This window comes from Pseudophryne corroboree, unplaced genomic scaffold, assembly GCF_028390025.1.
Source record: "Pseudophryne corroboree isolate aPseCor3 unplaced genomic scaffold, aPseCor3.hap2 scaffold_996, whole genome shotgun sequence".
Lineage (NCBI taxonomy): Eukaryota > Metazoa > Chordata > Amphibia > Anura > Myobatrachidae > Pseudophryne > Pseudophryne corroboree.
Genome location: NW_026970577.1, coordinates 10163 through 78265, shown reverse-complemented (window position 1 = coordinate 78265; position 68103 = coordinate 10163). Strand labels below are relative to the sequence as shown.

Below are 68103 nucleotides of genomic sequence, written 5' to 3'. Positions count from 1 at the left end.
CAGTGCCAATATTGCTTTTTAAAGTGTATCCACCAACTGCTCAATTTAAGCAGGAAAACAATTAACAGGCCAACTAAACCCTCCCCCCTCCTTTTACCCCATCACTTTGTCCAGTCCCTGTGGTCCATACTGTATTGCCATTATTATGCATGTTGCTGTGCTGGCCCTTTTCTGAATGTCCCTGCCACCGCCACCGAAGAGCTGGATAGCCCAGTATGAAAACCACCTGCCGGCCTCACTGACGGTCCGAGTCAAAGGCTCCATTTTTTTTTAAAGATCCCTCTGCCAAGTTAAGGGGGGGTTGAGGGGGCCCCAGAGATATCAGTGTACTGGGCCCCGAGATTTCTGTTGCTGGCCCTGACCCTCAGGGGCGTATCTACCCCTTGGCCAGGATGGCACTTGCCAGGGGCACCATCCAGCTGTGCCAACCGTGGCTAAGGGATAGAGTTCTGCAGTCTCGGCGTGGGACTGACCAATTAGACGGTGAGGGAAGGATACTGAAATTGTCCCAACCCTGTTACAGTTTGAAACGCCCCTCAACTGCTGTCCACTGCTTCACTCCTAGCTCTGCCCCTTTGAAATTATTAATCCCTACCCCCCGGTAGGCGGAGTTCTCCAGGCCCATACTCAGGAGTCACCACTGCTGTACATTATGTGCCGGTTGTAGAGGCAGAGCGGGGAACATCAGAGAACGCCACAAATTACACAGTGGGCAAGGAGATGGCTGGAGACAGCTGCACAGCCATGCCTTGCAAGTTCGAGAGAGCTGTTGAATTTCAGCACTTCAAGTCAGAGCCTGCCCCCTGCTGCCCAAGCAGTCCGTGACAGTTAGTGTCGAGGAGGGAGGGATTTGTGCATGTGTGCTATCAGTGTGTGTGTGGGGGGGTGGAGGATGTGTGTGACTGTGAGGGAGCTGTCAGTGTCAGTGGGGAGAGGAGCAGGAGGGAGTTGTCAGTGTGTGGAAGTGATGAGAGTTGTCAGTATTGGGGAAATGTGTGTGTGTGTGTACTAGATTTTGGAGTGTGTGTTTGTGAGAGGTTTCAGTTGGGGAATTAGAGTTCATACAGTAATTAAATGTTTTCATATTGAGAACTACATCTCCCAGCATATACAGTGTGCTGGGGATGCTAACAAGCTTTATTTAAAAGTCTAAAAACATTGCTTTTATGACTGCAATGGTTAAAAAGGGAGAGCTATAAATCAATTTATCAGTGAATGATCGCAGTTTGAGCTGTTACATTTTACTGAACCACCTATCCCTCCACACTCACTACCTGTCCTCAGGATACATTTACCATCCCGGCAGACGGTATACCGGCGGTCATTTGACCGATGTTGGAATTCTGACACCACTTGGGAGACTGGTGCCGGCACACAGACAGCCAACATCCCGAAGGCGAGTATTGGAGGGAGGGTTAGGACCGGGGGAGGGGGTGTTAGGGAAGGCACTAGGAGGGGGGGGGGTTAGTCCTAGCTGCCACCCCCTGAGGGTTAGCCCTATCCACCACCCCCCCAGAGGGTTAGGATTAGGTATCATGTGACTGCTGGAATCCCGAGCGCCGGATGCCATACCCAACCCCCTTTACTTTTTCAGGCATTTCTATCTCTCCTCTCTCTATGGTGTTCCGATTGCCCACTTTCCCTTGTGCTTTTCTCTCTCTCTCTCTCTCTCCTTTGTTTAGAGCATCAGTTTCTGTAGTCCACTTTATCCTTATTTTTTCCAGTGTTTCACTATCTCTCTGATGTAATGAGGATGTATGGTCTAGAGGGATCAGTAATGCATTGTACTGTATAGAGGCGTCAGGGATGTAGCGTAGGGTATAGAGGCGTCAGGGATGTAGCGTAGGTTATAGAGGCATCAGGAATGTAGCGTAGGGAATAGAGGCATCAGGGATGTAGCGTAGGGTATAGAGGCGTCAGGGATGTAGCATAGGGAATAGAGGCGTCAGGGATGTAGCGTAGGGAATAGAGGCGTCAGGGATGTAGCGTAGGGAATAGAGGCGTCAGGGATTTAGCTTAGGGAATATAGGCATCAGGGATGTACTAGCAGGTATATAGAGGTCAGTGTACTGTATAGAGGGGTCAGTAATGCAGTGATGGTTATAGAAAGGTCAGTGATGTAGTGTAGGGTATAGAGGGGTCAGTTATGTAGTGTGGGGTAAAGAGGGGTCAGTAAAGATACTAAGCTGAAGTACTTAGAACACTTCTTGAATTAAGACACAACCTGCAAGAAAAAGTATGCAATATGGGTGAAAAGGCAAATGTCAGAGGTCTGATACAAGTGACCAGCTCCACACCTTGCACACCACATAGCGTTATGTTAAACTGGGATATGTTCTTTTTTGGTGTGTGTGTGTGTGTGTGTATGTGTGTGTGTGTGTGGGGGGGGGGGGGGGGGTGCCAAAGGAAATTTTTGCCATTGGCTCCTTTGGTCTAGAACCAGCCCTGATCACAAAATATTTTTGTCTGAGCAGACTGGACACTGATCAGCGTTGGCTCATTCTCAGCCCCCCGCCCAGCCTCTGTTGCCAACAGACTGCTATTAGCTAGTTAACCTTCTGCCTTCCCTATCTATGACACAGACTGCTGCTAATGCTACCAGAATGTTCCCAGTGGCATCACACCAACAGTGAATCCCAGCCGATGATGTAGGGCAGCGTGTGGGGGAGGGGGTCAGTTGCTGTGGCTCCAACATGGTAACCGCCAATGGACTGCAATGCTTTATCGAAAGGGGGGGCGCCAGTCCCTTACTTTGCCAGGGGCGCTTGGACCCCTAGCTACACCTCTGTTGACCCTAACCGATACCCCTAAACTAACCATAATTCCTGCAGTAAAAATCCATGTTTCTATGTATATAGGGGGTCATTCCGAGTTGATCGCTTGCTGCCGTTGTTCGCTGCGTAGCAATCAGTTGAAAAAAAATGGCTAATCTGTGCATGCGCATGCTCCGTAATGTGCATGCGCATCGTACGGGTACAAAGTCCATTGTGGTTTTGCCGCCATTTTCACACGTGCATTGAGATTGATAGGGAGAGGACGTGGCTGGCGTCCTCTCCTTTTAGACTAGAGTACTAGAGAGAGACACAAATTTTGGGGAGCATATTATTAGGAGGAGTACTACTTGCTGCTGATAGTGTGACCAGTGACCACCAGTTTAATTAATCCGTTCTCTGCCTGAAGAAAAACGATACACAGTGTGACACAGTCACATACCATATCTGTGCTCAGCCCAGTGTGCTGCATTATATGTAATACTGTATATCATTATCTGACTGTGCTGAGTGCTCACTGCTCACACAGCTTAATTGTGGGGGAGACTGGGGAGCAGTTATAGCAGGAGTACATATTTTAAGTACAGTGCACACTTTTGCTGCCAGAGTGCCACTGCCAGTGTGACTGACCAGTGACCACTGACCACCAGTATTGTGATTGTCTGCTGACCACCAGTATATTGTGATTGTCTGCCTGAAAAAGTTAAACACTCGTCGTGTGGTGTTTTTATAAACGCATTCTGCAGACAGTGTCCAGCAGGTCCGTCATTACATAATATATACCTGTCCGGCTGCAGTACTAGTGTGATATATATATATATATATATATTTTAATTTTATCTCATTATCATCCAGTCTATATTAGCAGCAGACACAGTACGGTAGTCCACGGCTGTAGCTACTAGTGTGATATATAATATATATATATTTTAATTTTATCTCATTATCATCCAGTCTATATTAGCAGCAGACACAGTACGGTAGTCCACGGCTGTAGCTACCTCTGTGTCGGCAGTCGCTCGTCCATCCATAATTGTATACCACCTACCCGTGGGTTTTTTTTTTCTATCTTCTTGATACTAGTAGCTTACTTTAGGAGTCTGCAGTGCTGACAGACAGTGTCCAGCAGGTCCGTCATTACATAATATATACCTGTCCGGCTGCAGTACTAGTGTGATATATATATATATTTTAATTTTATCTCATTATCATCCAGTCTATATTAGCAGCAGACACAGTACGGTAGTCCACGGCTGTAGTTACCTCTGTGTCGGCAGTCGCTCGTCCATCCATAATTGTATACCACCTACCCGTGGTTTTTTTTTTTCTATCTTCTTGATACTAGTAGCTTACTTTAGGAGTCTGCAGTGCTGAGTCTGACAGACAGTGTCCAGCAGGTCCGTCATTACATAATATATACCTGTCCGGCTGCAGTACTAGTGTGATATATAATATATATATATTTTAATTTTATCTCATTATCATCCAGTCTATATTAGCAGCAGACACAGTACGGTAGTCCACGGGTGTAGCTACCTCTGTGTCGGCAGTCGCTCGTCCATCCATAATTGTATACCACCTACCCGTGGTTTTTTTTTTTCTATCTTCTTGATACTAGTAGCTTACTTTAGGAGTCTGCAGTGCTGACAGACAGTGTCCAGCAGGTCCGTCATTACATAATATATACCTGTCCGGCTGCAGTACTAGTGTGATATATATATATATTTTAATTTTATCTCATTATCATCCAGTCTATATTAGCAGCAGACACAGTACGGTAGTCCACGGCTGTAGCTACCTCTGTGTCGGCAGTCGCTCGTCCATCCATAATTGTATACCACCTACCCGTGGTTTTTTTTTTTTCTATCTTCTTGATACTAGTAGCTTACTTTAGGAGTCTGCAGTGCTGACAGACAGTGTCCAGCAGGTCCGTCATTACATAATATATACCTGTCCGGCTGCAGTACTAGTGTGATATATATATATATATATATATATTTTAATTTTATCTCATTATCATCCAGTCTATATTAGCAGCAGACACAGTACGGTAGTCCACGGCTGTAGCTACCTCTGTGTCGGCAGTCGCTCGTCCATCCATAATTGTATACCACCTACCCGTGGTTTTTTTTTTTCTATCTTCTTGATACTAGTAGCTTACTTTAGGAGTCTGCAGTGCTGACAGACAGTGTCCAGCAGGTCCGTCATTACATAATATATACCTGTCCGGCTGCAGTACTAGTGTGATATATATATATATTTTAATTTTATCTCATTATCATCCAGTCTATATTAGCAGCAGACACAGTACGGTAGTCCACGGCTGTAGTTACCTCTGTGTCGGCAGTCGCTCGTCCATCCATAATTGTATACCACCTACCCGTGTTTTTTTTTTTTTTCTATCTTCTTGATACTAGTAGCTTACTTTAGGAGTCTGCAGTGCTGACAGACAGTGTCCAGCAGGTCCGTCATTACATAATATATAACTGTCCGGCTGCAGTACTAGTGTGATATATATATATATATATTTTAATTTTATCTCATTATCATCCAGTCTATATTAGAAGCAGACACAGTACGGTAGTCCACGGCTGTAGCTACCTCTGTGTCGGCAGTCGCTCGTCATCCATAAGTATACTAGTATCCATCCATCTCCATTGTTTACCTGAGGTGCCTTTTAGTTGTGCCTATTAAAATATGGAGAACAAAAATGTTGAGGTTCCAAAAATAGGGAAAGATCAAGATCGACTTCCACCTCGTGCTGAAGCTGCTGCCACTAGTCATGGCTGAGACGATGAAATGCCAGCAACGTTGTCTGCCAAGGCCGATGCCCAATGTCATAGTACAGAGCATGTAAAATCCAAAACACCAAATATCAGTAAAAAAAGGACTCAAAAATCTAAAATAAAATTGTCGGAGGAGAAGCGTAAACTTGCCAATATGCCATTTACCACACGGAGTGGCAAGGAACGGCTGAGGCCCTGGCCTATGTTCATGGCTAGTGGTTCAGCTTCACATGAGGATGGAAGCACTCAGCCTCTCGCTAGAAAAATGAAAAGACTCAAGCTGGCAAAAGCACAGCAAAGAACTGTGCGTTCTTCGAAATCCCAAATCCACAAGGAGAGTCCAATTGTGTCGGTTGCGATGCCTGACCTTCCCAACACTGGACGTGAAGAGCATGCGCCTTCCACCATTTGCACGCCCCCTGCAAGTGCTGGAAGGAGCACCCGCAGTCCATTTCCTGATAGTCAGATTGAAGATGTCAGTGTTGAAGTACACCAGGATGAGGAGGATATGGGTGTTGCTGGCGCTGGGGAGGAAATTGACCAGGAGGATTCTGATGGTGAGGTGGTTTGTTTAAGTCAGGCACCCGGGGAGACACCTGTTGTCCGTGGGAGGAATATGGCCATTGACATGCCTGGTGAAAATACCAAAAAAATCAGCTCTTCGGTGTGGAAGTATTTCAACAGAAATGCGGACAACAGGTGTCAAGCCGTGTGTTGCCTTTGTCAAGCTGTAATAAGTAGGGGTAAGGACGTTAACCACCTCGGAACATCCTCCCTTATACGTCACCTGCAGCACATTCATAATAAGTCAGTGACAAGTTCAAAAACTTTGGGCGACAGCGGAAGCAGTCCACTGACCAGTAAATCCCTTCCTCTTGTAACCAAGCTCACGCAAACCACACCACCAACTCCCTCAGTGTCAATTTCCTCCTTCCCCAGGAATGCCAATAGTCCTGCAGGCCATGTCACTGGCAATTCTGACGAGTCCTCTCCTGCCTGGGATTCCTCCGATGCATCCTTGCGTGTAACGCCTACTGCTGCTGGCGCTGCTGTTGTTGCTGCTGGGAGTCGATGGTCATCCCAGAGGGGAAGTCGTAAGCCCACTTTTACTACTTCCACCAAGCAATTGACTGTCCAACAGTCCTTTGCGAGGAAGATGAAATATCACAGCAGTCATCCTGTTGCAAAGCGGATAACTGAGGCCTTGACAACTATGTTGGTGTTAGACGTGCGTCCGGTATCCGCCGTTAGTTCACAGGGAACTAGACAATTTCTTGAGGTAGTGTGCCCCCGTTACCAAATACCATCTAGGTTCCACTTCTCTAGGCAGGCGATACCGAGAATGTACACGGACGTCAGAAAAAGACTCACCAGTGTCCTAAAAAATGCAGTTGTACCCAATGTCCACTTAACCACGGACATGTGGACAAGTGGAGCAGGGCAGGGTCAGGACTATATGACTGTGACAGCCCACTGGGTAGATGTATGGACTCCCGCCGCAAGAACAGCAGCGGCGGCACCAGTAGCAGCATCTCGCAAACGCCAACTCCTAGGCAGGCTACGCTTTGTATCACCGGTTTCCAGAATACGCACACAGCTGAAAACCTCTTACGGCAACTGAGGAAGATCATCGCGGAATGGCTTACCCCAATTGGACTCTCCTGTGGATTTGTGGCATCGGACAACGCCAGCAATATTGTGTGTGCATTAAATATGGGCAAATTCCAGCACGTCCCATGTTTTGCACATACCTTGAATTTGGTGGTGCAGAATTATTTAAAAAACGAGAGGGGCGTGCAAGAGATGCTGTCGGTGGCCAGAAGAATTGCGGGACACTTTCGGCGTACAGGCACCACGTACAGAAGACTGGAGCAACACCAAAAACGCCTGAACCTGCCCTGCCATCATCTGAAGCAAGAAGTGGTAACGAGGTGGAATTCAACCCTATATATGCTTCAGAGGTTGGAGGAGCAGCAAAAGGCCATTCAAGCCTATACAATTGAGCACGATATAGGAGGTGGAATGCACCTGTCTCAAGCGCAGTGGAGAATGATTTCAACGTTGTGCAAGGTTCTGCTGCCCTTTGAACTTGCCACACGTGAAGTCAGTTCAGACACTGCCAGCCTGAGTCAGGTCATTCCCCTCATCAGGCTTTTGCAGAAGAAGCTGGAGACATTGAAGGAGGAGCTAACACAGAGCGATTCCGCTAGGCATGTGGGACTTGTGGATGGAGCCCTTAATTCGCTTAACAAGGATTCACGGGTGGTCAATCCGTTGAAATCAGAGCACTACATTTTGGCCACCGTGCTCGATCCTAGATTTAAAACCTACCTTGGATCTCTCTTTCCGGCACAAACAAGTCTGCTGGGGTTCAAAGACCTGCTGGTGAGAAAATTGTCAAGTCAAGCGGAACGCGACCTGTCAACATCTCCTCCTTCACATTCTCCCGCAACTGGGGGTGCGAGGAAAAGGCTCAGAATTCCGAGCCCACCCGCTGGCGGTGATGCAGGGCAGTCTGGAGCGACTGCTGATGCTGACATCTGGTCCGTACTGAAGGACCTGACAACGATTACGGAGTCGGACATGTCGTCTACTGTCACTGCATATGATTCTCTCCCCATTGAAAGAATGGTGGAGGATTATATGAGTGACCGCATCCAAGTAGGCACGTCAGACAGTCCGTACTTATACTGGCAGGAAAAAGAGGCAATTTGGAGGCCCTTGCACAAACTGGCTTTATTCTACCTAAGTTGCCCTCCCACAAGTGTGTACTCCGAAAGAGTGTTTAGTGCCGCCGCTCACCTTGTCAGCAATCGGCGTACGAGGTTACTTCCAGAAAATGTGGAGAAGATGATGTTCATTAAAATGAATTATAATCAATTCCTCCGTGGAGACATTGACCAGCAGCAATTGCCTCCACAAAGTACACAGGGAGCTGAGATGGTGGATTCCAGTGGGGACGAATTGATAATCTGTGAGGAGGGGGATGTACACGGTGATATATCGGAGGATGATGATGAGGTGGACATCTTGCCTCTGTAGAGCCAGTTTGTGCAAGGAGAGATTAATTGCTTCTTTTTTGGTGGGGGTCCAAACCAACCCGTCATTTCAGTCACAGTCGTGTGGCAGACCCTGTCACTGAAATGATTGGTTGGTTAAAGTGTGCATGTCCTGTTTATACAACATAAGGGTGGGTGGGAGGGCCCAAGGACAATTCCATCTTGCACCTCTTTTTTCTTTCATTTTTCTTTGCGTCATGTGCTGTTTGGGGAGTATTTTTTTGAAGGGCCATCCTGCGTGACACTGCAGTGACACTCCTAGATGGGCCAGGTGTTTGTGTCGGCCACTAGGGTCGCTTATCTTACTCACACAGCTACCTCATTGCGCCTCTTTTTTTCTTTGCGTCATGTGCTGTTTGGGTAATGTTTTTTGGAAGGGCCATCCTGCGTGACACTGCAGTGCCACTCCTAGATGGGCCAGGTGTTTGTGTCGGCCACTAGGGTCGCTTATCTTACTCACACAGCTACCTCATTGCGCCTCTTTTTTTCTTTGCGTCATGTGCTGTTTGGGGAGTGTTTTTTGGAAGGGCCATCCTGCGTGACACTGCAGTGACACTCCTAGATGGGCCAGGTGTTTGTGTCGGCCGCTAGGGTCGCTTAGCTTACTCACACAGCTACCTCATTGCGCCTCTTTTTTTCTTTGCGTCATGTGCTGTTTGGGGAGTGTTTTTTGGAAGGGTCATCCTGCGTGACACTGCAGTGCCACTCCTAGATGGGCCAGGTGTTTGTGTCTGCCACTAGGGTCGCTTAGCTTAGTCATCCAGCGACCTCGGTGCAAATTTTAGGACTAAAAATAATATTGTGAGGTGTGAGGCGTTCAGAATAGACTGAAAATGAGTGGAAATTATGGTTTTTGAGGTTAATAATACTTTGGGATCAAAATGACCCCCAAATTCTATGATTTAAGCTGTTTTTTAGTGTTTTTGGAAAAAAACACCCGAATCCAAAACACACCCGAATCCGACAAAAAAAATTCAGTGAGGTTTTGCCAAAACGCGGTCGAACCCAAAACACGGCCGCGGAACCGAACCCAAAACCAAAACACAAAACCCGAAAAATTTCAAGTGCACATCTCTAAAGAGGGGTCAGTAATGCAGTGATGGTTATAGAAAGGTCAGTGATGTAGTGTAGGGTATAGAGGGGTCAGTTATGTAGTGTGGGGTAAAGAGGGGTCAGTAAAGATACTAAGCTGAAGTACTTAGAACACTTCTTGAATTAAGACACAACCTGCAAGACAAAAGTATGCAATATGGGTGAAAAGGCAAATGTCAGAGGTCTGATACAAGTGACCAGCTCCACACCTTGCACCACATAGCGTTATGTTAAACTGGGATATGTTCTTTTTTGGTGTGTGTGTGTGTGTGTGTGTGTGTGTGTGTGTATGTGTGTGTGTGTGTGTGTGTGTGTGGGGGGGGGGTGCCAAAGGAAATTTTTGCCATTGGCTCCTTTGGTCTAGAACCAGCCCTGATCACAAAATATTTTTGTCTGAGCAGACTGGACACTGATCAGCGTTGGCTCATTCTCAGCCCCCCGCCCAGCCTCTGCTGCCAACAGACTGCTATTAGCTAGTTAACCTTCTGCCTTCCCTATCTATGACACAGACTGCTGCTAATGCTACCAGAATGTTCCCAGTGGCTTCACACCAACAGTGAATCCCAGCCGATGATGTAGGGCAGCGTGTGGGGGAGGGGGTCAGTTGCTGTGGCTCCAACATGGTAACCGCCAATGGACTGCAATGCTTTATCGAAAGGGGGGGCGCCAGTCCCTTACTTTGCCAGGGGCGCTTGGACCCCTAGCTACACCTCTGTTGACCCTAACCGATACCCCTAAACTAACCATAATTCCTGCAGTAAAAATCCATGTTTCTATGTATATAGGGGGTCATTCCGAGTTGATCGCTTGCTGCCGTTGTTCGCTGCGTAGCAATCAGTTGAAAAAAAATGGCTAATCTGTGCATGCGCATGCTCCGTAATGTGCATGCGCATCGTACGGGTACAAAGTCCATTGTGGTTTTGCACTAGTTCTAGCGATTATTCCAATCACAGAACAGGCCACAAGGAGATTGACAGAAAGAGGGCGTTTCTGGGTGTCAACTGACCGTTTTCAGGGAGTGCTTGGAAAAATGCAGGCGTGGCAGAAGAAATGCAGACGTGGCTGGGCATTCGCTGGATGGGTGTGTGACATCAAAAGCCGTCCCTCGGTTGTTAGAATCAACGCACACGAAGTGTAACTACAGTGCTGGTCTTATTTTGAAACGATTTTGCAGGCGCTCTGCTACTCAAGTATTCGCACTTCTCCAAAGTGAATATACACTCTCCAGTGGGCAGCGACAATGCGTTTGCATGGCTGCTAAAAACTGCTAGCGAGCAATCAACTCAGAATGACCCCCATAGTGTATTGCAAGAAAATATCTGTAAATCCAATGGTACCGTAAGTGCGGTATATACTCGCACTTCTTTGCGGGGTGAGAACATCTCCCCTAAGTGAAGTCAGCCCTATGAATAGAGTTTGTGTGATCCCTGTGCAGCAGTCACAGAAAGGGTTCATCTCTGCAGTTTGTCACTCAAATTACATTGCTGCATTTTTTCTAGAAGTGGATCTGAGAGCTGTTACCCGCAGACCAGCTACAATAATTATCCTGGGTACTCACTAGACCAGTGGTTCTCAAACTGCACCCTGGGGTGCCTCAGGACACTTGCAGGGGTGCCTTGGATTGGTGGTCCAGGACCAATTCAAAATATTTATAGTTAGTGTTATAGGCAAAACCAGTGCTGTTGGCTGGCAATCATAACATATGTGCACAAGCAGAAGCAAATCCTGTCCCCTACCAAAGGGCCAGTGCTAGGGTGTTTGGCGCCTCCCTGCAAACTATTAATTTGGGCCCTCTCTCCAATACTTAATAAAGGGACAGTGCGCTCCTTAAAAAAAGAAGGTGTGGTATCACAAGGAAGGGGCATGGCCACACAATAGCACCCCAAATCAAAATACGCCACACAGTAGCACTATCTTATTGTCATTACACCGCATGTAATAATAATAATAATAATACCCACAGTCGCAGTGCCCTTTATACACATAACCACCATATCAGTGCAGCTTACACACATAATGCCAACAGTAGCAGTGCCCCTTCTACACATGCCCACGGTGGCAATCCTTTACATGGCAAATATCAACCCGGTTTTGCCATGTAAAGGATTGCCACTTTAAAAACAAACAATAAAAAAAAAAAACAACAGGAAAAAACACAAAATCTCTCACTTTCTGATTCTCACACCCTATTACATTCCTCCCTATATATTTAAATGTTTCTATTACTGTATGTTCCCTCTTCCCTTCTCCAAACTATACACATCAACATTTTTTAGTATTTCCAGGTAAGTTTTGTGATGTAGGCCATGCACAATTTTAGTTGCCCTAATGTATTTACAGCCTTCTGGAGATATGGCTTCTGGAACTGAACACAGGATTCTAAATGTGGCTGTACCAAGGACCTATACAGTGGCATTACAGGTTGAGTATCCCTTATCCAAAATGCTTGGGACCAGAGGAATTTTGGATATCAGATTTTTCTGTATTTTGGAATAATTGCATACCATAACGAGATATTATGGTGATGGGACCTAAATCTAAGCACAGAAGGCATTTATGTTTCATATACACCTTATACACACAGCCTGAAGGTCATTTTAGCCAATATTTTTTATAACTTTGTGCATTAAACAAAGTGTGTGTACATTCACAGAATTCATTTATGTTTCATATACACCTTATACACACAGTCTGAAGTTCATTTAATACAATATTTTTAATAACTTTGAGTATTAAACAAAGTTTGTGTACACTGAGCCATCAAAACACAAAGGTTTCACTATCTCAGTCTCACTCAAAAAAGTCCGTATTTCGGAATATTCCGTATTTCTGAATATTTGGATATGGGATACTCAACCTGTATTACTTTTTTCTGCTACTGGTTCTTTAACCTATGCAAACAAGCATCTGACTTGCCTTTCCTATTGCTTTGTTACATTGCTCACCTGAAATAGTAATACTTAGATAGCTTTCCTCTTGCCATTATAATGCCCTTAATATTATAGTTAGCCTTTGCATTTTTGAGACGTGTATGATTTTGCATTTTTTGGCATTAAATGTTGCCATGTTCTTGACCATTCCTCTAGTCCAGGGGCGGAACTGCCAGAGACAACGGAGTCAGTTGCCGCCGGGCTCCAGCCCTAAAGGGGCTTCCTCCATTGCCCCCCGGCTGTTACGTGCCCTTCCTACTAAATAGACAAAGGCGCTACCAGCAGGGTCTCGCAGTTTGTACATTCCATGCCGTAACACCCTTCTTTCCACCTTCACAATGAAGCTATTGGTACTTTGCAAAAAAAAAATTATTAGCATTGCAACTCAGCAGATCAATGCAGTGTGCAGCCACACACTCCATATATCTGCTCAGCCACAAAGCTGATTATTTCTTCACAAAGTACAAGGTGAGCTCCAAATAGAATTCTCTAGCTTAGATTATACCTTTCTATGCAAGGGTAAATAGCTCAATTGTTTGACTGCAATGCCACAGGAAATGGTTTGGATCCAAGACAGTGTGACTGAATAATAAAGAAACCTTAAGATGAGTTCATGAATGTTGTATAAGTATTAGTGAGAGAATGGGTCAGGAGCATGCTAGGCTGCAAAAAATAAGGTAGGCTGCAAGTGAAAGTAATGATCTCCTATATATTTTCCCAGATCTGTCACTCTGTGTGGCTAACTCTGGGGGAAGTCACAGCAATGGGCGGAGACGGCATCTGCAGGACGATACACCAGTGCCAGCAGCAGACCGTAACAAAGTGACAGATCAGGGAGAATATATAGGAGGTAGGGAGGTGGCCATGGTACATGGCTGGCCAAGGGACACTAGCTCATGTACCCCTTTACCACTGAGGCTGGCCACCAAGGATGGACCTGTCACCAGTGCACATGCAATAACCTCTTCTGCTGCCCTCTTTGCAACTCAGATTGCCCAGTGCTCCCCTTCGCTAACAGTCCACAAAGTTTCCCCATCTCACGATCTGCCTCCTCACCCCCACTTTCATCTCTACAGCACACGCGCATATCATACAAGATCCCATCATGCGTACGTAGGTCTGAAATGCAAGAGGGAGGTTGGGGGGAGATTGGCATGCGCCAGCAACACCACACAGCTCACTGTGACCACAGTGGAGAGGCGCTGCAACAGGACAATACACCAACCTCGGAGCAAGGAACTGCGTCGGTCAGGAGGAGAACTATTTCAATAGCATAAAAAGGTTAATGCGTCCCACCCTATGGACACCAGACTCATCAAGTCACTGTTGCCAGAGTCTCATACAATGACTCTGAACCTCTAAGCACACTATTTGACTGTCCACACCCTGCTGTGCCTAATACCCATCTCCTCCACCACCCTCAACACTGACCCACACATCATTCACCCACAAAGATACAATAAAGGTAGTTTGGATAAATTAGCTAAATGAAATGGATTTAACCAATTTATCTAAATGACCATTTTTGGATGTTTTCCAGTGTTTGTGAGCAAATGGTCAATTGTCATTTGCTGCCACATATTAGCATAATTTTGTTTCAACTAGAAAAAATTTAATTGGACAGATAATCTAAGTGTGGATCCAGTTTAAAGGTCCGTATTCACGGCCCGATTTTGGGGAGAGATGTGTGCTGAGCGAACTGCTCAGCACACATCTCTGCCCCCGCTCAGCACAGCGTGATGTGTGCTGAGCGTACGGGAGGTGGGGGGGGGGGCGCTCATTTCACCCCCTGTGTAGGGCATTCTGTGTGTATCCAGTTTTCCAGGTGTGAGCATCATACAACTACTGACTTGCGAGTAACTATACAGCAGCTCCATACCTTGTGACTTGAAGAAACACCAGTTAACCCCGGGAATGCTGCAGTCAAAGCAACAATTCCTCTTCTTACATTCCGCTGCACTTATTGTGGGGTAGCCGCAATCCCTTCTGCTGTACGGTTCCACATTACATTGTTTCTTGTCACTTCCTGTTGATGCAGTAAGGAAACATCCAGGAATTACAGCAGCTTAGTTTTTTTTTTTTTTAACTGGGGCAATTTAGCTAGATCACAGGGCAATTTAGCTCCTTTGGTCCTTTTTTAGGACAAGTTAATCAGACAGTTGAGCAAACTGAAAAACAGCTAACAGGAAATTTCCACTTAAATGGTATTTTCTAATCTTATCTGACCATGACTAAGAATAAAGGATACACAAGATAAACTCTTAGAGCCATGGACCTTATCCATGTTTAAGCTCCATCAAATCTGTAATCAATAGCACTACATGCTCCCACTTTACCACTGTACTATATACTCTACCTGTGTTTTTAAGGTAAAAACACCATTTAACCCCAGTGACACTTGAATTAAAGCAGCAGCCTCTGGAATAGCATTCCTTAGCATTAATCCCAGGAAATCTGCAATCTTCACGCTCTTTAATAGCCATGCTACATTGCTGTTTACTTGGATGGAGCAGAGAGCACAACATCAGGACATAGGAAATATTACAATGCATGATAAGAAAGGTGTGAGCTCTACAGCAAGGCCTCTAACCCTTTGCCAGTGCCAAATACATAGGGCTTAACTCAGATCTGATCACAGCAGCAAATTTATTAGCTAAAACCATGTACACTGCAGGGGGGGGGGGGTGTATAATATGTGCAGAGAGAGTTAGATTTTGGTGCGGTGTGTTCAAACTGAAATCTAAATTGCAGTGTAAAAACAAAACAGCCAGTATTTACTAGAGATGAGCGGGTTCGGTTTCTCTGAAACCGAACCCGCACGAACTTCATGTTTTTTTCACGGGTCCGAGCAGACTCGGATCCTCCCGCCTTGCTCGGTTAACCCGAGCGCGCCCGAACGTCATCATGACGCTGTCGGATTCTCGCGAGACTCGGATTCTATATAAGGAGCCGCGCGTCGCCGCCATTTTCACACGTGCATTGAGATTGATAGGGAGAGGACGTGGCTGGCGTCCTCTCCATTAGAAATTAGATTAGAAGAGAGAGAGAGATTGTGCAGAGTCAGACAGAGTTTACCACAGTGACCAGTGCAGTTGTTGTTAGTTAACTTTTATTTATTTTAATATAATATATCCGTTCTCTGCTATATCCGTTCTCTGCCTGAAAAAAAACGATACACAGCAGCAGCCAGTCACACAGTGTGACTCAGTCTGTGTGCACTCAGCTCAGCCCAGTGTGCTGCACATCAATGTATAAAAGGCAAAGCTTATAATAATTGTGGGGGAGACTGGGGAGCACTGCAGGTTGTTATAGCAGGAGCCCCCAGGAGTACATAATATTATATTAATTTAAAATTAAACAGTGCACACTTTTGCTGCAGGAGTGCCACTGCCAGTGTGACTAGTGGTGACCAGTGCCTGACCACCAGTATAGTAGTATATTGTTGTATGTATTGTATACTATCTCTTTATCAACCAGTCTATATTAGCAGCAGACACAGTACAGTGCGGTAGTTCACGGCTGTGGCTACCTCTGTGTCGGCAGTCGGAACTCGGCAGGCAGTCCGTCCATCCATAATTGTATTACAATATATACCACCTAACCGTGGTATTTTTTTTTCTTTCTTTATACCGTCGTCATAGTGTCATACTAGTTGTTACGAGTATACTACTATCTCTTTATCAACCAGTGTACAGTGCGGTAGTTCACGGCTGTGGCTACCTCTGTGTCGGCAGTCGGCAGGCAGTCCGTCCATCCATAATTGTATTATTATTATAATATATACCACCTAACCGTGGTTTTTTTTCCATTCTTTATACCGTCATAGTGTCATACTAGTTGTTACGAGTATACTACTATCTCTTTATCAACCAGTGTACAGTGCGGTAGTTCACGGCTGTGGCTACCTCTGTGTCGGCAGTCGGCAGGCAGTCCGTCCATCCATAATTGTATTATTATTATAATATATACCACCTAACCGTGGTTTTTTTTTCATTCTTTATACCGTCGTCATAGTGTCATACTAGTTGTTACGAGTATACTACTATCTCTTTATCAACCAGTGTACAGTGCGGTAGTTCACGGCTGTGGCTACCTCTGTGTCGGCAGTCGGCAGGCAGTCCGTCCATCCATAATTGTATTATTATTATAATATATACCACCTAACCGTGGTTTTTTTTTCATTCTTTATACCGTCGTCATAGTGTCATACTAGTTGTTACGAGTATACTACTATCTCTTTATCAACCAGTGTACAGTGCGGTAGTTCACGGCTGTGGCTACCTCTGTGTCGGCAGTCGGCAGGCAGTCCGTCCATCCATAATTGTATTATTATTATAATATATACCACCTAACCGTGGTTTTTTTTTCATTCTTTATACCGTCGTCATAGTGTCATACTAGTTGTTACGAGTATACTACTATCTCTTTATCAACCAGTGTACAGTGCGGTAGTTCACGGCTGTGGCTACCTCTGTGTCGGCAGTCGGCAGGCAGTCCGTCCATCCATAATTGTATTATTATTATAATATATACCACCTAACCGTGGTTTTTTTTTCATTCTTTATACCGTCGTCATAGTGTCATACTAGTTGTTACGAGTATACTACTATCTCTTTATCAACCAGTGTACAGTGCGGTAGTTCACGGCTGTGGCTACCTCTGTGTCGGCAGTCGGCAGGCAGTCCGTCCATCCATAATTGTATTATTATTATAATATATACCACCTAACCGTGGTTTTTTTTTCATTCTTTATACCGTCGTCATAGTGTCATACTAGTTGTTACGAGTATACTACTATCTCTTTATCAACCAGTGTACAGTGCGGTAGTTCACGGCTGTGGCTACCTCTGTGTCGGCAGTCGGCAGGCAGTCCGTCCATCCATAATTGTATTATTATTATAATATATACCACCTAACCGTGGTTTTTTTTTCATTCTTTATACCGTCGTCATAGTGTCATACTAGTTGTTACGAGTATACTACTATCTCTTTATCTACCAGTGTACAGTGCGGTAGTTCACGGCTGTGGCTACCTCTGTGTCGGCAGTCGGCAGGCAGTCCGTCCATCCATAATTGTATTATTATTATAATATATACCACCTAACCGTGGTTTTTTTATACCACCTAACCGTGGCAGTCCGTCCATAATTGTATACTAGTATCCAATCCATCCATCTCCATTGTTTACCTGAGGTGCCTTTTAGTTCTGCCTATAAAATATGGAGAACAAAAAAGTTGAGGTTCCAAAATTAGGGAAAGATCAAGATCCACTTCCACCTCGTGCTGAAGCTGCTGCCACTAGTCATGGCCGAGACGATGAAATGCCAGCAACGTCGTCTGCCAAGGCCGATGCCCAATGTCATAGTACAGAGCATGTCAAATCCAAAACACCAAATATCAGAAAAAAAAGGACTCCAAAACCTAAAATAAAATTGTCGGAGGAGAAGCGTAAACTTGCCAATATGCCATTTACCACACGGAGTGGCAAGGAACGGCTGAGGCCCTGGCCTATGTTCATGGCTAGTGGTTCAGCTTCACATGAGGATGGAAGCACTCAGCCTCTCGCTAGAAAACTGAAAAGACTCAAGCTGGCAAAAGCACCGCAAAGAACTGTGCGTTCTTTGAAATCCCAAATCCACAAGGAGAGTCCAATTGTGTCGTTTGCGATGCCTGACCTTCCCAACACTGGACGTGAAGAGCATGCGCCTTCCACTATTTGCATGCCCCCTGCAAGTGCTGGAAGGAGCACCCGCAGTCCAGTTCCTGATAGTCAGATTGAAGATGTCAGTGTTGAAGTACACCAGGATGAGGAGGATATGGGTGTTGCTGGCGCTGGGGAGGAAATTGACCAGGAGGATTCTGATGGTGAGGTGGTTTGTTTAAGTCAGGCACCCGGGGAGACACCTGTTGTCCGTGGGAGGAATATGGCCGTTGACATGCCAGGTGAAAATACCAAAAAAATCAGCTCTTCGGTGTGGAGGTATTTCACCAGAAATGCGGACAACAGGTGTCAAGCCGTGTGTTCCCTTTGTCAAGCTGTAATAAGTAGGGGTAAGGACGTTAACCACCTCGGAACATCCTCCCTTATACGTCACCTGCAGCGCATTCATAATAAGTCAGTGACAAGTTCAAAAACTTTGGGTGACAGCGGAAGCAGTCCACTGACCAGTAAATCCCTTCCTCTTGTAACCAAGCTCACGCAAACCACCCCACCAACTCCCTCAGTGTCAATTTCCTCCTTCCCCAGGAATGCCAATAGTCCTGCAGGCCATGTCACTGGCAAGTCTGACGAGTCCTCTCCTGCCTGGGATTCCTCCGATGCATCCTTGCGTGTAACGCCTACTGCTGCTGGCGCTGCTGTTGTTGCCGCTGGGAGTCGATGGTCATCCCAGAGGGGAAGTCGTAAGCCCACTTGTACTACTTCCAGTAAGCAATTGACTGTTCAACAGTCCTTTGCGAGGAAGATGAAATATCACAGCAGTCATCCTACTGCAAAGTGGATAACTGAGGCCTTGGCATCCTGGGTGGTGAGAAACGTGGTTCCGGTATCCATCATTACTGCAGAGCCAACTAGAGACTTGTTGGAGGTACTGTGTCCCCGGTACCAAATACCATCTAGGTTCCATTTCTCTAGGCAGGCGATACCGAAAATGTACACAGACCTCAGAAAAAGAGTCACCAGTGTCCTAAAAAATGCAGCTGTACCCAATGTCCACTTAACCACGGACATGTGGACAAGTGGAGCAGGGCAGGGTCAGGACTATATGACTGTGACAGCCCACTGGGTAGATGTATGGACTCCCGCCGCAAGAACAGCAGCGGCGGCACCAGTAGCAGCATCTCGCAAACGCCAACTCTTTCCTAGGCAGGCTACGCTTTGTATCACCGCTTTCCAGAATACGCACACAGCTGAAAACCTCTTACGGCAACTGAGGAAGATCATCGCGGAATGGCTTACCCCAATTGGACTCTCCTGTGGATTTGTGGCATCGGACAACGCCAGCAATATTGTGTGTGCATTAAATCTGGGCCAATTCCAGCACGTCCCATGTTTTGCACATACCTTGAATTTGGTGGTGCAGAATTTTTTAAAAAACGACAGGGGCGTGCAAGAGATGCTGTCGGTGGCCAGAAGAATTGCGGGACACTTTCGGCGTACAGGCACCACGTACAGAAAACTGGAGCACCACCAAAAACTACTGAACCTGCCCTGCCATCATCTGAAGCAAGAAGTGGTAACGAGGTGGAATTCAACCCTCTATATGCTTCAGAGGTTGGAGGAGCAGCAAAAGGCCATTCAAGCCTATACAATTGAGCACGATATAGTAGGTGGAATGCACCTGTCTCAAGTGCAGTGGAGAATGATTTCAACGTTGTGCAAGGTTCTGATGCCCTTTGAACTTGCCACACGTGAAGTCAGTTCAGACACTGCCAGCCTGAGTCAGGTCATTCCCCTCATCAGGCTTTTGCAGAAGAAGCTGGAGGCATTGAAGAAGGAGCTAACACGGAGCGATTCCGCTAGGCATGTGGGACTTGTGGATGCAGCCCTTAATTCGCTTAACAAGGATTCACGGGTGGTCAATCTGTTGAAATCAGAGCACTACATTTTGGCCACCGTGCTCGATCCTAGATTTAAAGCCTACCTTGGATCTCTCTTTCCGGCAGACACAGGTCTGCTGGGGTTGAAAGACCAGCTGGTGACAAAATTGTCAAGTCAAGCGGAACGCGACCTGTCAACATCTCCTCCTTCACATTCTCCCGCAACTGGGGGTGCGAGGAAAAGGCTCAGAATTCCGAGCCCACCCGCTGGCGGTGATGCAGGGCAGTCTGGAGCGACTGCTGATGCTGACATCTGGTCCGGACTGAAGGACCTGACAACGATTACGGACATGTCGTCTACTGTCACTGCATATGATTCTCTCAACATTGATAGAATGGTGGAGGATTATATGAGTGACCGCATCCAAGTAGGCACGTCACACAGTCCGTACTTATACTGGCAGGAAAAAGAGGCAATTTGGAGGCCCTTGCACAAACTGGCTTTATTCTACCTAAGTTGCCCTCCCACAAGTGTGTACTCCGAAAGAGTGTTTAGTGCCGCCGCTCACCTTGTCAGCAATCGGCGTACGAGGTTACATCCAGAAAATGTGGAGAAGATAATGTTCATTAAAATGAATTATAATCAATTCCTCCGCGGAGACATTGACCAGCAGCAATTGCCTCCACAAAGTACACAGGGAGCTAAGATGGTGGATTCCAGTGGGGACGAATTGATAATCTGTGAGGAGGGGGATGTACACGGTGATATATCGGAGGGTGAAGATGAGGTGGACATCTTGCCTCTGTAGAGCCAGTTTGTGCAAGGAGAGATTAATTGCTTATTTTTTGGGGGGGGTCCAAACCAACCCGTCATATCAGTCACAGTCGTGTGGCAGACCCTGTCACTGAAATGATGGGTTGGTTAAAGTGTGCATGTCCTGTTTTGTTTATACAACATAAGGGTGGGTGGGAGGGCCCAAGGATAATTCCATCTTGCACCTCTTTTTTCTTTTCTTTTTCTTTGCATCATGTGCTGATTGGGGAGGGTTTTTTGGAAGGGACATCCTGCGTGACACTGCAGTGCCACTCCTAGATGGGCCCGGTGTTTGTGTCGGCCACTAGGGTCGCTAATCTTACTCACACAGCTACCTCATTGCGCCTCTTTTTTTCTTTGCGTCATGTGCTGTTTGGGGAGGGTTTTTTGGAAGGGACATCCTGCGTGACACTGCAGTGCCACTCCTAGATGGGCCCGGTGTTTGTGTCGGCCACTAGGGTCGCTTATCTTTCTCACACAGTCAGCTACCTCATTGCGCCTCTTTTTTTCTTTGCGTCATGTGCTGTTTGGGGAGGGTTTTTTGGAAGGGACATCCTGCGTGACACTGCAGTGCCACTCCTAGATGGGCCCGGTGTTTGTGTCGGCCACTAGGGTCGCTAATCTTACTCACACAGCTACCTCATTGCGCCTCTTTTTTTCTTTGCGTCATGTGCTGTTTGGGGAGGGTTTTTTGGAAGGGACATCCTGCGTGACACTGCAGTGCCACTCCTAGATGGGCCCGGTGTTTGTGTCGGCCACTAGGGTCGCTTATCTTACTCACACAGCGACCTCGGTGCAAATTTTAGGACTAAAAATAATATTGTGAGGTGTGATGTGTTCAGAATAGGCTGAAAATGAGTGTAAATTATGTTTTTTGAGGTTAATAATACTTTGGGATCAAAATTACCCCCAAATTCTATGATTTAAGCTGTTTTTTAGGGTTTTTTGAAAAAAACACCCGAATCCAAAACACACCCGAATCCGACAAAAAAAATTCGGTGAGGTTTTGCCAAAACGCGGTCGAACCCAAAACACGGCCGCGGAACCGAACCCAAAACCAAAACACAAAACCCGAAAAATTTCCGGCGCTCATCTCTAGTATTTACCCTGCACACAAACAATATAACCCACCTAAATCTCTCTGCAAATGTTATATCTGCCCCCCCCCCAACCCTGCAATGCACATGGTTTTGCCCACTAGCTAACAAATTTGCTGCATCTGGGAATTACAGCAGCTTAATATTTCTTTTTACAGAAGGTTCAGCAAATTAAATTATTTAGTGAAATACTGTAATCATAACAGTTACAGGGATATTGTAGGTAGATTTATTGTCAGTGGATAAATGTAAAAATTAAACCCTTAGGCATAGTTCCAAAATGCTGTCATTGCAATCCAGATTTTAAGGATATCATGCTTGAGCACAGGTGACTTAATTAGAACTTCGGTCAATGTGAATTAACCATTGGACTCAACCATGGTTATCCTTAAAACCCAGGGGTCTATTTAAGATCGATCTTAATCGATGTTGGGCTTCCAGGTTGAAAAAAAAACACACATTTACTAACATTTTAAAATTTATATAAAAAATCATCTGTTCGTAAATGCAGTGCACATGGTTTTGCCCAACTGCTAACAAAAATCCTGCTGCGATCAACTCAGAATTACCCCCCATGGCCCTCATTCCGAGTTGTTCGCTCGCAAGCTGCTTTTAGCAGCATTGCACACGCTAAGCTGCCGCCTACTGGGAGTGAATCTTAGCATCTTAAAATTGCGAACGAAAGATTTGCAATATTGCGATAAGACATCTCTGTGCAGTTTCTGAGTAGCTCGAGACTTACTCTGCCAGTGCGATCAGTTCAGTGCTTGTCGTTCCTGGTTTGACGTCACAAACACACCCAGCGTTCGCCCAGACACTCCTCCGTTTCTCGAGCCACTCCCGCGTTTTTCCCAGAAACGGTAGCATTTTTTCCCACACGCCCCTAAAACGGCCTGTTTCCGCCCAGAAACACCCACTTCCTGTCAATCACATTACGATCACCAGAACGATGAAAAAACCGTGAGTAATATTCCTAACTGCATAGCAAATTTACTTGGCGCAGTCGCAGTGTGAACATTGCGCATGCGCATTAAGCGGAAAATCGCTGCGATGCGAAGAAAATTACCGAGCGAACAACTCGGAATGACCACCTATGTGCACTGCAGGGAAGGCAGATTTAACATGTGCAGAGAGAGTTAGATTTGGGTGTGGTGTGTTCAATCTGCAATCTAATTTGCAGTGTAAAAATAAAGCAGTTAGTATTTACCCTGCACAGAAACAAAATAACTCACCCAAATCTAACTCTTTCTGCACATGTTATATCTGCCTCCCCTGCAGTACACATGGTTTTGCCCAACTGCTAACAAAATTCCTGCTGCGATCAACTTGGAATTACCCCCATCGATTGATGTTTTCACACTGCTCGTGTATATAAGACATAGGGCCTAATTCAGTTTGGATCGTAATACGCGTTCCAACCGCAAAAACTATGAAGAGGATGGGGGCATATACGCAGGGTCCATCCTGTGCGTGTGCCTACATTTTCTCCGGGTGCCCCGCAGAAAATGCGAATGCCTCTGCCTGTCAATCAGTAGAGGGCGTACCTTCGCAGGTATATCGCGATCATGAGCCATGTCTCCCATTTTTGTAATTATAGGTGCTCTGTGAGCTGCTGGCCATGCCCCAGCCCCTCTGTCTCCCGTGAATAGAGATTGAGGCTTATTCAGACCAGATCGCTTCAATTTATTTTCACCCAGCGGGCAATCTGGTTTGCACTGCACATGCGTATGCGCCACAATGCGTAAGTGCGACGGTCCGGAGATCACAAGAAGATTGACAAGAAGAGGGTGTTTGTGTGGGTGGCAACTGAATGTTTCTAGGGAGTGTCCGGAAAAACACTGGAGGGACCCGGCGTTTTGTGGGAGGATTTGTGACGTCACCTCAATGGCTGAGTAAGTGCTGAGCTGTGCAGCTCTTGTGCACATGTGATCACACACCTGCACAGCAAATTTTCCCTTCCGCTGTAGGCGACAACTACCTGATTACAGGGATGCAAAAAACACACCCTAGCGATCAGGTCTGAATTACCCACAATGTGCATATTTGCAGAGCAACAAGCTACAGGGAGCCTTCCACCCCCCCCCCCCCCTTTCCCATGGGAAGGGGGGGGGGGGTTGTTTGGGTTAGCTGGACATTCCCCAAAAAAGTGACTGTCCTGCAAAAATTGGGATAGTTGGGAGGTATGTTCAAATACATTTATTGTTTTGCATGCAGGGTAAATACTGGCTTCTTTGACATTTAGCCACAAATGCTGCACAGCTGAATTACAGTATTACACTGCAATTAACAGTTATGCTAGGACATTCCCCCTCCCAAATCTACCTCTCTCTGCATGTTACATCTGTCCCACAGTGGCGTGCGGTGAGGTCAGTGGCTAGTGAGGCACTACAGCCATAATGTCCGCCGAATCCTGCCCATGAAAATGCCCGCTACTGCCTCTGAGCCGATACCCGCTGCCACCGCCAATGGCTTACAAACTCGCCCACAATCAACTGACCCAGCCCTCCACCACTAATTTCTATCTCAGTCCGATGCCGCCAATGCCCGCTGCCTGCCTGCTCATTGTTCTCGTTATATATTATAAATTTTTAAAGAAAAAAAAAATGAGTGTTTGGGACTGGGAAGGGTGAGGGAGGAGGACATGAATGCAATTTTGTTGTCCAGGGCTTCCATTAACTTAAAGGAGAAGGGTCTGAATGGGTTAAAAAAAATGCGTGAGGTCCCCCCTCCTTAGTATAACCAGCCTCGGGCTCTTTGAGCTGGTCCTGGTTATTTAAATACTGGGGGAAAAATTGGACAGGGGTTCCCCGTATTTAGACAACCAGCACCGGGCTCTTAGACCGGTCCAGGTTCCAAAAATACGTGGGACAATAGATGTAGGGGTCCCCCATATTTTTAAAACCAGCACCGGGCTCCACTAGCCAGAGAGATAATGCCACAGCCGGGGGACACTTTTATGTAGGTCCCTGCAGCCCTGGCATTACCCCTCCAACTAGTCACCCCTGGCCGGGGTTCCCTGGAGGAGTGGGGACCCCTTAAATCAAGAGGTTCCTCCCCTCGAGGCACCCAAGGGCCAGGGGTGAAGCCCGAGGCTGTCCCCAGCACCCCTGGGTGGTGGGTGCCGGGCTGATAGCCATGTGTGTAAAAAAAGAATATTGTTTTTTCGTTGTGGAACTACAAGGCCCAGCAAGCCTCCCCCGCTTGCTGGTACTTGGAGAACCTCAAGTACCAGCAGGCGGGGAAATAACGGGCTTGCTGGTACCTGTAGTTCTACAACAACAAAAAATACCCAAATAAAAACACAAACACACACAGCGTGACAGTAAAATTATTGAGACAGGCTGTAGCATGTGGGTGCATGTAACCCTATAAAAGTGATGGATTGGGTGACTATTACAATACCCACTGTTGCTGTCTGAAAAATGATGGATTTATAGATTGCTCTGCCGAGACATGTTTTTTTCTAAAATGCACCACAGGTATGGATGGATAGTATACTTGACGACACAGAGGTAGGTAGAGCAGTGGCCTACTGTACCGTACTGCTATATATTATATTATTTATTATTATTATTATCCTTTATTTATATGGCGCCACAAGGGTTCCGCAGTGCCCAATTACAGAGTACATAAACAAATAATCAAACAGGAAAACAGCAACTTACAGTTGACGACAATATAGGACAAGTACAGGGTAAATAAACATAGCTACATCAGCAGATGACACTGGAATAAGTATCAGGTGGCAGAAGACTGCTGGATTTGGTGCAGCTGAAGATTATTAAAGTAAGAAAAGAGTAAGCACATGAGGGAAGAGGGCCCTGCTCGTGAGAGCTTACATTCTAAAAGGGAGGGGTAGACAGACAGGGGTGAGACAGATGGGGTACATAGAGAGCATGGAACAGAGGTTTAGGATGAGATTTGGCTGGGTTTGGTGAAGAAGTGGGTCTTGAGAGCCCGTTTGAAGTTTTGTAGAGAGGTGGAGAGTCTGAGGGGGAGAGGTAGGGAATTCCAGAAAAGTGGTGCAGCACGTGAAAAATCTTGGAGGTAGGAGTGGGAGGAAGTAATCCGTAGGCAGGAGAGTCGGTGTGCATTAGCAGAGCGAAGAGGACGGGTGGGAGTGTAAAGCGAGATAAGATCAGAGATGTAGATGGGAGAGGAGTGGGTGAGGGCTTTGTAAGCAAGTGTGAGAAGCTTGAAATGGATTCTGAAAGGGAAGGGGAGCCAGTGAAGGACTAGTAAGAGAGGAGAGGTGGACGTAGTGCGTTTGGTGAGGAAAATGAGCCGGGCAGCAGCATTGAGGATAGATTGGAGTGGAGAGAGGTATTTGTCAGGAATGCCAGTCAGGAAGAGATTACAGCAGTCCAGTCTGGAGATGACCAGTGAGTGGATAAGAGTCTTAGTAGCATCCTGGGTCAGAAAGGGTCTGATCCTGGAAATATTTTTTAGATGAAAACGGCAGGTTTGTGAGAGGTGCTGAATGTGTGGTTTGAAGGAGAGGGAGGAGTCAAGGATTACTCCAAGACAGCGCGCTTGGGGGGTAGAGGAGATAGTAGTGCCATCAATAGATAATGAGATTGTAGGAGGTGAGATTATGCGGGAGGGAGGGAAGATGATCAGCTCGGTCTTAGACATGTTAAGTTTAAGAAAGCGCTGGGACATCCAGGAAGAGATAGCAGAGAGACAGTTGGAGATACGAGTGAGGAGAGTAGGGGAGAGGTCTGGAGAGGAAAGATAAATTTGAGTGTCATCAGCATAGAGATGATATTGGAAACCAAAAGAACTATTGAGCTTACCTAGTGAGGACGTATAGAGAGAGAAGAGAAGAGGACCAAGGACAGAACCTTGGGGTACCCCTACAGTTAGTGGAAGTGAGGGGGAGGTGGAGTCATGAGAGGAGACAGAGAATGAACGGTCAGAAAGGTAGGACGACAACCAAGAGAGGGCAGTGTTACGCAAAACAATGGAGTGAAGGATTTGCAGTAGGAGAGGATGGTCCACAGTGTCAAAAGCAGCAGAGAGATCAAGTAGAATAAGTAGAGAGTAGTGTCCCTTAGATTTAGCAGCATGGAGGTCATTGCATACTTTTGTAAGGGCAGTTTCAGTGGAGTGGAGAGGACGGAAGCCAGACTGGAATGGGTCAAGCAGTGAGTGTGAGGAAAGAAAGGAAGTAAGGCGGTTGTAGACAATACGCTCAAGGAGTTTGGAGGCAAAAGGGAGGAGAGAGATGGGTCGGTAGTTGGAGATAGTGTTTGGATCAAGGGTAGGTTTTTTAAGAATAGGAGAGATGAGAGCGTGCTTGAAGGCAGAGGGGACAGTGCCTGATGAGAGGGAGAGATTGAGAAGGTGGGAAAGATGGGAACAAGCAGAAGAAGAGAGGTGGCAAAGGAGGCGGGAGGGGATAGGGTCAAGTGGGGAGGTGGTGAGGGGACAGGAACGAATGAGGGCCATGACTTCCTCTCCAGATGCATGGGAGAAAGATGACAGAGTTGGTGCGAGGGATGGGGAGGGTTGGTAAGGGATGGGAGAAGGCTGGTTACTGATAGTCTGGTGTGATGTGATGTCCTGATGTATGGAGTCAATTTTGGATGTGAAGTAAGTGGCAAAGTCAAGAGCAGAGAGTGAGGAAGGGAGACGAGGTGGAGGTGGGCAGAGGAGTGAGTTGAGAGTGGCAAAGAGGCGCCGGGGGTTGGAAGACTGGGAGGAGATGAGGTTCTTGAAGTATGACTGTTTAGCAAGAGAAAGGGCAGCACTGAAGGATGAGAGCATAAGTTTGAAATGGAGGAAGTCTGCCTTAGAGCGTGATTTCCTCCAGTGTCGCTCAGCAGTACATGAGCATTTTTGCAGATATCTGGTGCATTTGGTGTGCCAGGGTTGAGGTGTTAATTTGCAAGGGTGAATAGTGGTTGGTGGAGCAACAGAGTCAAGAGCAGAAGTAAGGGAAGCATTGTATGTGGAAGTGGCTTGTTCAGGGCATGAGAGAGAGAGAATAGGAGAGAGAAGTGAGTCAAACAGGGAGGAAAGGAATGTGGTGTCAATAGCTTCAATGTTACGCTTAGTGATGGTAGCCTTAGGAGGTAGAGATGGGGAAGTCGAGAGAGATAGGTTGAAGGAGAGCAGGTGGTGGTCAGAGAGGGGAAATGGGGAGTTGGAAAAATCAGAAATATCACAGCGGTGAGTGAAGACCAGATCCAGTGAGCTCCCATTCACATGGGAGGGTGAGGAGGTCCACTGGGAGAGACCAAGTGAAGAGGTGAGGTTAAGGAGTTTAGAGGCAGGGGATTGTGTGGGGATGTCAATAGGGATGTTGAAATCGCCTAGGATAATGGTGGGAATGTCAGAAGAGAGGAAGTGAGGAAGCCAGGAAGCAAAGTTGTCGATGAATTTGGAAGCAGTGCCAGGGGGCCGGTAAATGACAGCTACTCTAAGATGGACTGGTTGGAAGAGGCATATGGTGTGGACCTCAAATGTAGAGAATATAAGGGATGGTTCTGGTGGTATGAGTTGGTAGGAGTAACTAGAAGGTAAAAGGACCCCAACACCACCCCCATGGCGACCCCCAGGTCGGGGTGTGTGTGTGAATGTAAGGCCCCCAGCAGAGAGAGCAGCAGCAGAAGTAGTGTCAGAGGGCATAATCCAAGTTTCAGTAATGGCTAGTAGGTGTAGGGAGTTGGAAATGAAAAGGTCATGAGTGGGGACCAGTTTGTTACAAACAGATCTGGCATTCCAGAGGGCACAGGATAGGGGGTATGAGTTTGTGGGAGAGATGTGAATTAGATTTTCAGGGTTGCTGTAGCGATGAGGTGGGATTAACTTTGAGGGCAGGGATGATGAGAGAGTAGTGATGGTACGGGTGCCTGAGCTAGGAGGGGAAACTGCAGGAGGTGGGCAGGGAGGGAGGTCAGTGTGATGTGGATGGGGGTGTGGGGAGGTGACAGGGAAGGGAGAGAGGGAGCAGGGCTGAGTTGTGGGGTAGCAGGACCATGGGGCAGAGGTGAATGAAAGTGGGGTAACAGGAAAGGTAGGGGAAGGAAACAGAGGGATGGAGGGGAGACAGAGGAGGGGAGAGAGGAGGAGGTGGAGGAGACTAGTGGGGAAGGATAAAGATACATTATTAGGTAGACACTGAGTGATGTGGGGAGTATAAGAAAACCTTGACATAGTGTTAAGTAGGTAAATAGGTTGAAGTAGTGGAAGTAGGAGAGGAGACTGTAAGGCAATCCGAGCAGAAGAATTGCAGAAATGCAGGTGAGAAAAGCAGTGTAGGCTCAAGGGGTGTAGATTTAGTATGAAATGAGTCAAAAGCGTAGATAAAGTGGGTGCAGAAATGTATTTGGAGTGTAAGAAATGAAAGGATTGTGAGAGGTTTAAGAAGCAATGGTAATTATGTTAGATGTTTTAAGTGTTTGCAGGTAAAATTGCATTGGTGCAGCTGTGCTTAAAAAACAAAATTACAATAATACAGATACAGGCATTTGTAGGTGAAATGGATGGTTTATGAAATGTCCAAGTAAGGTAGTTCTGTGCTATGTAATCAGATGCAACAATCAGGAGGTGAGTGATCTGAGGAGTAAGTGACTCACATTTGTTATTAGTTCTTCAGTTTTCTTTGTTTTGTTAGATTGGTGTGCTTCTGTTTTCCTTCTTTTTCACTTCGATTGAACGCTGATTGAACGCTGATTGAACACTGCTGTTATGTGTCAATTTTATCACGCTTTGATAAAAATGCACGCTTAGATCAATAAATGCACAGCCAAATGGCTTTGCACAGCCTACACCATTGGACTTAAGTAGAAGACTATTACAAGTGAAACCAATAATTGAAATCTGTAACCACACCCCACCCCCTCAAATGCCAGGCAATAAATTACCTTAAAAACAACAACCAGGCATTCCACAAAGATTAAACTGGGTCTCTATCATTCAAAACTTTAAAAAAGTACTTAAAAATCACATACTATGCGATAATGTTTCAATTTGCATTACCCAGCAGAATTAGCTTTGCATATATAGATATAGTGCAGCAGAATATATTGGTGGTTGTAGTCAATTGTAATTACCTGTAGGTGACAAGAAGAGAAGAAACGTCAATTCACAATCGATATCAGCTGAAGATAAATTAACGCTGATTGAACGCTGCTGTTATGTGTCAATTTTATCACGCTTTGATAAAAATGCACGCTTGGATCAATAAATGCACAGCCAAACGGCTTTGCACAGCCTACACCATTGGACTTAAGTAGAAGACTATTACAAGTGAAACCAATAATTGAAATCTGTAACCACACCCCACCCCCTCAAATGCCAGGCAATAAATTACCTTAAAAACAACAACCAGGCATTCCACAAAGATTAAACTGGGTCTATATCATTCAAAACTTTAAAAAAGTACTTAAAAATCACATACTATACAATAATGTTTCAATTTGCATTACCCAGCAGAATTAGCTTTGCATATATAGATATAGTGCAGCAGAATATATTGGTGGTTGTAGTCAATTGTAATTACTCAGCAGAATTAGCTTTTCATATATAGATATAGTGCAGCAGAATATATTGGTGGTTGTAGTCAATTGTAATTACCCAGCAGAATTAGCTTTGCAAATATAGATATAGTGCAGCAGAATATATTGGTGGTTGTAGTCAATTGTAATTACCCAGCAGAATTAGCTTTGCATATATATAGTGCAGCAGAATATATTGGTGGTTGTAGTAAATTGTAATTACCCAGCAGCAGCTCTACTGCACTCAACATCACCAGTGCTCACAATATATATAATGCTATATACTATGCCATAGTGGTGCTTACTATATAACACCCCCTACTGCGTTCCCCCTGGCAATGAGCATGACACCCAGAGAGTGAAACCCCTGGCAATGAGCATGACACCCAGCACGTGAAACTCTTGGCATTGAGCAGTTTTTGTAAAAGTAATTAGAAGCTTTACTGTAGGGCATAGTGTATCACAGATATTGTGGTGAGTGACATAATATGTTCCAAAGGGCATTAATGTGTGGGGCTTACCCTGCACAGAAACAAAATAACTCACCCAAATCTAACTCTTTCTGCACATGTTATATCTGCCTCCCCTGCAGTACACATGGTTTTGCCCAACTGCTAACAAAATTCCTGCTGCGATCAACTTGGAATTACCCCCATCGATTGATGTTTTCACACTGCTCGTGTATATAAGACATAGGGCCTAATTCAGTTTGGATCGTAATACGCGTTCCAACCGCAAAAACTATGAAGAGGATGGGGGCATATACGCAGGGTCCATCCTGTGCATGTGCCTACATTTTCTCCGGGTGCCCCGCAGAAAATACGAATGCCTCTGCCTGTCAATCAGTAGAGGGCGTACCTTCGCAGGTATATCGCGATCATGAGCCATGTCTCCCATTTTTGTCATTATAGGTGCTCTGTGAGCTGCTGGCCATGCCCCAGCCCCTCTGTCTCCCGTGAATAGAGATTGAGGCTTATTCAGACCAGATCGCTTCAATTTATTTTCACCCAGCGGGCAATCTGGTTTGCATTGCACATGCGTATGCGCCACAATGCGTAAGTGCGACGGCCCGGAGATCACAAGAAGTTTGACAAGAAGAGGGTGTTTGTGTGGGTGGCAACTGAATGTGTCTAGGGAGTGTCCGGAAAAACACTGGAGGGACCCGGCGTTTTGTGGGAGGATTTGTGACGTCACCTCAATGGCTGAGTAAGTGCTGAGCTGTGCAGCTCTTGTGCACATGTGATCACACACCTGCACAGCAAATTTTCCCTTCCGCTGTAGGCGACAACTACCTGATTACAGGGATGCAAAAAACACACCCTAGCGATCAGGTCTGAATTACCCACAATGTGCATATTTGCAGAGCAACAAGCTACAGGGAGCCTTCCACCCCCCATCCCCCCCCCTTCCCCATGGGAAGGGGGGGGGGGGTGTTTGGGTTAGCTGGACATTCCCCAAAAAAGTGACTGTCCTGCAAAAATTGGGATAGTTGGGAGGTATGTTCAAATACATTTATTGTTTTGCATGCAGGGTAAATACTGGCTTCTTTGACATTTAGCCACAAATGCTGCACAGCTGAATTACAGTATTACACTGCAATTAACAGTTATGCTAGGACATTCCCCCTCCCAAATCTACCTCTCTCTGCATGTTACATCTGTCCCACAGTGGCGTGCGGTGAGGTCAGTGGCTAGTGAGGCACTACAGCCATAATGTCCGCCGAATCCTGCCCATGACCCTTAGCCAATGCCCGCTACTGCCTCTGAGCCGATACCCGCTGCCACCGCCAATGGCTTACAAACTCGCCCACAATCAACTGACCCAGCCCTCCGCACTATCCTGACTTCTCCCGTCTGCTTACTTTGTGCTTTCCAATGCACAATGCAAACTACAGGTAGTACTGCAGGGCCCACACCCTTTTACTTGCCTTACAGAGCAGCTCTGGGGCTGTTACAGTGCCCAGCTGCTGCAAGAAATCAGCTTGAATGCTTCAGGGGCTGGGGCATAGCCAACATGAGCCCCACACCGAAGGAGGGTGGAGGTGTTTAATGCGAACTAGGGGTCATCCAAGCGCCGCAAAAGGCCGCCATGCCCTGCACGCCCCTTTTCCCTTTTCATATGCAGACGAGAGTTGAAGCCAACTTTGACCCACTGCTTGGATGGCATTACCATATGCAAATCAATCTGCTGCAGGCCTTCCCCCAGGAATGCTTGCACTAGTTGTTGCATTTGGTTTGTTGTTTGGGGGTGCTTCAGTATTAGGCAGCCTTCTGCCCTCCCATGTTCATCTGAAAATATGTGTTCTCCCTGCAGTTGTTGTCCCCAGATGAGAGTTCCCTTGTGCTGCCTCAGTTGAATCTCCTTTACTTGACAGAGATGTGCCTGAGCAGCGGCCCTCCCCAGCCCTATCTCAAATCATACTTATTTTGCATAGGAGATACCATGGTCATGAAGATTGTTTTCCCAGGGTGAGGTTCATTCATTGCATTCTGGGTATGCTGACCCCTGTGATTTCCCCAAATGTGGGAAACTCGACTGCATTATTTGTGGTAGTGGGGGACTGTGTTTGTGCTTTCCTCTGGTCAGCTCTGGTAAAAGTCAGATTTCTTTGTCTCAGATCTTCCTCTAGCCTTGTTCTTCTTTCGAGAGTTCCCTTGTGCTGCCTCAGTTGGATCTCCTTCACTTGACAGGGTGGTGCCCGAGCAGCGACCCTCCCCAGCTCTAGCCCAACTCCTATTTACCTGCCAGGTGAGATACTATGATCAGGAAGGTGCTTCTCCCAGGGCAAGGCTCACCCATTGCACTCTGGGTGTGCTGCTCCTGCGATTTCCCCAAATGTGGGACACTTGACTGCATAATTTGTGTTTCCTCTGGTCGGCTCTCATATAATTCAGATCTCTTTGTCTCAGGTCTTTCTCCAGCCTAGTTTGCTGTCTGTTTCCACTTCTCTTTTCTTGAGCCGCTCCCTTCTATGCAGTTGCGCACTATCCTGACCTCTCCCGTCTGCTTACTTTGTGCCTTCCAACGCACAATGCATACTACAGGTAGTGCTGCAGGGCCCACACCCTTTTACATGCTTTACAGAGCAACTCTGGAGCTGTTACAGTGCCCAGCTGCTGCAAGAAATCATCTTGAATGCTTCAGGGGCTGGGGCATAGCCAACATGAGCCCCACACCGAAGGAGGGGTCATCCAAGCGCCACAAAAGGACACCATGCCCTGCACATCCCTTTTTTCTTTTCATATGCAGACGAGGGTTGAAGCCAACTTTGACCCACTGCTTGGATGACATCACCATATGCAAATCCATCTGCTGCAGGCCTTCCCCCAGGAATGCTTGCACTAGTTGTTGCATTTGGTTTGTTGTTTGGGGGTGCTTCAGTATTAGGCAGCCTTCTGCCCTCCCATGTTCATCTGAAAATATGTGTTCTCCCTGCAGTTGTTGTCCCCAGATGAGAGTTCCCTTGTGCTGCCTCAGTTGAATCTCCTTTACTTGACAGAGATGTGCCTGAGCAGCGGCCCTCCCCAGCCCTATCCCAAATCATACTTATTTTGCATAGGAGATACCATGGTCATGAAGATTGTTCTCCCAGGGTGAGGTTCATTCATTGCATTCTGGGTATGCTGACCCCTGTGATTTCCCCAAATGTGGGAAACTCGACTGCATTATTTGTGGTAGTGGGGGACTGTGTTTGTGCTTTCTTCTGGTCAACTCTGGTAAAAATCAGATTTCTTTGTCTCAGATCTTCCTCTAGCCTTGTTCCTCTTTCGAGAGTTCCCTTGTGCTGCCTCAGTTGGATCTCCTTCACTTGACAGGGGGGTACCCGAGCAGCGACCCTCCCCAGCTCTAGCCCAACTCCTACTTACCTGCCAGGTGAGATACTATGATCATGTAGGTGCTTCTCCCAGGGCAAGGCTCACCCATTGCACTCTGGGTGTGCTGCCCCTGTGATTTCCCCAAATGTGGGAAACTTGACTGCATAATTTGTGTTTCCCCTGGTCGTCTCTCGTATAATTCAGATCTCTTTGTCTCAGGTCTCTCTCCAGCCTAGTTTGCTGTCTGTTTCCACTTCTCTTTTCTTGAGCCGCTCCCTTCTATGCCCTTGCGCACTATCCTGACTTCTCCCGTCTGTTTACTTTGTGCCTTCCAACACACAATGCAAACTACAGGTAGTGCTGCAGGGCCCACACCCTTTTACTTGCCTCACAGAGCAGCTCTGGAGCTGTTACAGTACCCAGCTGCTGCAAGAAATCAGCTTGAATGCTTCAGGGGCTGGGTCATTGCCAACATGAGCCCCACACCGAAGGAGGGTGGGGGTGTTTAATGCGAACTAAGGGTCACCCAAGCGCCGCAAAAGGCCGCCATGCCCTGCACGCCCCTTTTCTCTTTTCATATGCAGACGAGGGTTGAAGCCAACTTTGACCCACTGCTTGGATGGCATTACCATATGCAAATCAATCTGCTGCAGGCCTTCCCCCAGGAATGCTTGCACTAGTTGTTGCATTTGGTTTGTTGTTTGGGGGTGCTTCAGTATTAGGCAGCCTTCTGCCCTCCCATGTTCATCTGAAAATATGTGTTCTCCCTGCAGTTGTTGTCCCCAGATGAGAGTTCCCTTGTGCTGCCTCAGTTGAATCTCCTTTACTTGACAGAGATGTGCCTGAGCAGCGGCCCTCCCCAGCCCTATCCCAAATCATACTTATTTTGCATAGGAGATACCATGGTCATGAAGATTGTTCTCCCAGGGTGAGGTTCATTCATTGCATTCTGGGTATGCTGACCCCTGTGATTTCCCCAAATGTGGGAAACTCGACTGCATTATTTGTGGTAGTGGGGGACTGTGTTTGTGCTTTCCTCTGGTCAGCTCTGGTAAAAGTCAGATTTCTTTGTCTCAGATCTTCCTCTAGCCTTGTTCTTCTTTCGAGAGTTCCCTTGTGCTGCCTCAGTTGGATCTCCTTCACTTGACAGGGGGGTGCCCGAGCAGCGACCCTCCCCAGCTCTAGCCCAACTCCTACTTACCTGCCAGGTGAGATACTATGATCAGGAAGGTGCTTCTCCCAGGGCAAGGCTCACCCATTGCACTCTGGGTGTGCTGCTCCTGCGATTTCCCCAAATGTGGGAAACTTGACTGCATAATTTGTGTTTCCTCTGGTCGGCTCTCGTATAATTCAGATCTCTTTGTCTCAGGTCTTTCTCCAGCCTAGTTTGCTGTCTGTTTCCACTTCTCTTTTCTTGAGCCGCTCCCTTCTATGCCCTTGCGCACTATCCTGACCTCTCCCGTCTGCTTACTTTGTGCCTTCCAACGCACAATGCATACTACAGGTAGTGCTGCAGGGCCCACACCCTTTTACATGCTTTACAGAACAGCTCTGGAGCTGTTACAGTGCCCAGCTGCTGCAAGAAATCATCTTGAATGCTTCACGGGCTGGGGCATAGCCAACATGAGCCCCACACCGAAGGAGGGTGGAGATGTTTAATACGAATTAAGGGTCATCCAAGCGCCACAAAAGGACGCCATGCCCTGCACATCCCTTTTTTCTTTTCATATGCAGATGAGGGTTGAAGCCAACTTTGACCCACTGCTTGGATGACATCACCATATGCAAATCCATCTGCTGCAGGCCTTCCCCCAGGAATGCTTGTACTAGTTGTTGCATTTGGTTTGTTGTTTGGGGGTGCTTCAGTATTAGGCAGCCTTCTGCCCTCCCATGTTCATCTGAAAATATGTGTTCTCCCTGCAGTTGTTGTCCCCAGATGAGAGTTCCCTTGTGCTGCCTCAGTTGAATCGCCTTTACTTGACAGAGATGTGCCTGAGCAGCGGCCCTCCCCAGCCCTATCCCAAATCATACTTATTTTGCATAGGAGATATCATGGTCATGAAGATTGTTCTCCCAGGGTGAGGTTCATTCATTGCATTCTGGGTATGATGACCCCTGTGATTTCCCCAAATGTGGAAAACTCGACTGCATTATTTGTGGTAGAGGGGGACTGTGTTTGTGCTTTCCTCTGGTCAGCTCTGGTAAAAGTCAGATTTCTTTGTCTCAGATCTTCCTCTAGCCTTGTTCTTCTTTCGAGAGTTCCCTTGTGCTGCCTCAGTTGGATCTCCTTCACTTGACAGGGGGGTGCCCGAGCAGCGACCCTCCCCAGCTCTAGCCCAACTCCTACTTACCTGCCAGGTGAGATACTATGATCAGGAAGGTGCTTCTCCCAGGGCAAGGCTCACCCATTGCACTCTGGGTGTGCTGCTCCTGCGATTTCCCCAAATGTGGGATACTTGACGGCATAATTTGTGTTTCCTCTGGTCGGCTCTCGTATAATTCAGATCTCTTTGTCTCAGGTCTCTCTCCAGCCTAGTTTGCTGTCTGTTTCCACTTCTCTTTTCTTGAACCGCTCCCTTCTATGCCCTTGCGCACTATCCTGACTTCTCCCGTCTGCTTACTTTGTGCCTTCCAACGCACAATGCGAACTACAGGTAGTGCTGCAGGGCCCACACCCTTTTAGTTGCCTTACAGAGCAGCTCTGGAGCTGTTACAGTGCCCAGCTGCTGCAAGAAATCAGCTTGAATGCTTCAGGTGCTGGGGCATAGCCAACATGAGCCCCACACCGAAGGAGGGTGGAGGTGTTTAATGCGAATTAGGGGTCATGCAAGCGCCGCAAAAGGCCGCCATGCCCTGCACATCCCTTTTTTCTTTTCATATGCAGACGAGGGTTGAAGCCAACTTTGACCCACTGCTTGGATGACATCACCATATGCAAATCCATCTGCTGCAGGCCTTCCCCCAGGAATGCTTGCACTAGTTGTTGCATTTGGTTTGTTGTTTGGGGGTGCTTCAGTATTAGGCAGCCTTCTGCCCTCCCATGTTCATCTGAAAATATGTGTTCTCCCTGCAGTTGTTGTCCCCAGATGAGAGTTCCCTTGTGCTGCCTCAGTTGAATCGCCTTTACTTGACAGAGATGTGCCTGAGCAGCGGCCCTCCCCAGCCCTATCCCAAATCATACTTATTTTGCATAGGAGATATCATGGTCATGAAGATTGTTCTCCCAGGGTGAGGTTCATTCATTGCATTCTTGGTATGATGACCCCTGTGATTTCCCCAAATGTGGGAAACTCGACTGCATTATTTGTGGTAGTGGGGGACTGTGTTTGTGCTTTCCTCTGGTCAGCTCTGGTAAAAGTCAGATTTCTTTGTCTCAGATCTTCCTCTAGCCTTGTTCTTCTTTCGAGAGTTCCCTTGTGCTGCCTCAGTTGGATCTCCTTCACTTGACAGGGGGGTGCCCGAGCAGCGACCCTCCCCAGCTCTAGCCCAACTCCTACTTACCTGCCAGGTGAGATACTATGATCATGTAGGTGCTTCTCCCAGGGCAAGGCTCACCCATTGCACTCTGGGTGTGCTGCCCCTTTGATTTCCCCAAATGTGGGAAACTTGACTGCATAATTTGTGTTTCCCCTGGTCGGCTCTCATATAATTCAGATCTCTTTGTCTCAGGTCTCTCTCCAGCCTAGTTTGCTGTCTGTTTCCACTTCTCTTTTCTTGAGCCGCTCCCTTCTATGCCCTTGCGCACTATCCTGACTTCTCCCGTCTGCTTACTTTGTGCCTTCCAACGCACAATGCGAACTACAGGTAGTGCTGCAGGGCCCACACCCTTTTACTTGACTTACAGAGCAACTCTGGAGCTGTTACAGTGCCCAGCTGCTGCAAGAAATCAGCTTGAATGCTTCAGGGGCTGGGGCATAGCCAACATGAGCCCCACACCGAATGAGGGTGGAGGTGTTTAATGCGAACTAGGGGTCATCCAAGCGCCGCAAAAGGCCGCCATGCCCTGCACGCCCCTTTTCTCTTTTCATATGCAGATGAGGGTTGAAGCCAACTTTGACCCACTGCTTGGATGACATCACCATATGCAAATCCATCTGCTGCAGGCCTTCCCCCAGGAATGCTTGTACTAGTTGTTGCATTTGGTTTGTTGTTTGGGGGTGCTTCAGTATTAGGCAGCCTTCTGCCCTCCCATGTTCATCTGAAAATATGTGTTCTCCCTGCAGTTGTTGTCCCCAGATGAGAGTTCCCTTGTGCTGCCTCAGTTGAATCTCCTTTACTTGACAGAGATGTGCCTGAGCAGCGGCCCTCACCAGCCCTATCCCAAATCATACTTATTTTGCATAGGAGATACCATGGTCATGAAGATTGTTCTCCCAGGGTGAGGTTCATTCATTGCATTCTGGGTATGATGACCCCTGTGATTTCCCCAAATGTGGGAAACTCGACTGCATTATTTGTGGTAGTGGGGGACTGTGTTTGTGCTTTCCTCTGGTCAGCTCTGGTAAAAGTCAGATTTCTTTGTCTCAGATCTTCCTCTAGCCTTGTTCCTCTTTCAAGAGTTCCCTTGTGCTGCCTCAGTTGGATCTCCTTCACTTGACAGGGGGGTGCCCGAGCAGCGACCCTCCCCAGCTCTAGCCCAACTCCTACTTACCTGCCAGGTGAGATACTATGATCATGAAGGTGCTACTCCCAGGGCAAGGCTCACCCATTGCACTCTGGGTGTGCTGCTCCTGCAATTTCCCCAAATGTGGGACACTTGACTGCATAATTTGTGTTTCCCCTGGTCGGCTCTCGTATAATTCAGATCTCTTTGTCTCAGGTCTCTCTCCAGTATAGTTTGCTGTCTGTTTCCACTTCTCTTTTCTTGAGCCGCTCCCTTCTATGCCCTTGCGCACTATCCTGACTTCTCCCGTCTGCTTACTTTGTGCCTTCCAATGCACAATGCAAACTACAGGTAGTGCTGCAGGGCCCACACCCTTTTACTTGCCTTACAGAGCAGCTCTGGAGCTGTTACAGTGCCCAGCTGCTGCAAGAAATCAGCTTGAATGCTTCAGGGGCTGGGGCATAGCCAACATGAGCCCCACACCGAAGGAGGGTGGAGGTGTTTAATGCGAACTAGAGGTCATCCAAGCGCCGCAAAAGGCCGCCATGCCCTGCACGCCCCTTTTCTCTTTTTTGATATGCAGACGAGGGTTGAAGCCAACTTTGACCCACTGCTTGGATGGCATTACCATATGCAAATCAATCTGCTGCAGGCCTTCCCCCAGGAATGCTTGCACTAGTTGTTGCATTTGGTTTGTTGTTTGGGGGTGCTTCAGTATTAGGCAGCCTTCTGCCCTCCCATGTTCATCTGAAAATATGTGTTCTCCCTGCAGTTGTTGTCCCCAGATGAGAGTTCCCTTGTGCTGCCTCAGTTGAATCTCCTTTACTTGACAGAGATGTGCCTGAGCAGCGGCCCTCCCCAGCCCTATCCCAAATCATACTTATTTTGCATAGGAGATACCATGGTCATGAAGATTGTTCTCCCAGGGTGAGGTTCATTCATTGCATTCTGGGTATGCTGACCCCTGTGATTTCCCCAAATGTGGGAAACTCAACTGCATTATTTGTGGTAGTGGGGGACTGTGTTTGTGCTTTCCTCTGGTCAGCTCTGGTAAAAGTCAGATTTCTTTGTCTCAGATCTTCCTCTAGCCTTGTTCTTCTTTCGAGAGTTCCCTTGTGCTGCCTCAGTTGGATCTCCTTCACTTGACAGGGGGGTGCACGAGCAGCGACCCTCCCCAGCTCTAGCCCAACTCCTATTTACCTGCCAGGTGAGATACTATGATCAGGAAGGTGCTTCTCCCAGGGCAAGGCTCACCCATTGCACTCTGGGTGTGCTGCTCCTGCGATTTCCCCAAATGTGGGACACTTGACGGCATAATTTGTGTTTCCTCTGGTCGGCTCTCATATAATTCAGATCTCTTTGTCTCAGGTCTTTCTCCAGCCTAGTTTGCTGTCTGTTTCCACTTCTCTTTTCTTGAGCCGCTCCCTTCTATGCCCTTGCGCACTATCCTGACCTCTCCCGTCTGCTTACTCTGTGCCTTCCAACGCACAATGCATACTACAGGTAGTGCTGCAGGGCCCACACCCTTTTACATGCTTTACAGAGCAGCTCTGGAGCTGTTACAGTGCCCAGCTGCTGCAAGAAATCATCTTGAATGCTTCAGGGGCTGGGGCATAGCCAACATGAGCCCCACACCGAAGGAGGGTGGAGATGTTTAATGCGAATTAGGGGTCATCCAAGCGCCACAAAAGGACGCCATGCCCTGCACATCCCTTTTTTCTTTTCATATGCAGACGAGGGTTGAAGCCAACTTTGACCCACTGCTTGGATGACATCACCATATGCAAAACCATCTGCTGCAGGCCTTCCCCCAGGAATGCTTGCACTAGTTGTTGCATTTGGTTTGTTGTTTGGGGGTGCTTCAGTATTAGGCAGCCTTCTGCCCTCCCATGTTCATCTGAAAATATGTTTTCTCCCTGCAGTTGTTGTCCCCAGATGAGAGTTCCCTTGTGCTGCCTCAGTTGAATCTCCTTTACTTGACAGAGATGTGCCTGAGCAGCGGCCCTCCCCAGCCCTATCCCAAATCATACTTATTTTGCATAGGAGATACCATGGTCATGAAGATTGTTCTCCCAGGGTGAGGTTCATTCATTGCATTCTGGGTATGCTGACCCCTGTGATTTCCCCAAATGTGGGAAACTCAACTGCATTATTTGTGGTAGTGGGGGACTGTGTTTGTGCTTTCTTCTGGTCAACTCTGGTAAAAATCAGATTTCTTTGTCTCAGATCTTCCTCTAGCCTTGTTCCTCTTTCGAGAGTTCCCTTGTGCTGCCTCAGTTGGATCTCCTTCACTTGACAGGGGGGTACCCGAGCAGCGACCCTTCGCAGCTCTAGCCCAACTCCTACTTACCTGCCAGGTGAGATACTATGATCATGTAGGTGCTTCTCCCAGGGCAAGGCTCACCCATTGCACTCTGGGTGTGCTGCCCCTGTGATTTCCCCAAATGTGGGAAACTTGACTGCATAATTTGTGTTTCCCCTGGTCGGCTCTCGTATAATTCAGATCTCTTTGTCTCAGGTCTCTCTCCAGCCTAGTTTGCTGTCTGTTTCCACTTCTCTTTTCTTGAGCCGCTCCCTTCTATGCCCTTGCGCACTATCCTGACTTCTCCCGTCTGCTTACTTTGTGCCTTCCAACACACAATGCAAACTACAGGTAGTGCTGCAGGGCCCACACCCTTTTACTTGCCTCACAGAGCAGCTCTGGAGCTGTTACAGTGCCCAGCTGCTGCAAGAAATCAGCTTGAATGCTTCAGGGGCTGGGGCATTGCCAACATGAGCCCCACACCGAAGGAGGGTGGGGGTGTTTAATGCGAACTAAGGGTCACCCAAGCGCCGCAAAAGGCCGCCATGCCCTGCACGCCCCTTTTCTCTTTTCATATGCAGACGAGGGTTGAAGCCAACTTTGACCCACTGCTTGGATGGCATTACCATATGCAAATCAATCTGCTGCAGGCCTTCCCCCAGGAATGCTTGCACTAGTTGTTGCATTTGGTTTGTTGTTTGGGGGTGCTTCAGTATTAGGCAGCCTTCTGCCCTCCCATGTTCATCTGAAAATATGTGTTCTCCCTGCAGTTGTTGTCCCCAGATGAGAGTTCCCTTGTGCTGCCTCAGTTGAATCTCCTTTACTTGACAGAGATGTGCCTGAGCAGCGGCCCTCCCCAGCCCTATCCCAAATCATACTTATTTTGCATAGGAGATACCATGGTCATGAAGATTGTTCTCCCAGGGTGAGGTTCATTCATTGCATTCTGGGTATGCTGACCCCTGTGATTTCCCCAAATGTGGGAAACTCGACTGCATTATTTGTGGTAGTGGGGGACTGTGTTTGTGCTTTCCTCTGCTCAGCTCTGGTAAAAGTCAGATTTCTTTGTCTCAGATCTTCCTCTAGCCTTGTTCTTCTTTCGAGAGTTCCCTTGTGCTGCCTCAGTTGGATCTCCTTCACTTGACAGGGGGGTGCCCGAGCAGCGACCCTCCCCAGCTCTAGCCCAACTCCTACTTACCTGCCAGGTGAGATACTATGATCAGGAAGGTGCTTCTCCCAGGGCAAGGCTCACCCATTGCACTCTGGGTGTGCCGCTCCTGCGATTTCCCCAAATGTGGGAAACTTGACTGCATAATTTGTGTTTCCTCTGGTCGGCTCTCGTATAATTCAGATCTCTTTGTCTCAGGTCTTTCTCCAGCCTAGTTTGCTGTCTGTTTCCACTTCTCTTTTCTTGAGCCGCTCCCTTCTATGCCCTTGCGCACTATCCTGACCTCTCCCGTCTGCTTACTTTGTGCCTTCCAACGCACAATGCATACTACAGGTAGTGCTGCAGGGCCCACACCCTTTTACATGCTTTACAGAACAGCTCTGGAGCTGTTACAGTGCCCAGCTGCTGCAAGAAATCATCTTGAATGCTTCAGGGGCTGGGGCATAGCCAACATGAGCCCCACACCGAAGGAGGGTGGAGATGTTTAATGTGAATTAGGGGTCATCCAAGCGCCACAAAAGGACGCCATGCCCTGCACATCCCTTTTTTCTTTTCATATGCAGACGAGGGTTGAAGCCAACTTTGACCCACTGCTTGGATGACATCACCATATGCAAATCCATCTGCTGTAGGCCTTCCCCCAGGAATGCTTGTACTAGTTGTTGCATTTGGTTTGTTGTTTGGGGGTGCTTCAGTATTAGGCAGCCTTCTGCCCTCCCATGTTCATCTGAAAATATGTGTTCTCCCAGCAGTTGTTGTCCCCAGATGAGAGTTCCCTTGTGCTGCCTCAGTTGAATCTCCTTTACTTGACAGAGATGTGCCTGAGCAGCGGCCCTCCCCAGCTCTATCCCAAATCATACTTATTTTGCATAGGAGATACCATGGTCATGAAGATTGTTCTCCCAGGGTGAGGTTCATTCATTGCATTCTGGGTATGCTGACTCCTATGATTTCCCCAAATGTGGGAAACTCGACTGCATTATTTGTGGTAGTGGGGGACTGTGTTTGTGCTTTCCTCTGGTCAGCTCTGGTAAAAGTCAGATTTATTTGTCTCAGATCTTCCTCTAGCCTTGTTCTTCTTTCGAGAGTTCCCTTGTGCTGCCTCAGTTGGATCTCCTTCACTTGACAGGGGGGTGCCCTAGCATCAACCCTCCCCAGCTCAAGCCCAACTCCTACTTACCTGCCAAGTGAGATACAATGATCATGAAGGTGCTTCTCCCAGGGCAAGGCTCACCCATTGCACTCTGGGTGTGCTGCTCCTGCGATTTCCCCAAATGTGGGAAACTTGACTGCATAATTTGTGTTTCCCCTGGTCAGCTCTCGTATAATTCAGATCTGTTTGTCTCAGGTCTCTCTCCAGCCTAGTTTGCTGTCTGTTTCAACTTCTCTTTTCTTGAGCCGCTCCCTTCTATGCCCTTGCGCATTATCTTGACTTCTCCCATCTGCTTACTTTGTGCCTTCCAATGCACAATGCGAACTACAGGTAGTGCTGCAGGGCCCACACCCTTTTACTTGCCTTACAGAGCAGCTCTGGAGCTATTACAGTGCCCAGCTGCTGCAAGTAATCAGCTTGAATGCTTCATGGGCTGGGGCATAGCCAACATGAGCCCCACACCGAAGTAGGGTGGAGGTGTTTAATGCGAACTAGGGGTCATCCAAGCGCCGCAAAAGGCCGCCATGCCCTGCACGCCCCTTTTCTCTTTTCATATGCAGACGAGGGTTGAAGCCAACTTTGACCCACTGCTTGGATGACATCACCATATGCAAAACCATCTGCTGCAGGCCTTCCCCCAGGAATGCTTGTACTAGTTGTTGCATTTGGTTTGTTGTTTGGGGGTGCTTCAGTATTAGGCAGCCTTCTGCCCTCCCATGTTCATCTGAAAATATGTGTTCTCCCTGCAGTTGTTGTCCCCAGATGAGAGTTCCCTTGTGCTGCCTCAGTTGAATCTCCTTTACTTGACAGAGATGTGCCTCACCAGCCCTATCCCAAATCATACTTATTTTGCATAGGAGATACCATGGTCATGAAGATTGTTCTCCCAGGGTGAGGTTCATTCATTGCATTCTGGGTATGCTGACCCCTGTGATTTCCCCAAATGTGGGAAACTCGACTGCATTATTTGTGGTAGTGGGGGACTGTGTTTGTGCTTTCCTCTGGTCAGCTCTGGTAAAAGTCAGATTTCTTTGTCTCAGATCTTCCTCTAGCCTTGTTCCTCTTTCAAGAGTTCCCTTGTGCTGCCTCAGTTGGATCTCCTTCACTTGACAGGGGGGTGCCCGAGCAGCGACCCTCCCCAGCTCTAGCCCAACTCCTACTTACCTGCCAGGTGAGATACTATGATCATGAAGGTGCTACTCCCAGGGCAAGGCTCACCCATTGCACTCTGGGTGTGCTGCTCCTGCAATTTCCCCAAATGTGGGACACTTGACTGCATAATTTGTGTTTCCCCTGGTCGGCTCTCGTATAATTCAGATCTCTTTGTCTCAGGTCTCTCTCCAGTATAGTTTGCTGTCTGTTTCCACTTCTCTTTTCTTGAGCCGCTCCCTTCTATGCCCTTGCGCACTATCCTGACTTCTCCCGTCTGCTTACTTTGTGCCTTCCAATGCACAATGCAAACTACAGGTAGTGCTGCAGGGCCCACACCCTTTTACTTGCCTTACAGAGCAGCTCTGGAGCTGTTACAGTGCCCAGCTGCTGCAAGAAATCAGCTTGAATGCTTCAGGGGCTGGGGCATAGCCAACATGAGCCCCACACCGAAGGAGGGTGGAGGTGTTTAATGCGAACTAGAGGTCATCCAAGCGCCGCAAAAGGCCGCCATGCCCTGCACGCCCCTTTTCTCTTTTTTGATATGCAGACGAGGGTTGAAGCCAACTTTGACCCACTGCTTGGATGGCATTACCATATGCAAATCAATCTGCTGCAGGCCTTCCCCCAGGAATGCTTGCACTAGTTGTTGCATTTGGTTTGTTGTTTGGGGGTGCTTCAGTATTAGGCAGCCTTCTGCCCTCCCATGTTCATCTGAAAATATGTGTTCTCCCTGCAGTTGTTGTCCCCAGATGAGAGTTCCCTTGTGCTGCCTCAGTTGAATCTCCTTTACTTAACAGAGATGTGCCTGAGCAGCGGCCCTCCCCAGCCCTATCCCAAATCATACTTATTTTGCATAGGAGATACCATGGTCATGAAGATTGTTCTCCCAGGGTGAGGTTCATTCATTGCATTCTGGGTATGCTGACCCCTGTGATTTCCCCAAATGTGGGAAACTCAACTGCATTATTTGTGGTAGTGGGGGACTGTGTTTGTGCTTTCCTCTGGTCAGCTCTGGTAAAAGTCAGATTTCTTTGTCTCAGATCTTCCTCTAGCCTTGTTCTTCTTTCGAGAGTTCCCTTGTGCTGCCTCAGTTGGATCTCCTTCACTTGACAGGGGGGTGCACGAGCAGCGACCCTCCCCAGCTCTAGCCCAACTCCTATTTACCTGCCAGGTGAGATACTATGATCAGGAAGGTGCTTCTCCCAGGGCAAGGCTCACCCATTGCACTCTGGGTGTGCTGCTCCTGCGATTTCCCCAAATGTGGGACACTTGACGGCATAATTTGTGTTTCCTCTGGTCGGCTCTCATATAATTCAGATCTCTTTGTCTCAGGTCTTTCTCCAGCCTAGTTTGCTGTCTGTTTCCACTTCTCTTTTCTTGAGCCGCTCCCTTCTATGCCCTTGCGCACTATCCTGACCTCTCCCGTCTGCTTACTTTGTGCCTTCCAACGCACAATGCATACTACAGGTAGTGCTGCAGGGCCCACACCCTTTTACATGCTTTACAGAGCAGCTCTGGAGCTGTTACAGTGCCCAGCTGCTGCAAGAAATCATCTTGAATGCTTCAGGGGCTGGGGCATAGCCAACATGAGCCCCACACCGAAGGAGGGTGGAGATGTTTAATGCGAATTAGGGGTCATCCAAGCGCCACAAAAGGACGCCATGCCCTGCACATCCCTTTTTTCTTTTCATATGCAGACGAGGGTTGAAGCCAACTTTGACCCACTGCTTGGATGACATCACCATATGCAAAACCATCTGCTGCAGGCCTTCCCCCAGGAATGCTTGCACTAGTTGTTGCATTTGGTTTGTTGTTTGGGGGTGCTTCAGTATTAGGCAGCCTTCTGCCCTCCCATGTTCATCTGAAAATATGTGTTCTCCCTGCAGTTGTTGTCCCCAGATGAGAGTTCCCTTGTGCTGCCTCAGTTGAATCTCCTTTACTTGACAGAGATGTGCCTGAGCAGCGGCCCTCCCCAGCCCTATCCCAAATCATACTTATTTTGCATAGGAGATACCATGGTCATGAAGATTGTTCTCCCAGGGTGAGGTTCATTCATTGCATTCTGGGTATGCTGACCCCTGTGATTTCCCCAAATGTGGGAAACTCAACTGCATTATTTGTGGTAGTGGGGGACTGTGTTTGTGCTTTCTTCTGGTCAACTCTGGTAAAAATCAGATTTCTTTGTCTCAGATCTTCCTCTAGCCTTGTTCCTCTTTCGAGAGTTCCCTTGTGCTGCCTCAGTTGGATCTCCTTCACTTGACAGGGGGGTACCCGAGCAGCGACCCTTCGCAGCTCTAGCCCAACTCCTACTTACCTGCCAGGTGAGATACTATGATCATGTAGGTGCTTCTCCCAGGGCAAGACTCACCCATTGCACTCTGGGTGTGCTGCCCCTGTGATTTCCCCAAATGTGGGAAACTTGACTGCATAATTTGTGTTTCCCCTGGTCGGCTCTCGTATAATTCAGATCTCTTTGTCTCAGGTCTCTCTCCAGCCTAGTTTGCTGTCTGTTTCCACTTCTCTTTTCTTGAGCCGCTCCCTTCTATGCCCTTGCGCACTATCCTGACTTCTCCCGTCTGCTTACTTTGTGCCTTCCAACACACAATGCAAACTACAGGTAGTGCTGCAGGGCCCACACCCTTTTACTTGCCTCACAGAGCAGCTCTGGAGCTGTTACAGTGCCCAGCTGCTGCAAGAAATCAGCTTGAATGCTTCAGGGGCTGGGGCATTGCCAACATGAGCCCCACACCGAAGGAGGGTGGGGGTGTTTAATGCGAACTAAGGGTCACCCAAGCGCCGCAAAAGGCCGCCATGCCCTGCACGCCCCTTTTCTCTTTTCATATGCAGACGAGGGTTGAAGCCAACTTTGACCCACTGCTTGGATGGCATTACCATATGCAAATCAATCTGCTGCAGGCCTTCCCCCAGGAATGCTTGCACTAGTTGTTGCATTTGGTTTGTTGTTTGGGGGTGCTTCAGTATTAGGCAGCCTTCTGCCCTCCCATGTTCATCTGAAAATATGTGTTCTCCCTGCAGTTGTTGTCCCCAGATGAGAGTTCCCTTGTGCTGCCTCAGTTGAATCTCCTTTACTTGACAGAGATGTGCCTGAGCAGCGGCCCTCCCCAGCCCTATCCCAAATCATACTTATTTTGCATAGTAGATACCATGGTCATGAAGATTGTTCTCCCAGGGTGAGGTTCATTCATTGCATTCTGGGTATGCTGACCCCTGTGATTTCCCCAAATGTGGGAAACTCGACTGCATTATTTGTGGTAGTGGGGGACTGTGTTTGTGCTTTCCTCTGCTCAGCTCTGGTAAAAGTCAGATTTCTTTGTCTCAGATCTTCCTCTAGCCTTGTTCTTCTTTCGAGAGTTCCCTTGTGCTGCCTCAGTTGGATCTCCTTCACTTGACAGGGGGGTGCCCGAGCAGCGACCCTCCCCAGCTCTAGCCCAACTCCTACTTACCTGCCAGGTGAGATACTATGATCAGGAAGGTGCTTCTCCCAGGGCAAGGCTCACCCATTGCACTCTGGGTGTGCCGCTCCTGCGATTTCCCCAAATGTGGGAAACTTGACTGCATAATTTGTGTTTCCCCTGGTCGGCTCTCGTATAATTCAGATCTCTTTGTCTCAGGTCTTTCTCCAGCCTAGTTTGCTGTCTGTTTCCACTTCTCTTTTCTTGAGCCGCTCCCTTCTATGCCCTTGCGCACTATCCTGACCTCTCCCGTCTGCTTACTTTGTGCCTTCCAACGCACAATGCATACTACAGGTAGTGCTGCAGGGCCCACACCCTTTTACATGCTTTACAGAACAGCTCTGGAGCTGTTACAGTGCCCAGCTGCTGCAAGAAATCATCTTGAATGCTTCAGGGGCTGGGGCATAGCCAACATGAGCCCCACACCGAAGGAGGGTGGAGATGTTTAATGTGAATTAGGGGTCATCCAAGCGCCACAAAAGGACGCCATGCCCTGCACATCCCTTTTTTCTTTTCATATGCAGACGAGGGTTGAAGCCAACTTTGACCCACTGCTTGGATGACATCACCATATGCAAATCCATCTGCTGTAGGCCTTCCCCCAGGAATGCTTGTACTAGTTGTTGCATTTGGTTTGTTGTTTGGGGGTGCTTCAGTATTAGGCAGCCTTCTGCCCTCCCATGTTCATCTGAAAATATGTGTTCTCCCAGCAGTTGTTGTCCCCAGATGAGAGTTCCCTTGTGCTGCCTCAGTTGAATCTCCTTTACTTGACAGAGATGTGCCTGAGCAGCGGCCCTCCCCAGCTCTATCCCAAATCATACTTATTTTGCATAGGAGATACCATGGTCATGAAGATTGTTCTCCCAGGGTGAGGTTCATTCATTGCATTCTGGGTATGCTGACTCCTATGATTTCCCCAAATGTGGGAAACTCGACTGCATTATTTGTGGTAGTGGGGGACTGTGTTTGTGCTTTCCTCTGGTCAGCTCTGGTAAAAGTCAGATTTCTTTGTCTCAGATCTTCCTCTAGCCTTGTTCTTCTTTCGAGAGTTCCCTTGTGCTGCCTCAGTTGGATCTCCTTCACTTGACAGGGGGGTGCCCTAGCATCAACCCTCCCCAGCTCAAGCCCAACTCCTACTTACCTGCCAAGTGAGATACTATGATCATGAAGGTGCTTCTCCCAGGGCAAGGCTCACCCATTGCACTCTGGGTGTGCTGCTCCTGCGATTTCCCCAAATGTGGGAAACTTGACTGCATAATTTGTGTTTCCCCTGGTCAGCTCTCGTATAATTCAGATCTGTTTGTCTCAGGTCTCTCTCCAGCCTAGTTTGCTGTCTGTTTCAACTTCTCTTTTCTTGAGCCGCTCCCTTCTATGCCCTTGCGCATTATCTTGACTTCTCCCATCTGCTTACTTTGTGCCTTCCAATGCACAATGCGAACTACAGGTAGTGCTGCAGGGCCCACACCCTTTTACTTGCCTTACAGAGCAGCTCTGTAGCTATTACAGTGCCCAGCTGCTGCAAGTAATCAGCTTGAATGCTTCATGGGCTGGGGCATAGCCAACATGAGCCCCACACCGAAGTAGGGTGGAGGTGTTTAATGCGAACTAGGGGTCATCCAAGCGCCGCAAAAGGCCGCCATGCCCTGCACGCCCCTTTTCTCTTTTCATATGCAGACGAGGGTTGAAGCCAACTTTGACCCACTGCTTGGATGACATCACCATATGCAAATCCATCTGCTGCAGGCCTTCCCCCAGGAATGCTTGTACTAGTTGTTGCATTTGGTTTGTTGTTTGGGGGTGCTTCAGTATTAGGCAGCCTTCTGCCCTCCCATGTTCATCTGAAAATATGTGTTCTCCCTGCAGTTGTTGTCCCCAGATGAGAGTTCCCTTGTGCTGCCTCAGTTGAATCTCCTTTACTTGACAGAGATGTGCCTGAGCAGCGGCCCTCCCCAGCCCTATCCCAAATCATACATATTTTGCATAGGAGATACCATGGTCATGAAGATTGTTCTCCCAGGGTGAGGTTCATTCATTGCATTCTGGGTATGCTGACCCCTGTGATTTCCCCAAATGTGGGAAACTCGACTGCATTATTTGTGGTAGTGGGTGACTGTGTTTGTGCTTTCCTCTGGTCAGCTCTGGTAAAAGCCAGATTTCTGTGTCTCAGATCTTCCTCTAGCCTTGTTCTTCTTTCGAGAGTTCTCTTGTGCTGCCTCAGTTGGATCTCCTTCACTTGACAGGGGGGTGCCCGAGCAGCGACCCTCCTCAGCTCTTGCCCAACTCCTACTTACCTGCCAGGTGAGATACTATGATCATGAAGGTGCTTCTCCCAGGGCAAGGCTCACCCATTGCACTCTGTGTGTGCTGCTCCAGCGATTTCCCCAAATGTGGGAAACTCGACTGCATAATTTGTGTTTCCCCTGGTCGGCTCTCGTATAATTCAGATCTCTTTGTCTCAGGTCTCTCTCCAGCCTAGTTTGCTGTCTGTTTCCACTTCTCTTTTCTTGAGCCGCTCCTTTCTATGCCCTTGCGCACTATCCTGACTTCTCCCGTCTGCTTACTTTGTGCCTTCCAACGCACAATGCGAACTACAGGTAGTGCTGCAGGGCCCACACCCTTTTAGTTGCCTTACAGAGCAGCTCTGGAGCTGTTACAGTGCCCAGCTGCTGCAAGAAATCAGCTTGAATGTTCTTCGTTGATTGATGGAAGAAACATCTAACAAAAACTCTCCAGATTATTGACTTTTTAAAGTTTTTCTAGGAAACGTTCTAGATGAATGCTTATTAGCGTTTGTCAGAATGTACGTTTGCAAAGTGTCACTGTGGCGCAATCAGTTAGCGTGTTCGGTTATTATCCAAAAGGTTGGTGGTTCAATCCCACCCAGGGACGTAATTTACCTTGTTATCAGATTTTGGTGATCTTTAAGTAGACAAGTCAAAATTTCAAACCCCCTCTTGTGGTGTAGGGTACCTGGCCTTCTCTGATGTAATCAGAGTTAGATTTGATTAAGTGATTTTATAAAAAAAAACAGCTAGGAAGCACAATTTAGCAGTGGGTTGCAGAGAAAAAGAAATATGCTGGCAAAAAAATCCAATTGAGTGATTAAACAGCTCTTCATTTTCTGGCTTTATTTTTATGCTAACAAATTTGTTCTCTGAAAAGTGTCCACAAAGCCAAGTATCTGATTAACACCTTTGTAGGGATGGTTTTTCACCTATTACTAAATTAAACTTGCTTCATTGGAAAGGCAGCAAGATGCATCGTCATTTCAATATCTACTGAAATAATACAGGTTGACACCAGGAAACATTAACGCCACTGCATCCTTGCTGCTTTCTCATGTGGAAGTCTGTTTAATGTGAAAGCAAGGTGATATCTAATTAGCATACAGGTAAGGAATTAAGAAAATCTTTATTTAAGGGTGAAGATGTTTCTCACAAAATCGTTGCCCCAATGCATCATTGAAATTCAAGCTGGAAAGATGATTTTAATATATCACTTGTACATTTTGTATTGCTCTTCTGGTGACAATGTAGTTTGTTTTTGTCAATTACCATTTTAATAATAGGGTAAAGAAAATTAAGTGGATTTTTGAAAGAAAACAATACTGTCAATATACTATTAAACAAATTAAAATGGTAAAAGTTATTGTACTTTAAGTAAAAATAAAAGAGCTAAAATATCAATCCCAATTTTGGATTACTTTAATTAAAAAAAATGCATATAGCAGAGAGTAGTTTCAATCTGCCTACCTCTGGGTTATCGGCCCAGCATGCTTCCATTGCAGTACTCTGCTGCACATGTAAGTGCAAGAGATCCTGAAGCACTCACTCATCATGGGAAAGTACCAATGTGTTTCTTCGTTGGTTGATGGAAGAAACATCTTACAAAAACTCTCCAGATTATTGACTTTTTAAAGTTTTTCTAGGAAACGTTCTAGATGAATGCTTATTAGCCTTTGTCAGTATGAACTTTTTGCAAAGTGTCTCTGTGGCGCAATTGGTTAGTGTGTACGGCTATTAACCAAAAGGTTGGTGGTTAAATCCTACCCAGGGACGTAATTGACCTTGTGATCAGATTTTGGTGATATTTAAGTAGACAAGTCAAAATTTCAAACCCCCTCTTATTGTGTAGGGTACCTAGCCTTCTCTGATGTAATCAGAGTTAGATTTGATTCAGTGATTTTATAAAAACAGCTAGGAAGCACAATTTATCAGTGGGTTGCAGAGAAAAAGAAATATGCTGGCAAAAAAATCCAATTGAGTGATTAAACAGCTCTTCATTTTCTGGCTTTATTTTTATGCTAACAAATTTGTTCTCTGAAAAGTGTCCACAAAGCCAAGTCTCTGATTAACACCTTTGTAGGGATGGTTTTTCACCTATTACTAAATTAAACTTGCTTCATTGGAAAGGCAGCAAGATGCATCCTCATTTCAATGTCTACTGAAATAATACAGGTTGACACCAGGAAACATTAACGCCACTGCATCCTTGCTGCTTTCTCATGTGGAAGTCTGTTTAATGTGAAAACAAGGTGATATCTAATTAGCACACAGGTAAGGAATTAAGAAAATCTTTATTTAAGGGTGAAGATGTTTCTCACAAAATCGTTGCCCCAATGCATCATTGAAATTCAAGCTGGAAAGATGATTTTAATATATCACTTGTACATTTTGTATTGCTCTTCTGGTGACAATGTAGTTTGTTTTTGTCAATTACCATTTTAATAATAGGGTAAAGAAAATTTAGTGGATTTTTGAAAGAAAACAATACTGTCAATATACTATTAAAACAAATTAAAATGGTAAAAGTTATTGTACTTTAAGTAAAAATAAAAGAACAAAAATATCAATCCCAGTTTTGGATTACTTTAATTAACAAAAAAAAATGCATATAGCAAAGGATAGTTTCAATCTGCCTACCTCTGGGTTATGGGCCCAGCATGCTTCCATTGCAGTACTCTGCTGCACATGTAAGTGCAAGAGATCCTGAAGCACTCACTCATCATGGGAAAGTACCAATGTGTTTCTTCGTTGGTTGATGGAAGAAACATCTTACAAAAACTCTCCAGATTATTGACTTTTTAAAGTTTTTCTAGGAAACGTTCTAGATGAATGCTTATTAGCCTTTGTCAGTATGTACTTTTGCAAAGTGTCTCTGTGGTGCAATTGGTTAGTGTGTAAGGCTGTTAACCAAAAGGTTGGTGGTTCAATCCCACCCAGGAATGTAATTGACCTTGTGATCAGATTTTGGTGATATTTAAGTAGACAAGTCAAAATTTCAAACCCCCTCTTATTGTGTAGGGTACCTGGCCTTCTCTGATGTAATCAGAGTTAGATTTGATTCAGTGATTTTATAAAAAACAGCTAGGAAGCACAATTTAGCAGTGGGTTGCAGATAAAAAAAATATGCTGGCAAAAAAATACAATTGAGTGATTAAACAGCTCTTCATTTTCTGGCTTTATTTTTATGCTAACAAATTTGTTCTCTGAAATGTGTCCACAAAGCCAAGTCTCTGATTAACACCTTTGTAGGGATGGTTTTTCACCTATTACTAAATTAAACTTGCTTCATTGGAAAGGCAGCAAGATGCATCCTCATTTCAATGTCTACTGAAATAATACAAGTTGACACCAGGAAACATTAACGCCACTGCATCCTTGCTGCTTTCTCATGTGGAAGTCTGTTTAATGCGAAAACAAGGTGATATCTAATTAGCACACAGGTAAGGAATGAAGAAAATCTTTATTTAAGGGTGAAGATGTTTCTCACAAAATCGTTGCCCCAATGCATCATTGAAATTCAAGCTGGAAAGATGATTTTAATATATCACTTGTACATTTTGTATTGCTCTTCTGGTGACAATGTAGTTTGTTTTTGTCAATTACCATTTTAATAATAGGGTAAAGAAAATTAAGTGGATTTTTGAAAGAAAACAATACTGTCAATATACTATTAAAACAAATTAAAATGGTAAAAGTTATTGTACTTTAAGTAAAAATAAAAGAGCCAAAATATCAATCCCAGTTTTGGATTACTTTAATAAAAAAAAAAAAAGCATACAGCAGAGGATAGTTTCAATCTGCCTACCTCTGGGTTATGAGCCCAGCATGCTTCCATTGCTGTACTCTGCTGCACATGTAAGTGCAAGAGATCCTGAAGCACTCACTCATCATGGGAAAGTACCAATGTGTTTCTTCGTTGGTTGATGGTAGAAACATCTTACAAAAACTCTCCAGATTATTGACTTTTTAAAGTTTTTCTAGGAAACGTTTTAGATGAATGCTTATTAGCATTTGTCAGTATGCCCTTTCGCAAAGTGTCTCTGTGGCGCAATCAGTTAGTGTGTACGGCTATTAACTAAAAGGTTGGTGGTTCAATCCCACCCAGGGATGTAATTGATCTTGTTATCAGATTTTGGTGATCTTTAAGTAGACAAGTCAAAATTTCAAACCCCCTCTTATGGTGTAGGGTACCTGGCCTTCTCTGATGTAATCAGAGTTAGATTTGATTCATTGATTTTATAAAAACAGCTAGGAAGCACAATTTAGCAGTGGTTTGCAGAGAAAAAAAATATGCTGGCAGAAAAATCCAATTGAGTGATTAAACAGCTCTTCATTTTCTGGCTTTATTTTTATGCTAACAAATTTGTTCTCTGAAAAGTGTCCACAAAGCAAAGTCTCTGATTAACACCTTTGTAAGGATGGTTTTTCACCTATTACTAAATTAAACTTGCTTCATTGGAAAGGCAGCAAGATGCATCCTCATTTCAATGTCTACTGAAATAATACAAGTTGACACCAGGAAACATTAACGCCACTGCATCCTTGCTGCTTTCTCATGTGGAAGTCTGTTTAATGCGAAAACAAGGTGATATCTAATTATCACACAGGTAAGGAATTAAGAAAATCTTTATTTAAGGGTGAAGATGTTTCTCACAAAATCGTTGCCCCAATGCATCATTGAAATTCAAGCTGGAAAGATGATTTTAATATATCACTTGTACATTTTGTATTGCTCTTCTGGTGACAATGTAGTTTGTTTTTGTCAATTACCATTTTAATAATAGGGTAAAGAAAATTAAGTGGATTTTTGAAAGAAAACAATACTGTCAATATACTATTAAAACAAATTAAAATGGTAAAAGTTATTGTACTTTAAGTAAAAATAAAAGAGCCAAAATATCAATCCCAGTTTTGGATTACTTTAATTAACAAAAAAAAAGCATATAGCAAAGGATAGTTTCAATCTGCCTACCTCTGGGTTATGGGCCCAGCATGCTTCCATTGCTGTACTCTGCTGCACATGTAAGTGCAAGAGATCCTGAAGCACTCACTCATCATGGGAAAGTACCAATGTGTTTCTTCGTTGGTTGATGGAAGAAACATCTTACAAAAACTCTCCAGATTATTGACTTTTTAAAGTTTTTCTAGGAAACGTTCTAGATGAATGCTTATTAGCCTTTGTCAGTATTTACTTCTGCAAAGTGTCTCTGTGGCGCAATCAGTTAGTGTGTACGGCTACTAACCAAAAGGTTGGTGGTTCAATCACACCCAGGGACGTAATTGACCTTGTGATCAGATTTTGGTGATCTTTAAGTAGACAAGTCAAAATTTCAAACCCCCTGTTATGGTGTAGGGTACCTGGCCTTCTCTGATGTAATCAGAGTTAGATTTGATTCAGTGATTTTATAAAAAAAACAGCTAGGAAGCACAATTTAGCAGTGGGTTGCAGATAAAAAAATATGCTGGCAAAAAAATACAATTGAGTGATTAAACAGCTCTTCATTTTCTGGCTTTATTTTTATGCTAACAAATTTGTTCTCTGAAATGTGTCCACAAAGCCAAGTCTCTGATTAACACCTTTGTAGGGATGGTTTTTCACCTATTACTAAATTAAACTTGCTTCATTGGAAAGGCAACAAGATGCATCCTCATTTCAATGTCTACTGAAATAATACAGGTTGACACCAGGAAACATTAACGCCACTGCATCCTTGCTGCTTTCTCATGTGGAAGTCTGTTTAATGTGAAAACAAGGTGATATCTAATTATCACACAGGTAAGGAATTAAGAAAATCTTTATTTAAGGGTGAAGATGTTTCTCACAAAATCGTTGCCCCAATGCATCATTGAAATTCAAGCTGGAAAGATGATTTTAATATATCACTTGTACATTTTGTATTGCTCTTCTGGTGACAATGTAGTTTGTTTTTGTCAATTACCATTTTAATAATAGGGTAAAGAAAATTAAGTGGATTTTTAAAAGAAAACAATACTGTCAATATACTATCAAAACAAATTAAAATGGTAAAAGTTATTGTACTTTAAGTAAAAATAAAAGAGCCAAAATATCAATCCCAGTTTTGGATTACTTTAATTAACAAAAAAAAAATGCATATAGCAAAGGATAGTTTCAATCTGCCTACCTCTGGGTTATGGGCCCAGCATGCTTCCATTGCAGTACTCTGCTGCACATGTAAGTGCAAGAGATCCTGAAGCACTCACTCATCATGGGAAAGTACCAATGTGTTTCTTTGTTGGTTGATGGAAGAAACATCTTACAAAAACTCTCCAGATTATTGACTTTTTAAAGTTTTTTTAGGAAACGTTCTAGATGAATGCTTATTAGCCTTTGTCAGTATGTACTTTTGCAAAGTGTCTCTGTGGCGCAATTGGTTAGTGTGTAAGGCTATTAACCAAAAGGTTGGTGGTTCAATCCCACCCAGGGACGTAATTGACCTTGTGATCAGATTTTGGTGATATTTAAGTAGACAAGTCAAAATTTCAAACCCCCTCTTATTGTGTAGGGTACCTGGCCTTCTCTGATGTTATCAGAGTTAGATTTGATTCAGTGATTTTATAAAAAAACAGCTAGGAAGCACAATTTAGCAGTGGGTTGCAGAGAAAAAAAATACATACAGGTGAGGGGGGGGGGCTGGACACACAGCAGGTGAGGGGGGGGCTGGACACACAGCAGGTGAGGGGGGGGGCTGGACACAAAGCAGGTGAGGGGGGGGGGGGCTGGACACACAGCAGGTGAGGGGGGGGGCTGGACACACAGCAGGTGAGGGGGGGGCTGGACACACAGCAGGTGAGGGGGGGGCTGGACGCACAGCAGGTGAGGGGGGGGGCTGGACACACAGCAGGTGAGGGGGGGGCTGGACACACAGCAGGTGAGGGGGGGGGGCTGGACACACAGCAGGTGAGGGGGGGGGGCTGGACACACAGCAGGTGAGGGGGGGGGCTGGACACACAGCAGGTGAGGGGGGGGCTGGACACGCAGCAGGTGAGGGGGGGGGGCTGGACACGCAGCAGGTGAGGGGTGGGGTAGGCCGGACACACAGCAGGGGAGGGGAGGGTGACCGGACACACAGCAGGGGAGGGGAGGGTGGCCGGACACACAGCAGGGGAGGGGAGGGTGGCCGGACAAACAGCAGGGGAGGGGAGGGTGGCCGGACAAACAGCAGGGAGGGGGGGGGGGGGCTGGACACACAGCAGGGGAGGAGGGGGGGGGCTGGACACACAGCAGGTGAGGGGGGGGGCTGGACACACAGCAGGTGAGGGGGGGTAGGCCGGACACACAGCAGGGAGGGGGGGGGGTAGGCCGCCGGACACACAGCAGGGGAGGGGAGGGTGGCCGGACAAACAGCAGGGAGGAGGGGGTAGGCCGGACACACAGCAGGTGAGGGGGGGGGTGGCTGGACACACAGCAGGTGAGGGGGGGGGTCTGGACACACAGCAGGGAGGGGGGGGGGTAGGCCGGACAAACAGCAGGGAGGGGGGGGTAGGCCGGACACACAGCAGGGAGGGGGGGGGGGGGCTGGACACACAGCAGGGGGGGGGTAGGCCAGACGCACAGCAGGTGAGGGGGGTGGTGGCTGGACACACAGCAGGGAGGGGGGGGGGGTAGGCCGGACACACAGCAGGTGAGGGGGGGGGGGCTGGACACACAGCAGGTGAGGGGGGGGGGCTGGACACACAGCAGGTGAGGGGGGGGGTAGGCCGGACACACAGCAGGTGAGGGGGCTGGACACACAGCAGGGAGGGAAGGGGGTAGGGGGGTGGCCTTATTATAATAACCGTGTGGGGGAGGAGTCTGCGGCGGTGGGTGAATGAGATGTGGGGGCAGGCTGCTAAGGGTGCAGGGGAGGAGGGGAAGGGAGGGGAAGGGAGCCGGATGGATCTGAATGTGAGCCGCACGTAAGGGTCCATACTGATCCTCCCCACCTCAGCCCGCTGGTGCTGCTGCTGCTGCCTGACTTCTTCCGTGCAGCACAGCTGTCTACTCCGGCTGCCGCTCCCGCACCCGCTTCAGGTGTGGGGGTACCACACCGCTCAGTAGGCAAGCGCTGTCAGTCAGGAGTCAGCGCTGCACCGGATGTCTCTTCTGGATGTCCTCTGACTTTCTCCTGCGGCGCAACTCCAGCTATTCCTCCCGCTGCGGCTCCCACTTCGGGTAAGGGGACCATATTGCTCAGTAGTGAGCACTTTCGGTAAGCCTGCGGCTGCTATGCCGCTACCCCTCTCCTCCACAGTCCTAATGGGTCGCTGCAGTCTGTAAGGGACCGCAGGTGCACACACCCAGGAACCGCTGGCTCTCCTCCCGCCGCCAGCAGCTACTTTTATAACCTCAGCCTGCACGAGACCCCTTCCCTCACTCACTCTCGCTCTCCTGGCGGCCACTGCGCAGCCGCAACAAATTGAAAAGCCCTATCTCTATAATGGGGCATATTTCTCTTAATTAAAAAAACCCTATAACTTTCTGAAAAACCACAACCCCAAAAGGCACTACACTGGGGCATACTCTATCTAGTAAAACAAACCCCAAGTCTTAATTCGTCCTCTATCCGGAGTTATGCCTTCCCAAAAAATATCTAATTCACTCTATAGGAAAACGGTGTCAAAAAGCCACAAAGGAAGTCACAGAAAAAAACTGACAGTTGGAACTTTAGGTTACTCCCAATTCCTCATTTTTTATTATTTTGCCCTGAAATTTGGCATGCAGCACCGGGTGACGATTCTACACGCCCAGGCCAAATTTCAGCTCAGTACGTCCAATCAGTTTTGAGGTGTAGCCCCTCAAACACCATGCCCCCATCTCAGAAGTTCCCTATGGGAGAATTCCGTTTGTTCGATTCAGCCTTAATATAAGGGCACGACCGTGCCCTTATAATATGTATCTATCTATCTATCTATCTATCTATCTATCTATCTATCTATCTATCTATCTATCTATCTATCGTATGTGTGTGTATATATACATCTATACATACATGCGCTAACACCTGGACATACACTGATGTACCCACACCTAATATCCATACATACATGCCCTGACACCTGGACATACACCAACATTCCCACACCTGCATCTATACATACACATGCTGACACCTGGACATACACCAACATACAAGCACCTGCATCTATATATACACGCGCTGACAAATGGACATACACCGACGTACCCACACTTGCATCTATACATACATGCACTGACATCTGGACATACAAGCACCTGCATCTATACATACACGCGCTGACACCTGAACCTACACTGACCTTCCCACACCTGCATCTATACATACACATTCTGACACCTGGACATACACAGACGTACCCACACCTGCATCTATACATACACGCGTTGACACCTGGACGTACACTGACGTACACACACCTACATCTATATATGCATGGATGCAAATGTGGGTACGTCTGTATACGTCCAGGTGTTAGCATGTGTATGTATAGATGTTAGGTGTGGGTACATCAGTGTATGTCCAGGTGTCAGCACATGTATGTATAGATTCACATGTGGGTAAGCCGGTGTACGTCCACGTGTCAGCATGTGTAGGTATAGATGCAGGTGTGGGTACGTTGGTGTACGTTTAGGGGTCAGCGTGTTAATGTATAGATGTTGGTGTGTGTATGTCAGTGTACGTACAGATATAGGTGTGTGTGTGTGTATGTATGTATGTATGTATGTATGTATGTATATGTATAGAGGAAGGTGTGATACATACATATCTACAGCCACACCACACTGTATATGCCCAATATCACCTGATCTTAGGCCTGGTTTGTTCTTGGATGTGAGACCACCTGGGAATACCAAGCGCGCGCGTCAAAAAAGGGGCGTGGTTTTGTTGGAGTGGGCGTGGTTTCGCATAAAGGGGCGTGGCATTGCAGGAAAAGACTACCTTATACCCCAGTTTTGCAACCTGCACGCCCATACGTTGGCCACCACAGGAAAGAAAAATAATCCTGATTCATGCCCCTTACATTATTTGTCATTTTTCCTCCTTATAGTAATGCCCAGTATACATTATGCCACATACTGCAATGGCCCTTAGACATTATGCCGCACACAATAATGCACGACACAATATGCACACACTGTAATGCCCCCGACACATTATGCCACACACCGTAATGTCTGTGACACATTATGCCACACACCGTAATGCCTGTGACACATTATGACAGGAATCGCAATGCCCGTTATACATTATGCTACACACTGCAATGCCCCTGATACATTATAGCACATACAATGTCTGTGACACATTATGACACACACCGCAATGTCCGTGATACATTATGCCACACACTGCAATGCCCGATACATTATAGCACATACAATGCCTGTGACACATTATGCCACACACTGCAATGACCTTGAGACATTATACCACAATGCCCGTGATATAGTATACCATACACCGTAATGCCTGTGACACATACCGCAATGCCCTGCCCGTTATACCCTATGCCACACATCGCAATGCCCGTTATGTATTATGCCACACTGCAATGACCCTGAGACATTATACCACATACCACAATGCCCGTGATATAGTATACCACACACCGTAATGCCTGACACATTATGACACACACCGCAATGTCCGTGATACATTATGCCACACACTGCAATGACCCTGAGACATTATACCACATATCACAATGCCCGCGATATAGTATACCATACACCGTAATGCCTGCGACACATTATGACACACACCGCAATGTCCGTGATACATTATGCCACACACCGTAATGCCCATTACACATTAAGTCCTACAGTAAGGCTTCTAATTACTTTTCAATTACCTGCTCGTTGTCAGGGGTTTCATGCACTGGGTGTCATGCTCGTTGCCAGGGGTTTCATGCTCTTGGTTCCATGCACGGTGCCAGGGGTTTTCATGCTCAGGGTGTCATGCTCGTTGCCAGGGGTTTCATGCACTGGGTGTCATGCTCGTTGCCAGGTGTTTCATGCACTGGGTGTCATGCTCGTTGCCAGATGTTTCATGCACTGGGTGTCATGCTCGTTGCTAGGAGGTAGTCCTTGTTGCTAGGGCTGTGCTCCAAGTGCCACATATGTCCCCAGTGCCAGATATTCCCCCACGGTGCCAGGTACTTACATGCCCCAGTGCCAAATATAGTCGTCCCCCCCATGTGCCAGGTACACATATGCCCCCAGTGCCAGATATTCCCCCCCAGTGCCATATATGCCCCCAGTGCCAGATATTCCCCCCAGTGCCATATATGCCCCCCGTGCCATATATGCCCCCAGTGCCAGATACCCCCCCCCCAGTGCCATATATGCCCCCAGTGCCATATATGCCCCCAGTGCCAGATATTCCCCCCCAGTGCCATATATGCCCCAGTGCCAGATATCCCCCCCAGTGCCAGATATGCCCCCAGTGCCAGATATTCCCCCCAGTGCCAGAAATGCCCCAGTGCCAGATATTCCTCCCTCCCCCCCCCCGTGCCATATATGCTCCCAGTGCCAGATATTTACCCCCCCCCCGCCGTCGCTTTTTGGAGGGACACGGAGGGCACAGCTCGTCTCTCCTGTGTCCCTCCTGCTGCATCATCTCCGGCGGCCGCGGGTCTAATAGGGGGAAGTGCCGGTTCATGAGCCAATTAGAGCTCACGGACGGCACTTCCCCCTATTAGACCCGCGGCCGCCGGAGATGATGCAGCAGGAGGGACACAGGGAGGCGCGCTGTGTGCCCTCCGTGTCCCTCCAAAAAGCGGCGGAGGGAAGGAGACTGCTCGTCCGCATGTCAGTCTGCTGTAAATCAGTGGCGCCCCCGCAGCCCCTCGCCCCCAAGCCACCGCGAGGACTGCGGGGGCAGTAGTTACGTCACTGGTCCAATCTCATCTGATGATGGAAGCTAAGCAGTGTTGTGCCTGGTTTGTTTTTGGATTTCAAGTCCTGCCTTCTGGTTTGGCCACGGCACCTCGGATATTCACCAAGGTCATGGCCGTGATGACGACCCTTCACCATCAGAGAATCAGGATCCTGCCAAATCTGGATGACTTGCTGATCCTGGTGAACTCCCAAGAGGTTCTCCACAGTTATCTGGAACTGGCGGTCCAATTCCTAAAAGTCCACGGGTGGCTCATCAACTGAAAAAAGTCCTCGCTGGTCCCTGCTCGGAACATTGTGCACCTAGGGGCACTGCTGGACACACACAGCCAACAATTGTTTCTGTCTCCAGAGAAAGTCCTGAAAATTCAGGACAGTATCGTCCTCTCTCGCCCAAGAGTGTTGATACACACGGCGATGCAAGTACTAGACCTCATGGTGTCGGCTTTCGATATGGTAGAGTACGCTCAATTTCATTACCGCCCTCTGCAGAGGTTAATCCTCTCCAAGTGGGACGGCCTGCCTCATCGGATGATGTCTCAAATGATCTCCTTGACTCCGGAGGTTCGTCTGACACTGAGCTGGTGGCTACAGGACCAACAGTTGAGCAGGGGCCATCCCTTCTGGATCTCCAACTGTGTCCTCCTGACAATGGATGCCAGTCTTTTGGGCTGGGCCATGGTGTTGGAGCAACACTTTCTCCAGGGTCGGTGGACCAGGGAGGAATCTCTCCTCCTAATATACATTCTGGAATTGCAGGCAGTGTTCAATTAATTGACACTGGCCCTGCCTCTAGTACAGAACAGGCCTGTTCAAGTACAATCTGACAACGCCACCACGGTAGTGTACACAAATCATCAAGGCGGCACTCGAAACTGCATGGCAAAGCTGGAAGTATCAAAAATCCTCCGTTGGGTAGAAAGTCATCTGACAGCTATATCGGCAGTGTTCATTCCCGGAGTCCTCAACTAGGAAGCGGATTTCCTCAGTCGTCAGGACGTTCACGCTGGAGAGTGGAGAGGCCGCAGCAGAAATGTCTGCACTGGTGTCAGTAGGTGACTGAGGCAGGAATGACTGGGAGATAGTGGGTGACTGAAGCATGTATGAGTGGGAGATAGTGGGTGACTGAGGCCGGGGTGACTGGGAGATAGTGGGTGACAGGGAGATAGTGGGTTACTGAGGGAGGGGTGATAGGAAGGGGTTGGGTAAGTATGGGAAGAAAGTGGGTGACAGGTATAATAAATGACTAAGGCAGGGGTGATAGGGAGATAGTGGATGACTGTGGCAGGGGTGACAGGGACAGTAAGAGACTGAGGCAGGGGTGACAGGGATAGTGGCTGACTGAGGCAGGGGTGACTGGGAGATAGTGGGTGACTGAGGCAGGGTTGACAGGGATAGTGGGTGACTGAAGCAGGGGTGATAGGGTGACAGTGGGTGACTAAAGCAGGGGTGACTGGTATAGTGGGTGACTGAGGCAGGGATCGCAGATATAGTGGTTGACTGAGGCAGCGGTGACTGGGAGATAGTGGGTAACTGAGGCAGGGGTGACAGGGAAAGTGTGTGACTCAGGCAGGGGTGATAGGGAGATAGTGGGCTGCATATCTCTGCCTCACTGCAGCAGCACATTCCTGCTTCAATGACAGCAGCACATCCCTACCTCACTTATAGCAGCACATCCCTGCCTCGCTGACAGCAGCACATCCCTGCCTCGCTGACAGCAGCACATCCCTGCCTCGCTGACAGCAGCACATCCCTGCTTCGCTGACAGCAGCACATCCCTGCTTCGCTGACAGCAGCACATCCCTGCCTCGCTGACAGCAGCACATCCCTGTCTCGCTGACAGCAGCACAGCACTGCTTCGCTGACAGCAGCACATCACTGCTTCACTACCAGCAGCACATCCCTGCCTCACTGGCAGCAGCACATCCCTGCCTTACTGACAGCTGTATATAGGGCCTAATTCAGACCTGATCCCTGCTGTGCATATTCACACAACAGGAGATCAGGTCTGAAGTGCGTGTGTGCTGGTGCCGCAGTGCACCGGCACATGCCAGAGATGCGATCAGCATCTCTGCCCAGTGAGCGCCTCTGCCTGATTGACAGGCAGAGGCGGTCACTGGGCAGGAGGAGTCGGGCCAGCGGCGTTGTGCCGCCATTTTGGGGGCACAGTCAGGACAACGCAGACATGACCGGACCGTATGGGGGCGGGCCGTGACGGCTGCGTGACCCGGACAGCAACGGGCCTTATTTACTAAAATCTCAGATAAATTTTATGGCATTTATGTGCAGTCTAGTTTGCACAGTTGATAGAGTGTTGATCTTGCACTATCAATGTAAGCCTCACATAGGTTTGATACACATGTAAGTTTGTTTTTATTTTACTACATTGTGGTTTGTGGCTCTATACCATGTAATGCATGTCTTTTAACAGTAGTCAAGTCTTCCAATGTGCTTGTTAGTGAAACCCAATAGATAGCTTTATTTTATTTTGTTTCTTCAAATATTGAATGCATATGTCTTATAACTTTTTTTTTTTCAATATACAGGTTGAGTATCTGTATATACATTTTTATTATAAGATTTTCAATGACACAAGTACATCCAAGTTGCAGATTATAGATTGTGAAGGACAAATCAACCATATAAACAATTTAAGCAATTTAAATTGCATGCAGGTAGTAGAATATCAAACTCCTTGGATGAGAGTTGGTCGTAATAAACTAGGATAGATAAGAATAAAGTAGAAAATAAGATTTTAAACCTACCGGTAAATCTTTTTCTCGTAGTCCGTAGAGGATGCTGGGGACTCCGTAAGGACCATGGGGATAGACGGGCTCCACAGGAGACATGGGCACTTTAAGAAAGACTTTAGTTCTGGGTGTGCACTGGCTCCTCCCTCTATGCCACAGTTAGAGAAACTGTGCCCAGAGGAGACGGACAGTATGAGGAAAGGATTTTGTTAATCCACGGCAAGATTCATACCAGCCACACCAATCACACCGTATAACTTGTGATAAACTACCCAGTTATCAGTATGAAAAAACAACATAGCATCAGTGCAGGACCGATGCAACTATAACATAACCCTTATTGAAGCAATAACTATATACAAGTATTGCAGAAGTAGTCCGCACTTGGGACGGGCGCCCAGCATCCTCTACGGACTACGAGAAAAAGATTTACCAGTAGGTTTAAAATCTTATTTTCTCTAACGTCCTAGAGGATGCTGGGGACTCCGTAAGGACCATGGGGATTATACCAATGCTCCAAAACGGGCGGGAGAGTGCGGATGACTCTGCAGCACCGATTGAGCAAACATGAGTTCCTCCTCAGCCAGGGTATCAAACTTATAGTATTTTGCAAAGGTGTGTGAACCCGACCAAGTAGCAGCTTGACACAGCTGTAGTGCCGAGACCCCTCGGGCAGCCGCCCAAGAAGAGCCCACTTTCCTCGTGGAATGGGCCTTGACCGATTTCAGTAACTGCAATCCAGCCATAGAATGCGCTTGCTGAATCGTGTTACAAATCCGGCGAGCAATAGCCTGCTTTGAAGCAGGGGCACCAATCTTGTTGGTTGCATACAGGACAAACAGTGCTTCAGTTTTCCTGACTCTAGCCGTCCTGGCCACGTAAATTTTCAAAGCCCTAACCACATCAAGTAACTCGGAATCCTCCAAGTCACGCGTAGCCACAGGCACCACAATAGGTTGGTTCATATGAAAAGATGAGACCACTTTTGGTAGGAATTGAGGACGGGTCTGCAATTCCGCTCTATCCACATGGAATACCAAATATGGGCTTTTATGTGACAAAGCCGCTAATTCCGACACTCGCCTAGCCGAAGCCAAGGCTAATAACATGACCACCTTCCATGTGAGATATTTTAACTTCACTGTTTTAAGTGGTTCAAACCAGTGTAATTTTAGAAAACTTAACACCACGTTAAGGTCCCAAGGTGCCACCGGAGGCACAAAAGGAGGCTGAATATGCAGCACTCCTTTTACAAAAGTCTGAACTTCTGGAAGAGAAGCCAATTCTTTTTGAAAGAAAATAGATAAGGCCGAAATCTGGACCTTAATAGAGCCTAATTTTAGGCCCAAATTCACTCCAGTTTGTAGGAAGTGAAGGAAACGGCCCGGATGGAATTCTTCCGTAGGAGCATTCCTGGCCTCACACCAAGAAACATAATTTCGCCATATACGGTGTAATGTTTTAACGTTACATCCTTCCTAGCCTTTATCAGCGTAGGGATGACCTTAACCGGAATGCTAGGATCCGGCATTCAACCGCCATGCCGTCAAACGCGGCCGCGGTAAGTCTTGGAACAGACAGGGCCCCTGATGCAACAGGTCCTGTCTTAGAGGGAGAGGCCACAGATCTTCTGTGAGCATTTCCTGCAGATCCGGATACCAGGTCCTCCGTGGCCAATCTGGAACAATGAGGATTGTTCTCACTCCTCTTTGTCTTATTATCCTCAACACCTTGGGTATGAGAGGAAGAGGAGGAAATACATAGACCGACCGGAACACCCACGGTGTCACTAGGGCGTCTACAGCTACTGCCTGAGGGTCTCTTGACCTTGCGCAATACCTCTGTAGCTTTTTGTTGAGCCGGGACGGCATCATGTCTATCTGTGGCAGTTCCCACCGACTTGTAATCTGTGCAAAGACTTCCTGATGAAGTCCCCACTCTCCCGGATGTAGGTCGTGTCTGCTGAGGATGTCTGCTTCCCAGTTGTCCACTCCCGGAATGAACACTGCTGACAGTGCGCTTGCGTGATTCTCCACCCAGCGAAGAATTCTGGTGGCTTGTGCCATCGCCACTCTGCTTCTTGTGCCGCCTTGGCGGTTTACATGAGCCACTGCGGTGACGTTGTCTGACTGGATCAGAACCGGTTGGTCGCAAAGTAAGGTCTCCGCTTGACGTAGGGCATTGTATATGGCCCTTAGTTCCAGGATGTTGATGTGAAGACAAGTCTCTTGACTTGACCAAAGACCTTGGAAATTTCTTCCCTGTGCGACTGCTCCCCAACCTTGGAGGCTTGCGTCTGTGGTCACCAGGATCCAGCCCTGAATGCTGAATCTGCGTCCCTCGAGAAGGTGAGCACTCTGCAGCCACCACAAGAGTGATACCCTGACCCTGGGGGACAGGGTGATCAACCAATGCATCTGTAAATGTGACCCGGACCACTTGTCCAGTAGGTCCCATTGGAAAGTCCTCGCATGGAACCTGCCGAATGGAATGGCCTCGTATGATGCCACCATCTTTCCCAGGACTCGAGTGCAGTGATGCACTGACACCTGTTTTGGTTTCAATAGGTTCCTGACAAGAGTCATGAGTTCCTGGGCCTTTTCTATCAGGAGATAAACCCTCTTCTGGTCTGTGTCCAGAATCATGCCCAAGAAAGACAGACGAGTAGTAGGAATCAACTGCGACTTCGGGATATTGAGAATCCAGCCGTGTTGCTGTAACACTTTCAGTGAAAGTGATACGCTGTTCAGCAACTGCTCTCTTGATCTCGCTTTTATGAGATCGCCCAAGTACGGGATAATTGTGACACCTTGCTTGCACAGGAGCACCATCATTTCCGCCATTACCTTGGTGAAAATTCTCAGGGCCATGGAGAGACCAAACAGCAACGTCTGAAATTGGCAATGACAGTCCTGTACCGCAAATCTGAGTT

General features: G+C 47.2%; 31 non-coding genes and 1 pseudogene across 31 annotated transcripts; all 32 read left to right on the top strand.

The window, feature by feature from the left end:
* Window positions 1-33009: 33009 nt before the first annotated feature.
* LOC135049757 (U1 spliceosomal RNA) lies at window positions 33010-33173 on the top strand. Its single transcript, XR_010241443.1, has one exon. It is a non-coding gene; the product is annotated as a U1 spliceosomal RNA (small nuclear RNA).
* A 152-nt stretch (window positions 33174-33325) lies between these two features.
* LOC135049777 (U1 spliceosomal RNA) lies at window positions 33326-33488 on the top strand. The gene has a single exon (XR_010241462.1). It is a non-coding gene; the product is annotated as a U1 spliceosomal RNA (small nuclear RNA).
* A 646-nt stretch (window positions 33489-34134) lies between these two features.
* LOC135049758 (U1 spliceosomal RNA) lies at window positions 34135-34298 on the top strand. Its single transcript, XR_010241444.1, has one exon. It is a non-coding gene; the product is annotated as a U1 spliceosomal RNA (small nuclear RNA).
* A 152-nt stretch (window positions 34299-34450) lies between these two features.
* Window positions 34451-34613, top strand: LOC135049780 (U1 spliceosomal RNA). Its single transcript, XR_010241465.1, has one exon. It is a non-coding gene; the product is annotated as a U1 spliceosomal RNA (small nuclear RNA).
* A 671-nt stretch (window positions 34614-35284) lies between these two features.
* On the top strand, window positions 35285-35448 carry LOC135049788 (U1 spliceosomal RNA). Its single transcript, XR_010241471.1, has one exon. It is a non-coding gene; the product is annotated as a U1 spliceosomal RNA (small nuclear RNA).
* A 152-nt stretch (window positions 35449-35600) lies between these two features.
* On the top strand, window positions 35601-35763 carry LOC135049769 (U1 spliceosomal RNA). The gene has a single exon (XR_010241455.1). It is a non-coding gene; the product is annotated as a U1 spliceosomal RNA (small nuclear RNA).
* Window positions 35764-36434: 671 nt separating this feature from the next.
* LOC135049764 (U1 spliceosomal RNA) lies at window positions 36435-36598 on the top strand. The gene has a single exon (XR_010241449.1). It is a non-coding gene; the product is annotated as a U1 spliceosomal RNA (small nuclear RNA).
* Window positions 36599-36750: 152 nt separating this feature from the next.
* Window positions 36751-36913, top strand: LOC135049775 (U1 spliceosomal RNA). Its single transcript, XR_010241460.1, has one exon. It is a non-coding gene; the product is annotated as a U1 spliceosomal RNA (small nuclear RNA).
* A 671-nt stretch (window positions 36914-37584) lies between these two features.
* On the top strand, window positions 37585-37748 carry LOC135049767 (U1 spliceosomal RNA). The gene has a single exon (XR_010241453.1). It is a non-coding gene; the product is annotated as a U1 spliceosomal RNA (small nuclear RNA).
* A 152-nt stretch (window positions 37749-37900) lies between these two features.
* LOC135049782 (U1 spliceosomal RNA) lies at window positions 37901-38042 on the top strand (annotated as a pseudogene).
* A 692-nt stretch (window positions 38043-38734) lies between these two features.
* LOC135049762 (U1 spliceosomal RNA) lies at window positions 38735-38898 on the top strand. The gene has a single exon (XR_010241447.1). It is a non-coding gene; the product is annotated as a U1 spliceosomal RNA (small nuclear RNA).
* A 152-nt stretch (window positions 38899-39050) lies between these two features.
* Window positions 39051-39213, top strand: LOC135049773 (U1 spliceosomal RNA). Its single transcript, XR_010241458.1, has one exon. It is a non-coding gene; the product is annotated as a U1 spliceosomal RNA (small nuclear RNA).
* A 673-nt stretch (window positions 39214-39886) lies between these two features.
* On the top strand, window positions 39887-40050 carry LOC135049766 (U1 spliceosomal RNA). The gene has a single exon (XR_010241452.1). It is a non-coding gene; the product is annotated as a U1 spliceosomal RNA (small nuclear RNA).
* A 152-nt stretch (window positions 40051-40202) lies between these two features.
* On the top strand, window positions 40203-40365 carry LOC135049784 (U1 spliceosomal RNA). The gene has a single exon (XR_010241468.1). It is a non-coding gene; the product is annotated as a U1 spliceosomal RNA (small nuclear RNA).
* Window positions 40366-41036: 671 nt separating this feature from the next.
* On the top strand, window positions 41037-41200 carry LOC135049756 (U1 spliceosomal RNA). The gene has a single exon (XR_010241442.1). It is a non-coding gene; the product is annotated as a U1 spliceosomal RNA (small nuclear RNA).
* A 152-nt stretch (window positions 41201-41352) lies between these two features.
* Window positions 41353-41515, top strand: LOC135049779 (U1 spliceosomal RNA). The gene has a single exon (XR_010241464.1). It is a non-coding gene; the product is annotated as a U1 spliceosomal RNA (small nuclear RNA).
* Window positions 41516-42186: 671 nt separating this feature from the next.
* Window positions 42187-42350, top strand: LOC135049786 (U1 spliceosomal RNA). The gene has a single exon (XR_010241470.1). It is a non-coding gene; the product is annotated as a U1 spliceosomal RNA (small nuclear RNA).
* A 152-nt stretch (window positions 42351-42502) lies between these two features.
* Window positions 42503-42665, top strand: LOC135049768 (U1 spliceosomal RNA). The gene has a single exon (XR_010241454.1). It is a non-coding gene; the product is annotated as a U1 spliceosomal RNA (small nuclear RNA).
* A 671-nt stretch (window positions 42666-43336) lies between these two features.
* On the top strand, window positions 43337-43500 carry LOC135049761 (U1 spliceosomal RNA). The gene has a single exon (XR_010241446.1). It is a non-coding gene; the product is annotated as a U1 spliceosomal RNA (small nuclear RNA).
* Window positions 43501-43652: 152 nt separating this feature from the next.
* On the top strand, window positions 43653-43815 carry LOC135049781 (U1 spliceosomal RNA). Its single transcript, XR_010241466.1, has one exon. It is a non-coding gene; the product is annotated as a U1 spliceosomal RNA (small nuclear RNA).
* A 658-nt stretch (window positions 43816-44473) lies between these two features.
* On the top strand, window positions 44474-44637 carry LOC135049778 (U1 spliceosomal RNA). Its single transcript, XR_010241463.1, has one exon. It is a non-coding gene; the product is annotated as a U1 spliceosomal RNA (small nuclear RNA).
* A 152-nt stretch (window positions 44638-44789) lies between these two features.
* Window positions 44790-44952, top strand: LOC135049772 (U1 spliceosomal RNA). Its single transcript, XR_010241457.1, has one exon. It is a non-coding gene; the product is annotated as a U1 spliceosomal RNA (small nuclear RNA).
* A 673-nt stretch (window positions 44953-45625) lies between these two features.
* Window positions 45626-45789, top strand: LOC135049754 (U1 spliceosomal RNA). The gene has a single exon (XR_010241440.1). It is a non-coding gene; the product is annotated as a U1 spliceosomal RNA (small nuclear RNA).
* Window positions 45790-45941: 152 nt separating this feature from the next.
* LOC135049783 (U1 spliceosomal RNA) lies at window positions 45942-46104 on the top strand. Its single transcript, XR_010241467.1, has one exon. It is a non-coding gene; the product is annotated as a U1 spliceosomal RNA (small nuclear RNA).
* A 671-nt stretch (window positions 46105-46775) lies between these two features.
* Window positions 46776-46939, top strand: LOC135049755 (U1 spliceosomal RNA). The gene has a single exon (XR_010241441.1). It is a non-coding gene; the product is annotated as a U1 spliceosomal RNA (small nuclear RNA).
* Window positions 46940-47091: 152 nt separating this feature from the next.
* LOC135049785 (U1 spliceosomal RNA) lies at window positions 47092-47254 on the top strand. The gene has a single exon (XR_010241469.1). It is a non-coding gene; the product is annotated as a U1 spliceosomal RNA (small nuclear RNA).
* Window positions 47255-47925: 671 nt separating this feature from the next.
* On the top strand, window positions 47926-48089 carry LOC135049763 (U1 spliceosomal RNA). The gene has a single exon (XR_010241448.1). It is a non-coding gene; the product is annotated as a U1 spliceosomal RNA (small nuclear RNA).
* Window positions 48090-48241: 152 nt separating this feature from the next.
* Window positions 48242-48404, top strand: LOC135049770 (U1 spliceosomal RNA). Its single transcript, XR_010241456.1, has one exon. It is a non-coding gene; the product is annotated as a U1 spliceosomal RNA (small nuclear RNA).
* Window positions 48405-49075: 671 nt separating this feature from the next.
* On the top strand, window positions 49076-49239 carry LOC135049759 (U1 spliceosomal RNA). The gene has a single exon (XR_010241445.1). It is a non-coding gene; the product is annotated as a U1 spliceosomal RNA (small nuclear RNA).
* A 152-nt stretch (window positions 49240-49391) lies between these two features.
* Window positions 49392-49554, top strand: LOC135049776 (U1 spliceosomal RNA). The gene has a single exon (XR_010241461.1). It is a non-coding gene; the product is annotated as a U1 spliceosomal RNA (small nuclear RNA).
* Window positions 49555-50225: 671 nt separating this feature from the next.
* Window positions 50226-50389, top strand: LOC135049765 (U1 spliceosomal RNA). The gene has a single exon (XR_010241451.1). It is a non-coding gene; the product is annotated as a U1 spliceosomal RNA (small nuclear RNA).
* Window positions 50390-50541: 152 nt separating this feature from the next.
* Window positions 50542-50704, top strand: LOC135049774 (U1 spliceosomal RNA). The gene has a single exon (XR_010241459.1). It is a non-coding gene; the product is annotated as a U1 spliceosomal RNA (small nuclear RNA).
* The last annotated feature ends 17399 nt before the right edge of the window (window positions 50705-68103 follow it).